This window comes from Polistes fuscatus, unplaced genomic scaffold (genome assembly GCF_010416935.1).
Source record: "Polistes fuscatus isolate 324 unplaced genomic scaffold, CU_Pfus_HIC Scaffold13, whole genome shotgun sequence".
NCBI classification, from domain to species: Eukaryota; Metazoa; Arthropoda; class Insecta; order Hymenoptera; family Vespidae; genus Polistes; species Polistes fuscatus.
The window spans coordinates 1,578,334-1,650,422 of NW_025113031.1; the positions used below are offsets into that span (position 1 = coordinate 1,578,334).

The 72,089-nt window shown below is 30.6% G+C and overlaps 2 protein-coding genes across 3 annotated transcripts in view; one reads left to right on the forward strand and one right to left on the reverse strand.

The window, feature by feature from the left end:
• The window catches only part of LOC122513800 (beta-1-syntrophin), a 413,509-nt gene extending 410,814 nt beyond the window's left edge, over positions 1–2,695 (forward strand). For both annotated transcript variants that reach the window (XM_043630273.1, XM_043630272.1), the window contains 2 exons: positions 1,988–2,205; positions 2,489–2,695. In XM_043630273.1, coding sequence (XP_043486208.1) covers positions 1,988–2,205; positions 2,489–2,581 — 311 coding nt within the window. In that variant the 3' untranslated portion in view covers positions 2,582–2,695. The remainder of the gene's footprint in view (positions 1–1,987; positions 2,206–2,488) is intronic.
• A 30,625-nt stretch (positions 2,696–33,320) lies between these two features.
• On the reverse strand, positions 33,321–56,451 carry LOC122513925 (myosin-I heavy chain). Its single transcript, XM_043630459.1, has 18 exons — positions 56,401–56,451; positions 56,124–56,307; positions 41,858–42,298; positions 40,357–40,700; positions 37,208–37,379; positions 36,953–37,125; positions 36,728–36,887; positions 36,539–36,655; positions 36,216–36,451; positions 35,938–36,127; positions 35,573–35,850; positions 35,258–35,447; positions 35,003–35,174; positions 34,706–34,917; positions 34,208–34,470; positions 33,859–34,128; positions 33,553–33,652; positions 33,321–33,475 (listed from the first exon to the last, which is right to left on the reverse strand). Exons 1-18 carry the CDS (start codon positions 56,449–56,451, stop codon positions 33,321–33,323), a joined length of 3,708 nt encoding a protein of 1,235 aa, XP_043486394.1.
• Between the last annotated feature and the right edge of the window lie 15,638 nt (positions 56,452–72,089).

The following is a 72,089-nucleotide window of genomic DNA, read 5'->3' on the forward strand; positions in this document are numbered from 1 at the left end:
AATAATTACTAATGAAACAATATATTCGGGATTTCTTTTCGATTTTTTCGATTATTACTTGTATCCATCCAATCCGTTGATTGAACACAACGCTACAATAAAAAATTCATTCAATTACAAACATAATTTCCCGACTTCATTTTCAAATATTTTTCACAAAGAGCTGAAAATGCTTTCCCGCCAATCAAACTTTTCATTATCGAACATTCGATCGATCCGTCGTTACGTTGAAATTTTATTTTTCTTTAACAAAAAAAAAAAAAAAACACAAAAGTGACTTGTCATTTTCCAAGGATAACTATTCAGAATGAAATGAAAAGAAAAAAAAAGAGACCAAAAAAGAACGAAACGAATGATAAAAGTATGCAAATGTAATTGGATATCTCCGAGCTCTCGGATAAATCGAAACAAATAAATCGAAGGGGGTTTAACCTGTAAATAAATCCGATAGAAGAAATAAAAAAAAGAAAGAAAAAAAGAAAAAAACGCACAAAGAGCGCGAAAAAAGGAAACAGAAAGAAAGGAAACGAAATAAAATAAGAAGATAGAAAGAAAAGAAAAGAAAGAAAAAAAGAGAAGGCAAGGAATGAAGAACGGAACGATGAAGTCAAAACCCTTCTTTTTCTTTTTCTTTTTTTCCTCTCTTTTTTCTACTTTTTATCTTTCTCGCTATTTTTTTTTATTCGTCGTCGTTTATCACGATGTTCTTTTAGCGAAAGAACCGTCCTCCTCCTCCTCCTCCTACTCCTCCTCCTCCTCCTCGTCGACGATTCGAAACCGTTCGCTTCGATGAATTTTAATTTCTTTTCTCGTTCGACGATGAACGGCAATAATAAATCGAGATGGATGCCCGTTTCGCAGGAAACCTTTTTGTTCGCCACTCGTCGAATCCATCGATCATAAACTCTACCCCCGTGAGAGAGTAAAAGAGAGAGAGAGAGAAATAGGGATGGTTTAGAAGTAAAGGGAAGGGTTGTGAAGGGAAGTAGAAGAAGAAGAAGAAAGAGAAAAGAGGATAGGAGGGAAAGAGGACGATAAAGAGTCGTAAAATTGTTCGAGGTTGTGTATATACATGCATGTTATTGCCGGGAAAACTGTACCATGGATTTTTACCACTGTACCCTCCTCTCACTCGATTCCATTCTACTTTAAAACCAACGAAAAATAAAATAAAAGTATATAGTAGGGTAAATGTTATGGTTATTGGCAGATACACTCTCTATAGTGATTAAGTATGTACATTCTTTTCTTTTTTTTTATGTTTCTTTTTCTTTTTATTCTTTCCTTTTTTTTTCAATTAGCAAGAATTTCGATAACAATTATGGTGGTATTTACGGTTTAAATTGAGATTGGATAGGTTTGTTTTTAATTCAGATAAATAAGGATTGGAATATCGATTATGGTTATTTTAATAGTATTAAATAATTATTAGATGTATATATATATACTAATTTTGTCTTTTAGATTAGAAGGAATGTTGATACCAATCGTGGTAGTTTTAATAATCTTTTATCTTGAATTTGTATATATTCATGAATTCGATGTATCATTAACGTAATTATTTATTTTCTAACAAAAATAGAAATAATAGAAATATAATGAAATAAATCTATCACAAAAATGAGAATATAAATAATGAAAAAAAAAAAAAAAAACATATTAAAGATAAGAATAAAACTAATCGCAAATAAATTAATATAAATATTATAAACGAATTTTAGACGACAAATAATTGATACCAAAAATGTCATCAAATTAATTTTTATCTCGTTTCCTTCTTTTTCGTATATCTTTCTTTCCTTTTCTTTTTTTCTTTTTCAAAAATAATTTGTTCGAAGTGGCGGAAAAAAATATTGGGGACCCTTTAAATCACGTGGGGGGAGGGGGGAAACCAGCTCGAACCGGAGGACGGATTTCTCTGTCGTATTTCTTTTTTCATCTTTTCCCTATCGTTTTTTTTTTGTTTTTCTTTATTTTTGTTTTGCAGGGTGCACGTGGCAGGGTAAAGCCTGCCAGTTGGTCGTCAATCACGAAGAGGGATTCTCGTTGTACGCTACTGGGACAAGGGGCGTCATTGGAAACGGCGTTAGTCCTGGATCACCACCAACTCCTCTTTGGAAAAGATCCTTCGACAAACTGAAAATGTCTGCCGACGATGGCGCACGCTTACTATGGTTAGATTTTGGCGGGGAGGATGGTGAAATTGTGCGTATACTTTCAAATTTATTTAATATTATTATCTATAATCTAACATTTTTTTTTCTATTACTTTTGTGATCTAATTTCAAGTTCAATTTTCAATTATTATTGTCTTCATTATCATCGTGTCTCCCATTTACGGGAATTTCATTTACAATTGTTTAATGTTTGTGCAACTTTACAATTGTTTCATTTCTTAACGAATCCTACAATTATATTTGAATAAATGAAAGTATGGTTTAGCGTATAAGAAGAAAATAAAACATTAATGAACATTGTATTTCCACAGGAACTGGATTTAGAAAGTTGTCCGAAACCGATAGTCTTCGTTCTACACAATTTTCTATCAGCGAAGATTCATCGAATGGGCCTGAGCGCATAGGGATACGAGGGGGCCCCGGCTGAGGCCCCCGACCTGCCCCCACATACCACCAGATCCGTCACTAGTGTATTTCTTCATTGAACGATTAAAAGACACACACACACGCGCGAAAAAGAGAGAAAGAATGAACGAGAGACAGAACGAATATTACGAAAGAAATTTAATGAAACCAAAATATAAAATTAAATAAAATAAAATAAAATAAAACAAACGTCACAACTCGATATCAATTCAAAGTTATATAAAACGATATTTATAAATTCACTAAAAAAAAAGAAAAGAAAAACGGAGGAATAAAAATTCTTTCGCTTCGTTCTGTCCTTGAAAATACAAAAAAAAATAAATGGTTATCGTAAAGAAAAAATGATAAAAGATGATGAAAATATCATGCCGGTTTAAAAATAATAAAAATAGCGTGGTGATGGTGGTAGGTGATGCAGGAGCATTCAATTAAAAAATATAAAAGTAATAAATGAAAGAAATAAATAAAAAGAGTCATAAAGATGAATGATAAAAGACCGATGATCGAGTACATTAGACGAACGTTTGTTCGATCTTCGAAAGAAAACAGAAGAAAATGTTCTTGTCTTCGATCGCCTCTAAAAACGAGCCTAAATAATTAACTAAATAACCTATCTACCTAACGATAAGAAGTAAGATAATTAAAATTGACGATTAACGAGGACAAAACCAAACGAGAAAATTGAGAACGAATGAGAGAGAGAGAGAGAGAACGAGAGAGCATAAAAAACGACTAAGAAGAAAAAGAGAAAAAAAAAATAATATTATAAGAATGAAATAATAAAAAAATATCAAACACACGAGCAAAAAAACAGATAACTAACTCGTTCGAGAGAGAGAGAGAGAGAGTAATAAAATAAACCGAGTAAGAATAATAAAAATAATATTAATAATAATAATAATAATAATATAAATAAAAATAAATAAAATGAAATGAATATAAAAATAACGATAGTAATAATATTATTATTAATAATAATGATAATAACGATAACGATAACGATAATATTAATCGAAAATCCCATTTGTTTTCGTGTTTACTAAAAAAAAAAAACGCGAATCATATCCGTGCTGATAATGAATGGATTTTTCGTTCTTGATAGGTATAGAATAATTTTTTTTTTCTCTCTTTTTTTTTTTTTTTTTTTTTTTACTTACAACTAAATCTCGAGACGACCATTATCGTAAACGTTCTCGTCGTGCGCGATGATGCACTTTTGTTAATAATAGCGTTTCTCGTTTTCAAGATAAGAATTCAAAATGGAGGAACGAATGATTAAAGCGAAGGAGAACTTTAGTGAAATACGATTTTAGAAAATGTTAACAACTTCGTCGATTTTGTCTTCTTTTTCCTTTTCTTTTTGTCTTTTTTTGCGAATTCGAAATCAATGAAAAACGTTAGGAGGAAAAGAGGAACAGAAGATAATTGAAGATTTAGAAAATTCCCTCAAATATAATTAATAATTCATCTATAACCGAGTTGGAGTCATTAAAAGAAAAAAAAGAAGTGACTTAATCGACGGTGGTGTTAATTGTTGTTCGAAAATAAAAAAAACGTGCTGGCCGACCAGTCAATTTTCAATTTTTATTGTCGATTTCCGTGTAAACGCAAACGAAATTCTTCTCGAGATGAATTTATGCGTGTGAAAAAAATTAATTTAAATTTAGAATTAAATTGTTTCCAAAGTATTTGTTTTTCAAACAAAATCGATTTTAATTAGTATTTTAATTTTGTATATTTCTTCATGTAATTATGACTAATCATGTTTGGTTTTTCTTTTAAAATTAATTTTTTATAATATTATATATATATAAAAGTGAAATATACGTAAGATAATATTTGATAATTCTTTAATATAAGTGATAAACAACATTAATGAAGATAAATATTAATAATAAGCTTTTACACGCACCATTTAAGAATTAAAAGCAAATTGTTTCTACGTAATTTACTTGTATGAATTTTTTACTAAAATAAGATACTACTGTATACAAAATTATAAATAAGCTCTAACTTACGTATAATTCAATTATAAAAATAACAATAAATTAATGAAATATAAGACACTTTATAAGTTTTGTTCGAAAACAAATGAGCATAAAGAAAAATGATTTTTTTCTCATAATTTTAACTGATCATTCCTACATAAAAAATCAAAGCTAATTTAAAAATAATTAAATTATTTGTGTTTCGTAATGTAAACAAAATTATTTTTACATAAACTAATATAATCATCAACTTTTGTCACACTGGTAAATACAAAACTAGTATCGATTATATTATAAGTATATATCGAATGAAATAAAAATAAAATAAAATATAAAAGAAATAAAAGATCAGAGATAGGAAGAGAGCAGTGCTGATTCCACGTGGAAGGGGAAAGTTCAAGAATTGTGTGTACGAGAAGTTCTCGAACATCTGGGGAGGACTTAAAGAGTTTACTTCTTCGTTGATCTCCCTTTTCTCTTGGATAGAAGGACGTCAAGACAAAAACTTTTTCTCCTTCGAGATAACGTGTTCAGTTTCGGTAAAACGATATTTATATGAGAGAACGTACAAGCTAAAAGTTATTTCTTTTCAAAACGATAACGTTTACCATTTTCCTTTTTTTCTTTTTTTTTTTTTCATCTGAACTCTTCGGATTTCATTTTCGATCCTATCTGATTTTTTACTTCTATTCTTTTAATATTACCTTATAACTACTTAATACATTTTCTTTGTGCAATATTTGTTTACTACAATTTTTTTAATCTTATTTAAAAAAAAGAAAAACAGAATTATTGACCGACGCAATTATTTTATAATTATTTTACTATGACTATGGTTGAAGCACGCGTGTTTATCAAACAACTTTAAGAGTTTTTTTTTAAATTTATTATACAGTTATTAAATTAAAAAATTTCGTATACTTTGCATGTTTCTTGAAAGTAATTTACGAATATGATAGATTTCAATGAGTAGTTTGTGTAAATTAAGAAATAATCAATGTAATTATTGTAAAATGATACGATTAGACATTTTATTTTGTTATTAACAAATAATGTATTATAAAACATTTGATTTAATTTGTCGCATGTTAGATGTTTATGAAAGAATACAATTGTTAATGAAAAAATATTTATCTGACCTTAGTTACTCGAGAAGAAATTAGAAAACAAACAAAAAAAAAGTAAAAAAATAACGAAAACACGGAAATAGATAACTAAAATAAAAAATAAGACTAAGCCGGCACGTTCCCGTAGCTGTTTTGTACGATTCGTATTTAATTAAAAAACACAACGTTAAATTTAAGATGCCAAGAGAAGATCGATGTGCATTAGTAAGAAAAAAAAAAATAAGCCTTTTCTCGTGAGCGATCTCTGTTATTTTCCATTCACTTTATTTACCATCACTCATTTTTCTCTTAAATCCACCGGCATAATAAATAATTAAAATTTAGGAATAATTTTGACTGATAAATAAAAAAGAAAATTTATCATCGAAGAAAAAGTGAAAGATCGACTCGAAGCACAAGTAAGTCGCATTTCTTACAAGAAAAGCGATAATCTGATAATTATTCATCATTTTAATTAATTAATTAATTAATTGATAAAAAAATGTAAGAGTGAAACTTCCATTTGTTTTTCCTATTTGTTTTTTTTTTTTTATTTTATTTAATTTTATTATGTAGCACCGTAATGTTAAATTTATTCTTCGAAAATAAGAATAATTGTGTACATTATTATTATTACTACTATTATTATTATTATTATTATTACTATTATTATTATTATTATTGTAATAATAATTGAAAATGATCATAGTTTGAATTTTATATTAGGTAAATTAGAAGAAGAATAAAATATAAACCAAGGATACACACTAGGAGTGGTTCCTCTTTTGTCGAAGATTGTTACACATGTATGCGAATGGTACGTGCGTGTGTGCATATGAAAAAATATGAGTATGCGTGTACTTATGTATGTATGTATGTACGTGTATGCGTGAGTGTGTGTGTACATCTACGACATAAAATTAAGATTTTGAGATTTAAGTAGACATATCAACGAGAAAAGGATGAGAATAATAATTTAAAAAAAAAAAAAAAAGAAAGAAAAGCAAGAAGTATCGAAAGGAAAAAAGTAGAATCAACAAAATGTCATCGTCGATGCATCAATATATCTAACCCGTTTGTCATCTTACAATACAAAAAATAAAAAAAAAAAATTAATAAGCAAAGAAATAGAAAAAGAAAGAATCGTGGATAGCGAAACAAAATATCGAACTGATAATTTTTTCCTACGAAAAAAAAATCGCTTTTACCGTTGATATGTGAATAAGATCGTTCGCAATCGATGAATTAAATTAAAATAATAACAAGAACAAAGAGGAAAAAAGAAATAAAAGAGAAAAGATAAAGAGAAATTCAATTAAGAAAACTAAATAAACGTAAGAGAGATACGAAATTTCAATGAACAACGTGAGAATAGTGGACGACAACGTAACGTAGACGATTAAATAATTAAATAAGTAAATAAATAAATGAAATAAACGAATGAAAGAAAGAATAATTAATAATAATAATAATTATTATTATTATTATATGATAATGAACTAAAAATAAAGGGAAAAGAAAAAAAAAAAAAGAATTAAAATAAGGTAAAACAAAAAAAGGGAATAAATAAACGCAATGATAAACACGAATCTCTTATTAAAAATAACGATAAATTAGTTGTGTGAAAATAAATAAAAAATAAAAATTAAAAAATAAGGAAAAGAAAAACGTGTCGTTGAGATGAGGATTCGGTTTGAACGGACATGCGCGCGCAAACTCTGTATTTTTCTAATGATTTTAAAACGTCGTGGTAATTCCTATAATGTCCGAATTAGCGTGTCGGATATTTTAAGCATTGCCACATTGTCGACGTTATTTCCAGCAGTGTTCTATTTCGCTTTACTTTGTCCTAGGTTTATTGGACGTTAAACATGTATCTATGAGTTACCAAATAAACGAGAACGGTTAGAGTTTATTACTGTTTCATCTTTTTCTCTACCTATCTCTTAAAGAATCAAATAAAATAATTATAAAAAAAAAAAGCAATTAATTTTGACTACCTGAATACAGCAACTCGGATGATGGCGACAAAAAAATGACGATAAACAATTTTGATCAAGAATTTATGTTGTTTTTTATTTATTTTTTTTTATTATGTATATTTAATTAACAAGGGCTCAATGTGATCTCCGAAACACCGATTTTTTTAAAACTCTAAGTAGTTGTAAATATTCATTAGGATCATACACTTTACAATAAGTAAAATCCAATACTCAATCGTTTCGATGACAACAAAAGAAAGAAGTTTAATCATACATTGTTATATACCAGTAATAAATGACAATAGGTTGAAAAGTTCTAAGCTTAACACGAGGAGAGTAGAAAAGTTTTGAGCTTTACGCCTGATGGGTTGAAAAGTTTTAAGTTTGCATTAGGCTACAATTATAGAGTTTAAAAAAAATCGGTTTCTTGAAAATTTGATGAAGCCTTTGTCAGACAAATTTAAAATACCCGAACATTAATAGACACATTATATTTTTATAATGCATTTTATAATAAAAAATAAAAAAAACAACAACAAAATATTAAACAAAATTGTATTTATTTGTATTTCTTTGATAAAATTTGAAATTGTCGTAAAAGAAAGACAACTTATTCTTCGATTCGAAAGATATCAAGAAAACAATTCAAGCGAATAGCCAAGTTTCTAAAGTGAACGGATAAACAGAGAAATATCAGGGAGAATTTCGTTCACACTGGAATAGCATGAAAAAAACTTTAGAAGTTCGTCATTTTTATCGCCAACGCCGATTGCCTTAGAAAACTTTTCCGATTTGTCTATCGTAGGCTCAAGGTAGACAAAAAAAAAAACTCGCAGAAAAGTCTCGTGACTTGTAACACGTGAATCACTAACACCGTAAAAATATAAGGTAAGTTACGATAAACAAAATTTGAAAAAGTTCAGATTTCTTTTTTTTTTTCTTTTATTTTTCCTTTCCTAATCGCGTATTTTTTTTCCGATAAAAATATCACACATTAATAATAGCTAGTAGAGTTCATGCAACGTTCCTCAATTAATGTTTATGTTAAACTTTGAAAAGAGGAAACAAAAACGTGGCAAGTGTTCGATACCAATTCATTTCTGCGTTGTATACTTTCATTCACTTCGAACTCAATTTGTAATGAAAGAATAATATGCATTTAGCCGAGACCTGTTCATTTATTTCATCCCTGTCGGCTCGATGTATTGCTCAAAAGAATCAAATTTTCTATCGATTATTATACAATAACTTTACTTTATATAGTAATACATAAATTTATTTCGGAGATATATTTTCATATTACATTATCTATTTATACCTGTAATTTCATCAAAATAAATTACATTTGTGTGTGTGTGCATTGATTTTTTAAATATTATATATATATATATATATATATATATATAAATTAATTTATTTATATAAAAATAAAATTGAATAAAAACAAACGAGAATACAATTACATCGTTTAATAAAATTATTTAACGTGAAATCATTTTATTTCGCTTAGATTATTATCTCTTTCTCTCTCTCTCTCTTTGCAATACGCGTTTCAATTACGGGTATAAACAAAAGAATTTTTGGATTCTAATAATGAAATTATTTTTTTACGGATTTTATTGGTGTAGAAAGAAAAGTTGATCCACGTAATTCGTATTTTTTCGATTATTGAGTTTTGTAAAAAAGCCTTGTTAAACTTAACCGAGCACTTCAATTTCTCGTGCTTTTTCCTCTTCCTTTCTTCGTCGTAGAACACATAGAGAATACATAAGTACTTTCCTCGATATCGTTGAGATAATGTTCGAAAAAAATTCCTACATCTCACCATGTTCCTAAAGCTTCCTAATTAGCATCAACAAATTTTATTTCACAAGAGTGAATGAGAAAGAGAGGGGGAAAAGAAAGAGAAAATTCGTAGGGAGTTCGAGAGTCTATTGAAATTTAAATGAGTTGGTTTAGTCGTTAATGATCGATCAAACTTTCCCTTCAAACTTTTATCGATTTCTAACATCGACAAAATTAATCAACAGAAAGGAATTTGAAAAAGATAAAAATGCAGGAGAATACACACGTGTGTATACCCTATGTTCGTGTATCAAAGATAAAGAAAGAGTATTATTTAAATTCGATTCGATGAAATTAGTTTGAACATTAAAGAATTATTGTTTTCTCCAATATATATGCACTGTTATTAAATCAACATTAATGAAGTTACTCCAGCAAACATAAATACTGATACACATTTGTGTACTTCGCGTTTAAATAACGTTGAGAATATTAATAACTAAATATTCACGTTGAATATCATTATCTGCAATATTATATTTGAAATAAATTTAAATTGTGTAGAAAAATATTTAAGTCAAATTTGCGAGGCTTCTACCACAAAAAAGTTGGCATTTAACCGCAATAGCTAAAAAAAATGAAAAAACTGCTCTTGATTGCTCACTAAATGCTCAATCAAAATCCATATAATTGCTCACTTTATTAATTAATTACTTAATTATTTACTGATACTATCAAAGAATAATGTATTCTTTGATAATATATGATAGTATGTGATATAGATAGTATAAATAGTATATAGTTCTATTGTAATAAAAAATTTTAAATAAATATATTTAATTTTTAATGTATAAACATGTGTGTGCCTTCAGAAATGCATTTATACGTATATTTTAAAATGAAGCAATTTAAGACACTCAAATAAAAAATAATCAAGAAGGTTCGATGATAAATCCAACGATGATCACCTGTAACAAAAACAAAACTATATTAATCATACAATCAAGTGATAGAATAGCCTAACATATAAATCGTCCAATTCGCAGATGCACTTTTCTCTCAATTGAATTCTATATTTACTTTTATCAAATCTCTAATTACCGTTGCAAGAAAATTAAGTTTAAGCGCGTGATTTTACATTTACATAAAATATATATATATAAAAAAAAAGAAAAAGTAAAAATATTAGGTTACTAAAAAAAAATACCTTGTCATTATTATGAATACTTTGTAATTGTATTATATGGAAAAAAAATTGCAAATTTAATAAATACGATCACACTAAAAAATTTTAAAGACGAAACAAAAAAAGAGAAATTACTGTAATATTTACCGAACGTTATTTAAGCTTTAAAATTTAATAATACGAAAATTTTAATATTTTTGACTCTAACTAAACACATATGCATCTTTTTTGACGATGTAGACACGAATTTGGTGTCCCAAGGAGATGGAATGGTCCATCATCTCCAATTACAACTACAAATTAATGACGAGCAAGAATGTAATATAATAAAATATAAAATATGACTAAAGAGCTATTTTCGAAAAATTCGAACTTATTGTTGAACCTTTTGAAAATAACTCAATAGTTCAATAGTAGTTGCCCTCTTCAGCCACAATTAAGTGGGGGCCTCTTCGGCGTTAGCCTCTTCGGCATTTAGCCTCTTCTTTCTTCATCCCTGAAAACTGCATTGGACATTTTCTACGTGCAAGAAAGATAAGATATCTCATATATTTTTTGCAAATTAACTTTTATTTCGTTTATGATTCTAATATGGAATTATGAAAAAATAATTTATATTTAATGTTGATTATATTCAAGCTCGTATAACCATGGATGAACTTAGAATTCATTGCATAATATTACACGAGCACATTTAATCTAACGTCCAAGCAGATAATTTCCCTCGATGACCTAATAACACGTCGCACTTTTAATATCAAATAACAAAATTCAATTGAAATTAAATAATGCAACAAATGTAATGCATTTCTTGCAATATTTTCATTTCATTCATTTGTTATATTGAACTATATCAAATATTTTTCATTATAAGAGAAAATCGTTATTGTGCGAAGTGCTAATCACATAATACTTAAAACTAAGTATCAAATTCATCAAAGTATTTGCGAATTTGTTCGAGTCTATCTCGTTCGAGATAGAGTCGAAATAGAAATGAATCTTTCAAATTGTTGCAAATCCCTTTGAATCATGATACATAATGAAGATTACAGAACAGTCACAAAATAAATTTACAAAGCAAGCATATTAGAATAAATAAAAAAAAAAATTTTTGTAACAGTTCTGTATAAACCAGGCGGCGAAATTTCCACTCCGGAGTGGAAGCGAACCTCGTGCCTTTCCTGGATCCTACCTACTTAAAATTAAAGTTTCCACATTCGCTCAAGGAAGTATGCTACCTGCCTGCCAATTACCCGTATTTAAAAAGAGCAAATACACATACATACCCACCCACCCACTCCACGATTCTCTCACATACCACCAGGGTGCAAAAGCCTAAACTAGAGAGCATGCCCCGGGGCACCTCCGACACCCTAGTTCAAACGCGTTTTCTAAACTTATGGGAGTACGTACCAATGCTGTAATCGTCTGCCAAGGCTAGTGATTATTGCATAGAAAACTACAGCAAAAATACAAGTATACACTAGTATATATGCATACTAGTAATATACGAGTATATCAAAGTTTCCACAAATAAATGCGGTAACTCTACTATGCAAAACGATTGTTAAAAAAAAAAAATAGTTCGTATCACACACGTGACTCTGCAAGTTATTTTTATTCAATAATTTAAAAAATAATAACGCGGTAGTACGTATCACGAAACGATATACAATGCACACACCTAAACGCACACACAGGTGCAACGTACACCGTGCAATCACTAGCACAATGACAGCCGCCAATAGGGGAAAATCTTAAAACTAAACCTATACTAACCGTTTCTCACCTATACGAGTAGCACCTGGGCACAGGCATAGATGAGAACGCAGAAAGTATAGGGGGGAGAAACGGGAGATTAGTATATTAGAAGCTGAAAATCCTGATCTAAAAAATGTGATTAAAAACATATATATATAAGACAAAAATACATTTTTATAGAAATTTATCTAAGCGGCTAAGGACTCTACAATTTACTTGATAAATATTAAATTTTAATATCTTTTAATATCTTTTAATATATTTAAAAACCTCGGACGACTCCTTTCATTAAGTTGGCTGTTCTAATAAAAGAACTGGGCATTGAGCCACCACTTAACTGCTAGAATCTATCCGTCGCGAATGAGTTTGTCTTCTTGCTCATTTATTTATAATATCGAAATATCGATATTATATCGATACATTAAAATTAATCGCGATTAGATAAACTAACTTAGATAGATAAACTACGATTAGATAAACTACGAAGCAATGCATGTAAGATATTTATTACATGCTTTTCTGGACGAAAACGAGTAAATTAATGCTCGTTTTCGCCACTACTAACCACGAACAAAACACGTAATTAAAAAGAAAGTACAATCATTAATTGCACTATTATTTAAATGAATTTAACCGATGAGACAAGAAAACCTATCCTGAACTAATAAAACATACAATACAACATACAATACAATATAGAATTTTCATGAGTAATTCCAAAAGAAAAATTACTCATGTGCTCGTCACTAATTTATTTAAATAATTACAACCAGTAACTCGTGCCGATTAGGACCTTTCATCCTCGACATGAATGAGCACCGGAGGGACTTTAAATTTTTTGACTCACTGCGTAAGAAGTTCTACGATGGCTCCAAAACACTCCTACTTCGCAGCAAGTGTTGTAGTCTGACGATCGAAGAGTTCCTCGATTTGGTATTGAAGAAAATCCATCCAAAATCCTTCGAAGATCCATCGAAGATCCATCGAAGAATCCATTCCATAGCATTAAAAAGGAAGAAAATCCATCGTCTTATCTGTAACATAAAATAGAACATAATGATAAGTTATCTGCAATATAATCCAAGATCATATAAAATAAAGTCGAATAAAATGTAAATAAAAATAGATACTTACAATGCATTCAAATGGGATGAAATTCAATTGCACCATGGCGATGCACCTCGCGTGAATCTAAAAACGCGGTATAATCGAAAATAAGAAACTATAGATGAGTTTCTTATCGCGAAACCGAAATTTTATTATACGACGAACAAACTGATTCTAATTCGCGTTTGATTTTAATTTGTTTACGCCCGATCACTGATTCTACACAACTAATTCAAAGACTGCTTTGCACACAGTCAATGCAAGTAGAAAAATCTTCATTGATGCACTGATTCTAATACGCGAACAGTCTGTGCGACTGTTTTAAAATAAAAATCAACTTTTGTCGAACAAAATCTAATGTAATTACTGCTTTGGTCGCAGTTAATTGAATATGAAAAATTTCTAATACAATCGCGTAACAAGAACGAATTCTAATACAATCGCGTAACAAGACGAATTGAAATGGCGAACGAACGTGCTTCTAATCCGTGATTTTAATTATATTCAATCGATACAACACTCCCGTATATTGCTTCGCGCACGATTGCAATCTGAAACAGAATAAAAAACAATACTATTAATATCATTACTATTACTGAAAACAATTAAAATGTTGAGAATTATTTAATACAAAAATATACTCACTTTGTATCTTCCATCGATGAATGCACGATGGGTCTCCTACCCTTAGGATGACGATGACGATGCACTAACACTGATTCTACAACTGCATTACATGCAGTTAATTCAATTAACTAGATTTGGAATAACAATAAACCAATTTGACTCATATCAATTTCTTTGCTACATATGCTACATATATAAAATTTTATATTATTTTTTTAAAATACGTTGATTTTTAATACCATAATGAAATATATGTAAATATTAATTCCTCCCTCTACCCATTTCTTCATGCAAACAATTTTTGTAAGTTTTTAAAAAATAGTAAATGAAACAATGAAAAAATCTAGTGTTAAACGAATTTCCAAATGAATTTAATTAATAATAATTGTAACACTATTCCAACGATGATCTGAAAACAAAATAAAAACAAGATATATAGACCATTGATATAAAAACACTATTATAATTATTGAGAAAATGTTTATATAAAAATTGACTTACATTTATTCTTCAGTGATGAATGCACGATGGGTATCCTACCCTTAGGATGACGATGAGCACACGTTTAAACCGAATAAAAGAAACTTACGGAGTTTCTTAACCGAGCAAACGAAACTTTTACTACGGCGTACAACACTGACTTTACTTTCCGATTCTTTTATATTTTATTTTATCGATGCAACACACGAGTACTTCATTGCCTACGCGCTCGATTGCATGATGTTCTGAAACAGAAAAAGAAAAAGAACAATTAATATCATCGTTATAATAAAAATCCATTAAAGTTATCATAGAAGTGTTTGATAGAAAATTACTTACTTTAGTCTTCATTGATGACTGCAGGATGGGTATCCTACCCTTAGGATGACGATGAATAAAATAAATTAAATAAAACTCTGAAAAGCTGAACATACTAAAAATTATATTACATATTTCCTGAAATCATCCTGAAGGCATAGCACATTTAAAATATCTAAATGCATATAAAATTAAAATATATTAATAACTGTTAATAAAAATCTTTAAGAAGTCTAAAGAAGACAATAACTGTAGTAGTAAACTTAATAAAGAATAACCTAACAAGTATATCAATTTATATGCTGTCCATGCTAATAAACTTTTAAACGATTTCAATAATGATAAGATGAGAAATAAAAAATAATTAAATTGTTATACGTCACGTTCGTTAGATCTTTACTTGTCGAGGACGGAAGAGGAATGATGCTCTACTGTTATCCTTGACAGTGTTAACGTTCGGTGCTTGGCTTACGTTGTTTTCGGTTGTCTTTCTTCTCTTTTCACCTCGGAGAATTCCTACAAAATACATACACATTCTAGTTGCTTGTGTGAATGTTTTGTTTTCTTTTTCTCTCTCTCTCTCTCTCTCTCTCACTCTCGTTCTCACTCTTTCTGTACATTCTATATAGCTTAAAAAAGAATAACGCTTACCTCGATATAGGAAGATAAAAAACGGAGTAAACACAAAGCGTAGACTGAGTATACGTATTCCTTTGGACTTTCCTAATGCACAGTAACTAAAAAAGGAAAAAAAGATTACATTAGTATAACATAAGAAATCAAATAATGAGTGTATGTGTACGAGCGGTTAACCTTATACTTTGCATATATGCCTGTATGTGTGGTATGTGACGGAATCGAATTTAATAAGAAATACGATCTTTGAATACATAATTATGAAAATAATTATTAGAGCATCATTAGAGATGGTAGGTAGATCCATGAAAAAAGCTGGAAATTAGAAGAAATATTGTTAAGTAACATTGGTGAGCTTTGGCGGGATCGAGATATATCGATGTTATATTCTCACAGATTTCTTACGAACTTTTTAATATTTCGTTTTGAAAACACTCACGTATACAATCTTGCTATAGCTATCGTTTTGATACTAATAGAAAGGTTGTAAAATACTTTTCAATTACCTGATTAAAAGGGATGATGCAATACGCTGGAAAATATACAGCTGACAGATTCCAAATATGGCGGTGCCTAGCGTCACAGTGTCGCCGCTGTGACGTACAGTCCATGCACGTATTGTAAGACGGGGTAGTCACCCGCAAAAAGCATAGGCGTCATCTGATGACGTCACGGCGATTGTAATGATTTTTGCATTTTCTCCATCTATATAGAAAATATCAAATAGTTAAAAATAGATATAGGAACATAAAAATTGTCGAAAATATACTTATAATCCTAACAATCAAAATGATCATTATAAGTCGATATCTATAGAAATTATGCCGTTAAAGAAGGTAATTGCGTAGAAAAATGCATACCAATGTACATGGAATTTTTTCTACGCAAATATTCTTATCCTCGACATTATCGTAATCTTTCGATTATATCATTTGGAAGTCATTTGCTAGAAGAATCTATTAGTATATAGGAAGATTATTTACGTTAGAAAAATTTTTTAATTACCTGAGATTAACGGGACGACGTAGCATCCGTCCGATCTCCAGCACCGACGCCGCGAAAAGAAACGAGGAATGATCAGCAAAGAGCCCTGATTGGCTGATAATTATTGCAAAAGAAAAAGATGACCAATCAGAAATTCCCAATTTACCATATAGAAATGTATTTTACGCACACGTACGTAACTCGCCTTTCTTCATGACCCCTCTAGTCAAGCTTGATATGATAATTTATTATTATCTAAATAAAAAATTTATTCTATTTTTTCTATTTAAGGTACACGTATCTTGTTAATAATAAAAAATAACGAAAAGAATAAAGACAATTGCATAAATCCTTATCACACAGAACAGAAACATACATAATTTATTTATTACAATAATTAAATATCAATTTTATGAATTATTATAATATTTATTATTAATCCAATTAATAATTATTCTTATATAATTTATTTTTCTATTAGGTGTATCCGTTCCTTGTTAATATTCAAAAAATAACGAGTAAGATAAAGACAATATACACTAAAAACTTAATCACATTGCAACGTTCTGATTTAAACATTCCTTCAATTTTATGTAATTGTTTAAACTAATATACATTTGTTTTAACATCCCTGTGCAATGATAACTTTGATAATAAAATTTTCATCCAGAAAAATATCACATTAAAATTATTTTATATTCAAAGTATGTTAATAAGTATGTAATGTTTAAACCAGTACATATGTGTTTTAACAATCTGAAATATAAGTAGAGTGTATCAGAATATTTAAAAAATTGTTAAATAATCGATAGGAATGTCTATTGTTGTCTAAAAGCTAGGATATACGATCTATGTATCGTTCCCTTCGAAATCCACCGTTGAAATGAGCTCTTGTCCTCTATAAAGTACTTTATTAAACGTTGTTTATCTGACTTTCCTAACGTTGCGCATGTCTATAAAGTGAATAATCCATCTAATCGATAAATTTAAGATTATAACGTTAGATTTTCGTATTTTTATCTATTTTAAGTAATTATTTTAGTGCTCCTGCGCAGTGATGACTTCGAGGGTGAAATTTAGCTGCAATATAAGAAAAGTGCATTAGTGCATTAAAATAATTGTTAACGTATACGTATGTACACGAATATGGAAATGAAAAAAGAAAGTACATTTCTCTAAACAATTATACAATCAATATATTTAAAACAATGAATAAACAATTACTAAGAAAAAATGTGAATTATTAAAGTTTCCCATTATGATAGAAGAAAGCTGGGGTGTTTGCTCGTTTAAGTATCATAAAAAAATTGCCTGGATTCATTTTAAAATCTTGTAAACTCTTCTATTATTATGTACTTGATACACAAAACAATAAGAAAGCCTAATTGATGGTGTGTAATTCCAATCTTCAAATACTTGCAGATCTGAAAATCATAGGATTGTATTAGTAAAGTATCAAGTTATCCTTGTTAATATTTAAAAACTTATATGTAGAATAAAGACATTATACACTAAAAACTTTGTCACATTGCACAGAAAAACACACAAAATTCAATTTTTTATTTAATCAGAAATAATTTTATTTTCCTATTAGGTGTACACGTTCCTTATAATATTTAAAAAAATAAGGAATAAATAAAGAGGTTATACACTAAAAACCGCTCAGAAAAAAACACAATCATATAGAAAAAGACACAACGTTGCAGATATTTTAAAAACAATTGACATAAAGCACTATAGCCATCCTCTAAGAATTAAAATAACAAGAATTTTTCTTATCAATACACAATATGGGAATTTATACATTCATAGTTGGCATGAGAGATGTCAATTGTTTTCTGTCAGTTTATTTTAATTCTTTAAGGATGGCTATATTGCTTTATGTCATTTGTTTCACGTGGTTTTATATCTATACGATTGTGTTTTCAGTGCAATGTGATAAAGTTTTTAGTGTACATTGTCTTTATTCTACACACTTTTGTGAATATCAACAAGGAACGTGTTACACATGTAATAAAGCTGTATAAATTTATTTTTTTTCTTTATATTATACCAATGTTATGTTATTTTATACTTTTTTAGGTTTCCAAACATTGGTAGAATACAGCAGGAATACACATACTCATTGTCAGTCTAATTGTATTTACTTTTTTATATTGATGTCAGTTGTGATAAGTTTATGTCTTTCTTTATAACATAAGAAGATTGTTATAAAAAGTATAAGAAGGAGAAAAAGAGAGTGAGTGACATTTATACAATATCATACAAATACATATAGAGACTCTTTCAGTTTGCTGATACTTTACTAATACAATCCTATGATTTTCAGATCTGCAAGTATTTGAAGATTTGGAATTGCACACCATCAATTAGGCTTTCTTATTGTTTTGTGTATCAAGTACATACATAATAGAAGAGTTTACAAGATTTTAAAATGAATCCAGGCAATTTTTTTATGATACTTAAACGAGCAAACACCCCAGCTTTCTTCTATCATAATGGTAAACTTTAATAATTCACATTTTTCTTAGTATATTGTTTATTCATTGTTTTAATATATTGATTGTATAATTGTTTAGAGAAATGTACTTTCTTTTTTCATTTCCATATTCGTGTACATTACGTATACGTTAACAATTATTTTAATGCACTAATGCACTTTTCTTATATTGCAGCTAAATTTCACCCTCGAAGTCATCACTGCGCAGGAGCACTAAATAATTACTTAAAATAGATAAAAATACGAAATCATAACGTTATAATCTTAAATTTATCGATTAGATGGATTATTCACTTTATAGACATGCGCAACGTTAGGAAAGTCAGATAAACAACGTTTAATAAAAGTACTTTCATAGAGGACAAGAGCTCATTTCAACGGTGGATTTCGAAGGGAACGATACATAGATCGTATATTCCTAGCTTTTAGACAACAATAGACATTCCTATCGATTATTTAACAATTTTTAAATATTCTGATACACTCTACTTATATTTCAGATTGTTAAAACACATATGTACTGGTTTAAACATTACATACTTATTAACATACTTTGAATATAAAATAATTTTAATGTGATATTTTTCTGGATGAAAATTTTATTATCCAAAGTTATCATTGCACAGGGATGTTAAAACAAATGTATATTAGTTTAAACAATTACATAAAAATTGAAGGAATGTTTAATCAGAACGTTGCAATGTGATTAAGTTTTTAGTGTATATGTCTTTATCTTACTCGTTATTTTTTGAATATTAACAAGGAACGTATACACCTAATAGAAAAATAAATTATATAAGAATAATTATTAATTGGATTAATATTAAATAATTATAATAATTCATAAAATTGATATTTAATTATTGTAATAAATAAATTATGTATGTTTTTCTGTTCTGTGTGATAAGGATTATAGTGCATATTGTCTTTATTCTTTTCGTTATTTTTTAATTATTAACAAGATACGTGTACCTTAAATAGAAAAATAGAATAAATTTTTTATTTATTTAATAAATAAATTATCATATCAAGCTTGACTAGAGTGGTCATGAAGAAAGGCGAGTTACGTACGTGTGCGTAAAATACATTTCTATATGGTAATTGGGAATTTCTGATTGGTCATCTTTTTCTTTGCAATAATTATCAGCCAATCAGGGCTCTTTGCTGATCATTCCTCTTTCTTTTCGCGGCGTCGGTGCTGGAGATCGGACGGATGCTACGTCGTCCCGTTAATCTCAGGTAATTAAAAAATATTTTCTAACGTAAATAATCTTCCTATATACTAATAGATTCTTCTAGCAAATGACTTCCAAATGATATAATCGAAAGATTACGATAATGTCGAGGATAAAGATTTGCGTAGAAAAAAATTCCATGTACATTGGTATGCATTTTTCTACGCAATTACATATATTATTTTTCTTCTTTAACGGCATAATTTCTATAGATATCGACTTATAATGATCATTTTTGATTGTTAGGATTAATAAAGTATATATTCGACAATTTTTATGTTCCTATATCCTATTTTTAACTATTTGATATTTTTCTATAATAGATGGAGAAAATGCAAAATCATCAAGCAGCCGTGACGTCATCAGATGACGCTATGCTTTTTGCGGGTGACTACCCCGTATTACAACTACGTGCATGGACTGTACGTCACAGCGGCGATCACTGTGACGTAGGCACCGCCATATTTGGAATCTGTCAGCTGTATATGTTCCAGCGTATTGCATCATCCCTTTTAATTCAGGTAATTGAAAAGTATTTTACACCTTTCTATTATATATCAAACGATAGCTATAAGCAAGATTTGTATACGTGAGTGTTTTCAAAACGAAATATTAAAAAGTTCGTAAGAAATCTGTGAGAATATAACATCGATATATCTCGATATCCCGCCAAATCTCACCAATGTTACTTAACAATATTTCTTCTAATTTCCAGCTTTTTTCATGGTATCGATACTTACCATCTCTAATGATGCTCTAATTAATTATTTTTCATAATTATGTATTCAAAGATCGTATTTCTTATTAAATTCGATTCCTGTCACATACACACACATACAGGCATATATGCATAAGTATAGGTTAACCGCTCGTACACATACACTCATATATTTGATTTTCTTTATGTTATACTAATGTAATCTTTTTTTTCCTTTTTTAGGTTACTGTGCATTAGGAAAGTCCAACAGGAATACGTATACTCAGTCTACTCAGTTGTGTTTACTCTTTTTTTATCTTCATTCATCGAGGTAAGCGTTATTCTTTTTTAAGCTATATAGAAATGTACAGAAAGAGTGAGAACGAGAGTGAGAGAGAGAGAGAGAGAGAGAGAAAAAAAAAACAAAACATTCACCTACAAGCAACTATGAATGTGTATGTATATTTGTAGGAATTTCTCGAGGTGAAAAGAGAAGAAAGACAACCGAAAACAAAACGTAAACAGCCAAGCACCGAACGTTAGACACTGTCAAGGATAAACAGTATGAGATCATCATTCCTCTTCCGTCCTTCGACAAGTAAAGATCTAACGAACGTGACGTATTAAACAATTTAATTATTTTATTTCTCATCTTATCATTATTGAATTAATCGTTTAAAAAGTTTATTATGCATTGGACAGCATAATAATTGATATACTTGTTAGGTTATTCTTTATTAAGTTTACTACTACAGTTATTGTCTTCTTTAGACTTCTTTAAAGATTTTTATTAACAGTTATTAATAATATTTTATATTTTATATGCAAATTTATATATTTTTAAAAGTGTGCTATGCCTTCAGGGATGATTTCAGGAAATATTGTAATATAATTTTTAGTATGTTTCAGCTTTTCAGAGTTTTATTTAATTTTATTTTATTCATCGTCATCCTAAGGGTAGGATACCCATCCTGCAGTCATCAATGAAGACTAAAAGTAAGTATATTTTTCTATCAAACACTTCTATGATAACTTTAATGGATTTTTATTATAACGATGATATTAATTGTTCTTTTTCTTTTTCTGTTTCAGAACATCATTGCAATCGAGCGCGTAGGCAATGAAGTACTCGTGTGTTGCATCGATAAAAAAAATATAAAGAATCGGAAAGTAAAGTCAGTGTTGTACGCCGTATGTAAAGTTTCGTTTGCTCGGTTAAGAAACTCCGTAAGTTTCTTTTATTCGGTTTAAACGTGTGCTCATCGTCATCCTAAGGGTAGGATACCCATCGTGCATTCATCACTGAAGAATAAATGTAAGTCAATTTTTATATAAAACATTTTCTCAATAATTATAATGTTTTTATATCAATGGTCTATATATTCTTGTTTTTATTTTGTTTCAGATCATCGTTGGAATAGTGTTACAATTTATTAATTAAATTCATTTGGAAATTCGTTTAACACTAGATTTTTTCATTATTGTTTCATTTACTATTTTTAAAAACTTACAAAAATTGTTTGCATGAAGAAATGGGTAGAAGGGAGGAATTAATATTTACATATATTACATTATGGTATTAAAAATCAACGTATATTTTAAAAAAATAATATTAAAATTTTATATATATGTAGCATATGTAGCAAAGAAATTTGATATGAGTCAAATTGGTTTATTGTTATTCCAAATATCTAGTGTTAATTGAATTAACTGCATGTAATGCAGTTGTAGAATCAGTGTTAGTGCATCGTCATCGTCATCCTAAGGGTAGGAGACCCATCGTGCATTCATCGATGAAGATACAAAGTGAGTATATTTTTGTATTAAATAATTCTACAAACATTTTAATTGTTTTCAGTAATAGTAATGATATTAATAGTATTGTTTTTTATTTCTGTTTCAGATTGCAATCGTGCGCGAAGCAATATACGGGAGTGTTGTATCGATTGAATATAATTAAAATCACGGATTAGAAGCACGTTCGTTCGCTCATTTCAATTCGTTCTTGTTACGCGATTGTATTAGAAATTTTTCATATTAAATTAACTGCGACCAAAGCAGTAATTACATTAGATTTTGTTCGACAAAAGTTGTATTTTTATTTTAAAACAGTCGCACAGACTGTTCGCGTATTAGAATCAGTGCATCAATGAAGATTTTTCTACTTGCATTGACTGTGTGCAAAGCAGTCTTTGAATTAGTTGTGTAGAATCAGTGATCGGGCGTAAAACAAATTAAAATCAAACGCGAATTAGAATCAGTGTTGTTCGTCGTATAATAAAATTTCGGTTTCGCGATAAGAAACTCATCTATAGTTTCTTATTTTCGTTTATACCGCGTTTTTAGATTCACGCGAGGTGCATCGCCATGGTGCAATTGAATTTCATCCCATTGAAATGCATTGTAAGTATCTATTTTTATTTACATTTTATTCGATTTTATTTTATATGATTTTGGATTATATTGCAGATAACTTATCGTTTTTTTCTATTTTATTTTACAGATATGACGACGGACTTTCTACCTTATCAAAGATGTGGAATGAATTCTTCGATGGATCTTCGATGGATCTTCGGTGGATCTTCGATGGATCTTCGATGGATCTTCGATGATTTTTGGTGGATCTTCGATACTTGCATTCTACAATACTTGCTGCGAAGTAGGAGTGTTTTAGAGCCATCGTAGAACTTCTTACGCAGTGAGTCAAAAAATTTAAAGTCCCTCCGGTGCTCAATCATGTCGAGGATGAAAGTTCCTAATCGGCACGAGTTACTGGTTGTAATTATTTAAATAAATTAGTGACGAGCACATGAGTAATTCCTAGAAAGGAATTACTCATGAAAAATGTATATTATATTGTATTGTATTGTATGTTTTATTAGTTCAGGATAGGTTTTCTTGTCTCACCGGTAAAATTCATTTAATTAATAATGCAATAGAATAATGCACTTTCTTTTTTATTACGTATTTTGTTCGTGGTTAGTAGTGGCGTAACCGAGCATTAATTTACTTGTTTTCGTCCAGAAAAGCATGTAATAAATGTCTTACATGCATTGCTTTGTACTTAGTTTATCTAATCGCGATTAATTTCGATATATCGATACTTCGATATTACAAATAAATGAGCAAGAAAACAAACTCATTCGCGACGGATAGATTCTAGCAGTTAAGTGGTGGCTCAAAGCCCAGTTCTTTTATTAGAACAGCCAACTTAATGAAAGGAGTCGTCCGAGGTTTTTAAATATATTAAAATAAATTAAAAGATATTACAAAATATTAAAATTTAATATTTATCAAATAAATTGTAGAGTCCTTAGTCGCTTAGATAAATTTCTTTAAAAATGTATTTATGTTTTATGTATATATATATGTTTTTAATCACATTTTTTAGATCAGGATTTTCAGCTTCTAATATACTAATCTCCCGTTTCTCCCCCCTATACTTTCTGTGTTCTCATCTATGCGTGTGCCCAGGTGCTACTCGTATGTGTGAGAAACTGTTAGTATAGGTTTAGTTTTAAGTTTTTCCCCTATTGGCGGCTGTCTTTGTGCTAGTGATTGCACGATGTACTTTACACCTGTATGTGCGTATTAGGTAGTGTACTGTACATCGTTTCGTGATAGTTTTTAATTAATGAATTATTTAATACTTAAAGTAATACTTAGAATGGCACACCTAGAGTTAGGTGTTGCATGACAAATACGAGTGTTTCTATATTTTTATATTTATATTAAATTTTTCTAATTTTTTTTTCGTTTTAATACCGTTTTAAATAGTAGGGTTCCCACATTTATTTGTGGAAATTTGACAATACTTGTATTATACTAGTATGCTGATATATACTAGTATGTACCAGTATTTTTGCTTTAGTCATCATTGCAATAATCATTAGCCTTGGCAGTCGATTACAGCATTGGTACGTACTCCCATAAGTTTAGAAAACACGCGTTTGAACTAGGGTGTCGGAGGTGCCCCGGGGCATGCTCTCTAGTTTAGGCTTTTGCACCCTGGTGGTATGTGAGAGAATCGTGGAGTGAGTGGGTGGGTACGTATGTGTATTTACTCTTTTTAAATATGGGTAATTGGCAGGCAGGTAGCATACTTCTATGAGCGAATGTGAAAACTTTAATTTTAAGTAGGTAGGATCCAGGAAAGGCACGAGGTTTGCTTCCACTCCGGAGTGGAAATTTCGCCTCCTGGTTTATACAGAATGCTCACAAATTTACATTATTTCATTCTATTATGCTTACTTTGTGAACTTATTTTGTGACTCTTCTGTAGTCTTTATTATGTATCATGAGATTCAAAGGAATTTGCAACGATTTAAAAGATTCACTTCTTTTTCGATTTTATCTCGAACGAGATAGAGTCGAACAAATTCGCAAATACTTTGATGAATTTGATACTTAGTTTTAAGTATTATGTGATTAGCACTTCGCACAATAGCGATTTTCTCTTATAATGAAAAATATTTGATATAGTTCAATATAACAAATGAATGAAATGAAAATATTGCAAAAAAATGCATTACATTTGTTGCATTATTTAATTTCAATTGAATTTTGTTATTTGATATTAAAAGTGCGACGTGTTATTAGGTCATCGATAATTATCTGCTTGGACATTAGTTTAATTGTGCTCTTGTATGTCAATGAACCCTAAGTTCATTGATTGCCCACGAGCTTGAATAACAAACGGAAAATGTAAATTTATTTTTTAATAATCAAAAATTACAATTATTAAACAAAATACGAATTAATTTTGTTAATGTAGTATGAAAGATCTTATCTTTCTTGTACGCAGAAAATGTCCAATGCAGTTTTCAGGGAATGAAGAAAGAAGAGGCTAAATGCCGAAGAGGCTAATGCCGAAGAGGCCCCCACTTAATTGTGGCTGAAGAGGGCAACTACATAGACTATTCAGTTATTTTCAAAGGTTCAACAGATAGTTCGAACTTTTCGAAAATAGCTTTTTAGTCATATTTTATATTTTATGTTACATTCTTGCTCGTCATTAATTTTTAGTTGTAATTGGAGATGATGGACCATTCCATCTCCTTAGTACACCAAATTTGTATCTATATCGTCTACAAGATGCATATGTGTTTAGTGTTAGACTCAGAAATATTAAAATTTTTATATTATTCAATTTTAAAGCTTAAATAACGTTCGGTAAATATTATATTAATTTTTTCTGTTTTCTTGTTTCGTCTTTAAAATTTTTTACTGTGATCGTATTTTATTAAATTTGCAATTTTTTTTCCATGTAATGCAATTGCAAAGTATTCATAATAATTATATTAGATATTATTTCTTCTAGTAATTTAATATTTGTACTTTTCCTTTTTTTATATATATTTTTTTGTAAATGTAAAATCACGCGTTTAAATTTAATTTCATTACAACGGTAAATAGAGATTTAATCAAAATAAATAGAGAATTCAATTGAAAAATGCATCTGCGAATTGGACGACTTATATGTTAGGCTATTCTATCACTTGATTGTATGATTCATATAGTTTTCTTTTGTTACAGGTGATCATCGTTGGATTTATCATCGAACCTTCTTGATTATTTTTTATTTGAGTGTCTTAAATTGCTTCATTTTAAAATATACGTATAAATGCATTTCTGAAGGCACACACATGTTTATACATTAAAAATTAAATATATTTATTTAAAATTTTTATTACAATAGAACTATATACTATTTATAAAATAGTTACCAAATAATTATAATTATTAAATAAACATAATATTATAACATATAATATTATTTTAACAAATAATTTAAAAAAAAAAAACCAATTAGAAATAAACCGTTTAATTAAAAACTGAAACTACGTTTATACTATTTCTCTAATATAAACAAATTTTTACAACTTCGCCAATATACAAAAATCAATACCGTCACCAAATAAAAATCAATATTGTTTATAAAGGAAGGATCGTATATGAAAACGAAACAAAATCTAAAAAATAAAATAAAAACCGATCAAACTCGACGGATCCTTCCAATCCTATAAAAATCGATGGCTGTAAATGTTGCTTCCGTAGGGAACAATTTGCTACATTCTAACTCTGACTTTTACGAGAGAGATACTAATTGTCAGGCCACGTATGTATCTAACTGGTTTTTTATTTACTTTACCTTTTTTCTTTTTATTTCCGTCCGATTGGAAAAAGTTTAGTGCGGTCAAGTGAGAAATGATGGGTGAATCGATTGAAATGAAAATCATCGAGAAAACGAAGATTATTTCGATGTACACGTTTGATTCGCGACTCGTCGTTCCCTTTTATTCCCCCGAGAAGTGTCCTATCTCTCTCTCTCTCTTTCTCTCCCTCTTTCTCTCTCATTTTTTCTCTTTTTCTCATTTCTCTGTCTTCATGTAAAACCTAGGAAATATCTGTTCCTCGTAAAATCCTTTGCAAACTAACATTTCTTTTCGTTTACCTTCATATAAAAAAAATTTCACATTTTTTTCGCTCTTCGATACACGCAGTACGACTTTTTATTTTTATATTATTCAATATTTTTTGAAAATATTGAAATTTGAAATATTTAATGAAAAATCCATTTTTTTAGAAATTCTTCCAAATCATCCTTCCTTCTTACTTTTCTTTTTATTATTATTTTTTTAATATTTACACACAGAGTACGTAAAATAATTAATTTAAGCGCGAAGAAATGTATGCAGTTCTAATTTGAAAGAAAAATCCAATTGCACTTTTCAGATGCGTCGTTGCGTTTACGGGGGAAAAAAAAAAATATAAAGTCACAGAGAAATGAACATTTTTATACTATTCAATTTTCTCCCCTATAAATTTTTTCCATCTACTACGAAACAAGAGATATGACCCGTTCCAATTTTATCATTTCACTTTGTGTATGCATACTGAAGATGACTCATAGCTAAATTTCCATACTATTTTCACCGACAACCAATCTGGCTAACAGAATTTTTCATTTTTTTTATATAGATATAATAATAAAACTTCCAAAAAGAAAATATTACTACACTTGATTAAGTAAAATCAATTTTTATCATTTTTTGTTTAAGTCCCTATTTTTATTTGCCACAGTTTATGCGAACCATTCTATAAATATAAAATACAAATTTTGTAACATATCCAAAGGTTAAAAGAATTCGAAATAATTTTTATATTTTAAAAATACAAATTGTTCAAAAAAAAAAAAAAATACTATTTAATAAAATAGAGTCAACTTTAACCATTTTTCGCTTAAGTCTCTAATCTGATGAATTTTAATTTGTTATAATTTATCCAGACCATCCTTTAAATATATAATAACAATTTAATAACATCGAATCGTCGTTTCAAATCCTATACGAAATCCCTTTTCTTGTCAAACTATATTAAGTAGAAAATATTTGATGGAATGTGAAAAACTCGTAGCTCGGGAAAAAGAAGATAGAAAATAAGAGAACCGAAGGAAGAAATTTAATATACGTTAGTATCATTCTATCTCCTATCTGATAGTTTTCAAACTTATAGTAATAGTTAGTAGTAGTATGGTGTAGTAGTCGTGTTGCTTTGTAGGTCGATGAATATCCTAAACCATTATCGAATGAGATTTCATGAACGTTAAAGAGACACAGAGATAGATGTAGACAAAAAGAGAAAGAGAAAGAGAGAGAGAGAGAGATAGTAATAGCACCGTTGTAAGTAAGATCCTTTGTTTGATCTTGAGACTACGATGACACTATCCAAAGTTGCAGTAATGTTAGAAATTCGTAACAAGCTTTCAAGTTTCCTATCAAAGGCAACATTAGATGCCTCTATTCCCATCGGTTGTTGGCTACTAACGATTACATGGTGAAATCAACGGTGCGAAAGATCGAACAATTTCTAGGAAAACAATTAATATCGATTACCTTAACGATACAACTTATATAACATACAATCGAATGTATTTATTCTGACATTAAAATAACTTAATTGCTGTCTCAATCTAGCAGATATTTCAACATACAAACTAATTTATTCTTTATTAATATTCATTTTTATATACTGAGTTTCCTAAAAGTCGCTTTACTGAGAAACGAAAAAAGTAATATTAGTTTATTAATGAAATTAGAATATTTGTTGTGAATTCAACAATTTTTGTTATAATTTTGATGTTGAGAAAATTATGATGTTAATAGAAATATTTTTTATAATAATATTTTTAATATTTAGACGTAGTAAAGATATTTTTGGGAAACTATTAATTTTTAAATTGAAAAACAATTATAAAAATAAGTATTATCAAAATTGATAATTTGTTGATTATAGCAGCAATGTTTAGAGTTATAAGATAATGTATTCAAATTTATTATTTTTCGGTTCAGTATCGCGATTTTTGGGTGTTCAAAATAGCATAGAAAAATATATAATAAATGTATCAATTATACAATCTAGCCTTTGCTTTATGAATTATCCTATTCAGAAGTATTCTTATCGTGATTTCGTACATAATGAATCGAATGGAAAGTAGAATAATACTTTGAGAGTTCTTATCATAAATTTAAGATGAAAGATAAAAGATCTTTCAAAAAGTTCGTTCGAACAATCGACAACGGACGAATGACGACAGTCGACGGCTAGTTCCATTCAAAATCGTTATCAAGCTATCTTTCGTCTATTTCGAAAGACACGTTCATAGAAAAGATACATGTTTTCTACTTCATCCTCCAGTTCTATCTACTTTTATTTCTTTCTACTTCTTTTACTTCTTTTTCTTTCTTAACACTCAAGCTTTCTCTACGTGAGCCAGAATATCCCCCATTCGATTTCTTATTTCTATTCTACCCGTATACTTCCATTCCCTTACTTTCATTTCTTTTTTTCTTCTTCACCTTCTATTTCTTCCCGTGTTTCTTGGCTTTCATTCGTTTTGGTCTTATTTTTTTGAAATAATATTTAAAAATATTTATATATTAATAATATTTATTAATAGTTAATCGCAATTTAAAACTACTATAAAAATACAAAAAAATAATCATAATATTATTTCTTATCTCAACAAAATTCTTTGCACAATATTAATATAATTGTAGAACATTTTCGAAAGAAATTATCAACCCTTACAATTTACTCGCAAAATAAATATTCCTTTTATTTGAATAAAAAAAAGAGTTGAAAGAAATGATGGTGAAGTTGAAGTAAGAAAAAAAGAATTAAATTCGTTTGAATCTCAAAAATCTTGTTTATAAAAGTGTTCCTGACAATTATAAAAATTTGTTAAAATAACTGAAACAAAGCTTGTAAATTGTCAACAGTATAAATTTTCTTTTATGGGAATAAAGTTGGAAAATTACTGTAAGTTTGGTTTAAGAATAAAAATAAAAAATAAACAAGAGATTGCTTTTAATCTTAAAAAATTCTTTCAAAAGAAGCTGGTATACCGGTAAAGAACTAACGTCTTCTTTGTCGTCAGCATACTTCTCCAAGCAAAGCCTTAGCTATATAAAGTTATAACTTCCAACAATAAGTTGAGTTATTACGCGTTCCGGAATTCCCACGGTGACAGGTAATGGTAAGTCTCTTCTCTTTTCTCTCTCACTTTCTTAAGAGAGAGAAAGAAATAAAGAAAAAAGATGAAGAAAAATAAAGAAAGATGTAAGCAGAAAAATCTCACTCATACGCTCGTATACAAACATACTCATATATATATATATAAATATATTATAAATATAGTACGTGGATATTTTCCTTCCACTAGAAGCAAATAATTTCAACGTTTCCGTTTTCTTCTTGGCTCCATGAAGTAAAAAGAAACACGTTGAATATTCTTTATTCTACAAAGATGCATCTAACAATAAAATTTTTATTTTACTTTAAATGCAATGAAAGAAAGAGAAAGGTAAAGAGAAAAGAAATTTATTGCAATAAAAATAAATGTCTGATTAAGTACAGAATAAAACACGAAAAAACTCGTAATGGTCAAATTGTTCAAAAGATAGCCAAAAGTTAAATAAATAAAAAAATAAAAAAAAATATATTTCAACTTACAAGTTTCTACCTCAATATTAACCTAAGCCATACAGCGATGTAAGTTTTCTTTCATAAAAATATCAGACAAATTGATTAATTAATAAAAACCGAAGGACTAAATATTACCTTTTTTAATGTGTAAAATCTTAGTATAAAATGAATTAAAAAGAATTTTGCTCTAATGATCAAACCAAACTTCGAGAGAGTCCAAAGTCAAACATTAGCAGAATGTACACTCTGTGATGATTTTAGTAAGGATGGAAACTCCAGTTTGAATCTTCTCATAGGTATTTAGGTACACTTATATATATATATATATATATATATATATATATATAACTCTTAGACGTTTGTAAGCAACGTGAAAATGATTTCATGTCAAAGTCCTTCATTTTGAATCGTCATTTACCGACAAAATCATATGTACTCTCTAATATCAATAGACATACTTACTTTGGAATACATTAACTTACTCTCTTTCCATCCTATTTGCAAAACTAACGAACCAGCTATTAAATTTGAAATATATGTACATCTTACAATTAAACAAACTTCGAGATGATTTTCAACTGAAATATAAATATTTTTTGATTAATCAATTGATATATGTATTCTTTTGATTCTTCGAATGTATTGGATGTCCCCGAAATCGTTTTACCTAATTTTAAAATTATTACAGTTATTTGGAACGATGAAGTTATACTTTTTTATTAATATTGTACTTAAAGATTTACAATTTGGGGCGAAAACCTAAATGTTATAATTGAATTATTACACGGATATTAATTTTTCTTCCTATTTTTGTTTTTTTTTTGGTAAAACGATTTTGGGGACACATATTTTCTATATTGAAGAAAATTGTTATCCCGCAATTATATTTTTAAATTTAATATTTATTTTATTATTATATAAGTAGTTATACAACTACGAATACAAATATTTTTTATTCGTAAATAAAATTTAAACAACACGGACTGATAGCAAATATTCTCTTTTTATGTACATACAATTTAGTTCGTACGTATCAAACGTTTTATTTCTAACACTTGATTAGAATCTTTGATGAATCAGTTTATAGCGCATGTACAAAGCTCGAATTTTTCCTTACAAATTATTATGAGTAAAGTCAATTATAAATCGATTATTTCTAATCATGTGGCACTCTAATCTTATGTAATATATTTTTTATAATAATTATTAGAAAGACCTTAATTGAATATGGTACATGTACAACAGAGTGATATATTATTAGGATTGAAGTTTCTTTGCCTTCCTTTTTGTTCTATTATTCTGTTTTTCTTGTCTATTTCTTCTAGTTGTTGGCACTAAGAATTCAAGATTAGTCAGGGAAGAATACTGTTGGCGAATATTACTTAAAAATTACGATATATCGATGATATTCAAATTCGAACGAAGGTATATACATATATTTATACAAGGTGTCCTACTTAATTCGAAATATCTAAATCTTTTTATAACACTTCATGAGTGATTATACCAAAAAATATAAAATTATTTTTGTTCATCTTTTCAAAATTATATAAAAATCATAGTATTACAATTTATTGCTTTAATTTTGTTGTCTGTAAAAAATCAGTGATGATTTTGAAATCTTCAAAATTACGACAGTCCGATAAAAATATTCGACTGATTAAAACAAACAACATCTTCCAAGCTAGTTTTTTCCTACCATTAAAAACACCAAAGAAAATTAATTAAATACGTCGTATTAAATGAAACACCTTGTATAACGGTTATATGATATTCTAATGATGTAAATCGATTTTTTTTTTGAATATAACGAATCCCTAATAATTAAATTACTTAACGCAACTAAGAAATATGCTAATCTATTATTTCGGTATACAAACACGTACACGCACACGCCTACGTACTAACGCAGCCAAGTATTTCTGTGTATTATATGTGTCGTGTACTTATCTACATGGAAGACAAACGTGGTTTCGAGGCAGTATGGAAGTGTACTTATGTTTCAGACTAATCAGTACCTTCTGTCTTAAACAAGCGATAAGAGCACTGTTTCAATGACCTTATACTTGCTCGGTGAAATTAATTAGAAGTTCATTGTCCTTTTAGGCAAACATTTCAATAGGATAAACTTTCTTTTATATTTTTCATTACTTATTTGTACTATCTGAAATATTATTAATATTCTTTATGATGAACAAACAATAGAAAATTATGAAATAAAAATTAAAAATTGATCAAATGTAGCTGATAAAAGCTTAAGACAAATGTTGACAAGTTTATAAAATAAATTGTTGAAATATTATAAGTTGAGGGATTAAAATCATAAACGAATACATTATTAAACGTGATTGTTATGTTTCAATTCCATGAATTGATACGGCACGTGTAATGTAGTATTGTTATGTTCTACTAAAAGATGTCCTCGTCTCGGAGATGCTCCAACGACTAACACCGTTTCACCTTTCAATAACACTACTTCTCCTTCCCCTTCTTCTGAAATGGGTTTATAAATCGGTAGAAGACATGCCAACGACTTTGTTCTTTAGATTTCTTTTTTTGTCTTTCCTTACCTGGGAAAGGCATCTGCATGATCCTCGTTTGAGGATATCCTATTTTTGTATTACCAGCCACAGTGTAAGATCTACTTGGTGGTAATGGTGGTGGACGTTCCTTTAGCAAAATAAAATACAATTATATTATACAAAAGTTTACAAATCTATAAAATTTGTTTTAGCAAGTTCGAATAGTTATATTAATAGAAACAAAATTATATATTTCAAGAGTGTTAGTAAAAATGTTAAACCCAATTCTTTGATGAAAAATATTCACCATAAATATAAATCTTATAAAATTGTGTAATATTTTGAATTATATACCAAATCAAGTCCAAAAAGTGTACAAGTTTGCTGAATCATTTTTTGATCGGCACATTTTTCCGAAGGATCTGGCGGAGGTGTTCCAGCAATTGGTTGTGGTCTAGGACGAGTACCAGTTCCAGTTCCTGTTCCAGTTGTAACATTTCTTTGAACGGTTCCCGTATTACCAGTTGTTGCTTGTTGAAGTTTTTTCTGACCAATGACCGTTGACACACACATCGTTCTTCTTAATGGCCATCTTCTTCGTACTCTCCAACCTCTCCACGTAGTCTAATCAACAAAATATTATTTCTTTAAAAATAATATCAAAAGAAAAGAATAAAAAAGGTTAGACTTAACATTGAATTACCTGGATAACCGTAGCAGCTTTCCTTCTTGTTTCCGAACGTAAGCACTCAAGCTGTTGACGAATACCCTCGCTAAGGAAAATGTGTCTCTTTCCGAGTGCCCAACTAGTACTAGCTCCAAATTTATTTTTCAATTGTTGGGCATTCTGTAAAATAAGTTTGGTATCCTCGACAGCTTGTTCTTCAGCACGACGTAGCTGTTTGAAAGGTGCGATCAATCTGTACCTCGCGTTAAACGCCTTGAATCTCATCCTATGCGGATAACCTGATCAATAAAAAGGTGGATTTATTTTTAATTGTATTTTTTCTTAAGATCATTCCGAGATCATTAGCTACAAATTATTATCTTTATAAGATTCAAATAAAACAAGGAACATCTTTTAAGACTTGAATAATCCCATAACTGAGATTTACTTATACATTGACAATCATTAAATTAATTATGAAGTTATAGTATTATTAAATTAGCAAACTATAAGTGTTCATGATAATCTACGTACCACCAGCCATTAAATTAACAGTTTCAAGAACTTGCAGAGAACGTATTTGCCTCATCGCTACACCTCTATCCAAATGCATAGGAGTTTCAGTCCCATTGCTTCTGATGCATCTAACAAAATGCGGCCTAGCATGAACCAAAGTTCTCAACAGATTGTCCAACCTCGTGTGAAAATCTTGAGTTAACGTTGAAATTGGTTCATCCCCGTTTAAACTGAGAACATTCATGATATTTCTGTTACACATATACTTGTATATATTTGATTTTTAAATTTAGAAGGTAAAGACAATTGTCTTACAGATCCGTATGGGAAGTCGGTGATATCCTAAAACTGACACCTCTCGGAACCGTATCATTTGCGTACAAAGCTTTCAGTTCACTGCCAAACAAATGAGTAGCGAAACCAAAACTGCAAGTATGTTTGTAAAATACTGCGACTAAATCATCGGGAACAACATCCTTGTTGGTGTCTTTAAAAATACATCACATTTTATTACTAATTTGAAAATGTCGATTTTGTAAAAGAGAAATAAAACATATGGTTTTTGCTTACCTAAAAAGTCTGATGCATCGTACGTGACTCTGCCAGCAAAATGTTGAATCCCGAAAGATCTACAATCTACTGGTCTAGGTTCGAAGAGTCGAGGATTTTGCTTGTGTTGAACTTTCACCTTAGCTACGTAACTTTCCGCAGTACCACGTATTGAACATTCTACGTCCAACATACTGAGCAGACCGGTTCGCTGAAAAGATCGATAAATTTATAAAAATAACCAATTACAATATTAAATCAAAAACATGGTTAGAATTTACATAACAAATAACAAAGTATCGCTATTTTTTATAAAAGTTAGATTTTTGTACTCACCAAAGAAGAAATGAGATCGATACAAGGTACATTGTCAACATAATCCACCTCAACGTCACACCTAATACCTTCATCGCGGCAACTTTCGATAGAACTTTTAAATATGTGTGTGTTATAAAAATGTTGCATAGTCTCGGCACAGAGATTTATACAAAGGTGTTCCAATTGACTTGGTTTGGGATCTTCGAATCCGAACATATCTAAAATTCCTATAAAACCATCTGTGGCATGTCTCACGGCATTATTTAAAGCTGTCATGCTCCTTGAACCTGTCCCACCTAACAGTAACATGGATGTGTACACGGAAAGTTCAAAATTATTAGTTCTTTACTTGATATAAATATAATTTGATAAAGTTTTCATACCAGCAGAGCTGCCGATAGTGGAGGCATGCTGGCTGGTGACTTCGGCTTGATTGTGAACAGACTCGTTAGAATCGGATGAAAGAGTTCCGAGTGTTGATCCTAATCTTTTTAAACTATTAGCTCTTCTGACAATGGTTGCTACGGTGCGACAATAAAGAGCTTTGGCCAGGGAATCTCTCGTCATGTTTGACTATATTAATAAATTGGTGTAGAAGTATATATAAGAGTTGGTTCATAGTTGGGCAAATAAAAAGATAAGTAAAGAAATATAACTGTACCATGTTTGCATCGCAAACCGATTTAACCAGTTGTCCTCGAGCATTGTGGGTTCTCGAAGTAAGACCTCTGAGAAGAGCAGGTGGTGGAACCCCCAAAAGTGCAGCCACTGAAGCGAGTTCATTTTCTCCGATTACACCAACCTCAACACCAGGTCCGTCGGTGAATCCCACGTTACCGAGAATCAACACTGCAGCTAGTACTCTTACAACATCGAGGAAAGGTATACCGAGAACACCTAAAACGACAAAGAGAAATAAATAGATTTCTTAGCTGGATGTGTTCGAGCCCTTTGAAGATAACTGTTTTTGTTCCCTACACTTACCCAAACATGCTTTCCAAGCTTGAAATCTTATCGCATCTTCGGCTTCGTCCTGTCGAGTATCACCGTTTTGTAAGTACCTCAAATTTTTAAGATTATATCCCTCCAAATTGAGTTTCACTATAAAACGAAATGGTTGGTAAAAGAAAATGTAGATAAAATCGAGTGACGTTTCAGAAACACAATAACAACCTCTTTCTTCGTGAGACAATCCAGCCAACATCTGATAAAATATATGATAATTTTTCTCATCTGGTAATGGTCGGATCACTCTAGTCTGATCCAAGAAATAGCAATGAATTTTCGTTCTGTACAATGCCCCGTCGGTAACTTGTACCTCGATGAAGTGACCCTGAGAAAAGTAATGTCACATTAAAGTTGTTCAATTTTCTTCTCGTGATCGCATTAATAACTCACTATTCTCGAACTTTCCGAGTTCGTGGCAGTTTTAGCAGATCCCAAAGATCTAAGAACCGTGAATGCAGCTGCCAGATGTTTAAAAGCGTCTGTTTCCGGGCCACCGCCAGCTACGTCGAAAAGTTGCCGAAGTAATAACATTGAGGCATACGTTTTCCCGGATCCGCTCGTTCCTAAAGAAAATTCATTCAAAGATGACTAACTCCTAACTGTAACTGACTCCAAACTTTTCAATTCGATGTTGTTTTTTTTTACCAGAAAGTATTATCGCTTGTGGATAGCCAGTTTCTGATTGTTGCCTTACGGCTTCCTGAACGACCCTGTTCAATTGTGGCGCTAATGGTACGGCCCTGGTACTCGTCAAGGTCAAGGGATTTCCAACATCCGTATAGGGATTGATGCTGACCAAGATAGGACCCACGTTTGTCTACATTTAGTATATCAAATTTTCAAATTACTGAATATTAAATAATTTCGAAAGGCAGTAAATAAATACTCAAATTTTGTATTTTTGGAAATTTTCATATTTCCCAAGATACAAATTCTTCGAGTGATTTAATCAGTGAGTAATACTTATCTCTTAAAGGTTTCATAAAATATTTATAACAACGTTTACGCAATGATATCGTAAAATGTGGACACTGTATAGATCTCGATAACGAGCATTACAGCATAAATTTCTATATATATATATATCTTGTACTCGACATATGTTCCAGTGCACTTATATAAATCATTCATGACTCTATCACCTACATAAAGTACAATATTTTTGTTCACGTCTCAATGACTGAATCGGAGCAAGACGAATCAAAGTAACGCAATAATGTTTAAACAGCCTTAGCAACAGCGATTAATACAGCAGGAAAGAGATATACAAGCTTAGTTTGTAAGTACATCGATCTAAGATGATGTTTTTTACGAAACATATTTATTTTCTTAAACTCACATCAGTAATATTACCAAACTTAGAGAGAATGTAAGGTATGTTCGAATAAAAGTGAAAAATCACGTACCAAGTCCTTAAAAATTGGGACAGATGGGACGTCCAAATGAAATATGGGAAAGAGCTGGGCACGTAAAAGACCGAAGGAAAAGAAAGAAGGTAGGAAGGTGTAGAAGGCGGGGCACAGGATGAAGACTCAGGACCGCGAGGGTCCGATGAGCTTGATTGTTATTAGAAGTCTGCTAGAGAAGGTAAAGCGGCACACAGAGAGCAAAGAAAAAAGTTAAAAAAAAATAAAAAAGGGACGAAAAAGTGGATGGGGAGAAAGAGAGAACCGGTCTGGTGTCGGGGGCCATCGAATATCTTGAAAAGAATGAGGGGAGATGAGAAAAAAGGGGAATTGGAAAGAAGCCTAACTTAAGAGCCCGTAAACAGATTACACACACACACACACAACTGAGAATATGTGTATGCAAGTTGGGCTGATGACCAAATAGCATTTTTATTTTCAAAAAAAGAAAATGAAAATACAATGCAAAGAAAATGAGATACTGTCTGATCATTTAAGATGAACAAAAATCATAAACTCTTACATCATTTTCTAAACATAATAGTGCATGTTCTATTAATGTTTTACATCGACACATAAAATGTGTTCTTTTGATGTCGGTGCTGGTTGTTACTCGTTTCAGTTGAATGATCAAACTTTTTCTTATCGATGACGAAAAGAATAAAAGAAAGAGTGGCTATCCGGTTGCCACCAATTAGGGAGTAACCGTTTCTCTCGCAATTGGGTGAACGCTATCGAGTTTTTGTAAACTAAAGGCGTAGTCTACCTTTCGACGATGTTTCCTCTCTTTTGAATGACCTATTGAGAAACTGTCTGTTTTTTCCATCGGTTTCCTCGCAAACACCGACCGATGGAGATCGTTCACGTTTCTTGAGAAAACCGATTGAGAATAGGCTCGATGATGATTTAACGGTTAGACGTTTCGAATTAATTGGATCTCTCCTGCCTTTATAATATTGAATTCTATATTTGGAAAGTAACCTCGTGCTAATTTCGTCATTTTAAAATTAATACCAACAGGAGAAAGATCTATACTGTCTAAATCTAAGTTTAGACATATGATATTTTCATCTATTTTTGATATGAACATTTATAAAATTACTAATTTATCTTATTTGATAATATTTTGGTTTTATCAAAAACCGGTTAATGAATTTATAAAGAACGAAATATTAATTAACGTATAGTTTATCTGAGTGATTGTATTATAGAACAGTTGTAATTAGGTACATCACCCTAATGGTAAATATAGTATTTAAAAAAAGTCAGGAAGCAAAGGAAGAAATGCGGAAAAGGTTGGAAAGGGAATCAACAGAGTGTGAATGGCGAAGCGTTCGAAAGGAATGCGAGCTTGCCACCTGTGCGTGGGCCAGCACGTGTGAAGGGACAGGGTGAATTCTCAGCGTTGCTTTATCGACGCGTATACAAGCGTTGAAATCGTGCGTACGCTCATGTGTGAGTACCAGTTGAGTTCCCCACCCTTTTGCTCCACTTGCATTCCAACGAAGAACAGCGCCAGAGCTCGTGCGTGCATGCAATCGTGAGCTCCTACATATAACCGTGTAAAAACAGCCTGAAGGGTTTCAGATTAAGGGGCCCCGTATAAACTAACAGGAAATCTTTTTTCGTTTATCCAGTATTTGTTTTAAGTTTCATTTCAATAAATCGTCGCGCATTTAACAAATTAAATTTTTACTTTAATCAAGTATCTATGCTATGAACAAAATTATCTTATACTTTTTTGTATTACGTCTTCTATTAATCCTATTTGATTACGGGTGTCATTTTAATTGACTTTAATTCTATACAAATTTTGCAACGAAAACTTCCAAGTAATCTGTATTTGATTTAATTACACATCTGTTTTCGATATGAATTGTTTTTATTTTTTTCTTTTTATGTCATATTATCAAAAAAAGTTTTGAAATTTGTGCTTGACCGGTACAAGTAATAATGAATATCTTGCAATTTTGATTTAGTTTAACCAATCAAGATAACAACCTATCGTATTTCAATCATTCTAGTGTAATACGTTCAATACTTCAACACGTAATGGAGAATTTATCCAATAATTTTGATCCATTTTTTTCCATATCAATGAATATTTCTATTTTTATTAAAAATAACAGGAAATCGAGGCAGAAAAATGTAGCGATGTTTTTGAATAAAAGTATCAACGACATCAAGGATCAACTGATCATACAATAGTACCTTACTAAATAGATATAAAATAACAATAACTATCATTTGTGTATTAATTAAAAAGAAATAAATATTTCTATTATTCGAATCGGTTAAAATATTGCAATAATAATTACCGATTACGTTTATCATTTAAATATAATACTCGTTTGTTCTCGAATTGGATAATCAAAATTGAAGACTTACGTGATATTGTTTAGCACAAAAACGAGCCTGGAGGCATTTGAGTACCGCGTCCTCCGTGAGAGGTCCGGGTAAATGAATGAGATCGTCCAAGGCCGTGGAGGTCGGAGGACCAGTGGTGGTTGGTGTGGTAGCTTTTGGGAGACATCGATGCTGGCCTTGATTACTCTTAGCGTTCTTCACGTCGGCGATAATACTGGAGATTGGGGGTGATCGTAGGCAACCAAGGGCTGTCACGCAAGATACTATACCATCATCCGACACGCCGTTGTGCCGCTTCGTTGGATCTAAATCTAACCATCCAACGTTACCATTATACTTCAATATCCCATCACAACTGTCCCATCCTAACAATAAGAAAATTTCGGATCAATTATTTTCAATGATTTTATTATCAAACGAATGATGGTATGAGAACATGGATTATCAAAGTTGTAAATACTATACAGGGTGGTAGTTATTTAACCGATATAATTTTAATAACTTTCATAATATTAATTATTTTCAAAAATTACTTTCAAACAAATATTTCGTAGTTAGAGTGAGAAAAAAAAGTATTTAATGTCCTCATACAGGAAAACAGATAAAATGTCACTTAAGTTTAGTTTTGATTAATTTTATATTACTACTATTAAAATAGAAATATGCGAAAGTATGTTTTAGTTACGTGTATCTCGTCATATTTTTTTATTGAGATTTTTATTTTTGTTTTTTTTATTTCATTTTTTTTTGTTTTAAAAACGATTACGATCGAAGATATTACACTGATGGGAAATGGTCCATTAGCGGAGGCGTATTAACGGAGAAACGAGGATATTACGTGTTACACGAGGATTTAACGTTAACTCGGACGAGCGAGTAGATGGACGTCCCGTGTCGCGACACACACCCACTCTCCCTCCTCCCACAATCCCATCTCTTCCCTAGATATATGTATAACTATCTAACACGCGTGCTTGTATATATCGGTGTCTTTATACCCTATGACGACGAAAATCGATCACTTTCGATATAGGTTCAATCTACGAGATTCTTTACTTGAAAATATTTGCAATATTGATACCTTTCCCTTCCGCTTTATTAAAGTTCAGTTAATCGACACGACGATTTATTTTTCCTATTTTTGATACTCGTCGATTTACATTTTTCAATCCAACCTCTTTAAAGGTTGTAACAATTTTTTAACATGCCATGCTGCTTGACAAGCATATATAATAGATACATTTTTTTCAACATAAAGAATTATATATTTTCTTGTAATAATTTTGTTTACTTTTCCATGGGAATATATATATATATATATGCATATGTATAGTAAAATTGTACTGAAACAAAAAGAAAAGAAAAGAAAACTATTTAATAGGACGTAATAATTACGTGTAGTTATATAATTAGAATTCTAGAAAAAAAAATAAGTTAAATTCATATGGGCGTATGTTAACTCGTTAATAATATCCAAGCATAGCAGTGAATTATCGGAGAAGATTAGTTCGACCATACTAACCAGATATGAAATTATTCGCAACAGTGGCGTTGTGGCTGAGTGTGTTCGTAGAGGCGTGATTGACGTGAGGATGAACGATCGCGGATGCCGTGAGCGTGTGACTGGTGGAATGGTTGGACGAGTGACCATTCGGATGGCCGATTCCATGGGATACCGTGAATGCAGGTGGTAAGCTGGTCCTTGGTGGTACGGCTGGTGCTGGCGAGGAAGGTGCACCATTACCAGTACCACCACTACCAGTGTTGTTATTAACACCAACACCAACAACAGAAGTACCCTTCTCAGGATTTTTCGACAGGGCACCTTGCGTTCCTGGTGACGGCACTGAACCACCGTTTGGAGGTTGGCTTACATGTAGCCGGTTCCTCAGGGTCACCAGTTCCGTGCTCAGGCTCTTTAGACGTTGCTGTAGGTGTACAGCTTCGTTCGAGGACGAAGCATCTGTAATGAAAGCAAACAGGAACGAATTATTAATCATCTCGATCGCGTAAATAAAATACTCAATGAATTGATTTTTTTTCTTCTCTCTTTTTTTGTTTTTCCAAACTAATTTCAGTTACGATAGTATTTTACACTCAAAAGGTCTACGGACTCGTGACCTTGTTAAGAAAATATCCGACAGAAAGAGAAGGTTAACGTTAAGTATATTCCGTTCGATCTAACTACGCGATTATAAATTTAAATTCTCTTTCATAGTTCTAATCTCTCATTAAATGTATATATTTTCTATTTTTGCTTTTCTTTTGTTGTTGTTGTTGTTCGATTTAAAAAATCCTTTTGAAAAGAAAAGTAGGCCAGTAAAAAGTTGTTATCCTCCTCCTCCTCCTTCTCCTCTTCCTGTCGTTAATGTATTGACCAGAAAACTGGTTTACGCGAAACACGTTCTGCAAAGGAGCATTTAGAAATTTATTCTAAGCGTCTACTAACAGTAGACAACAACCCATGTCATATTGGACTTAGGAAAGTATTCGAACATTAGCATACCTTCTTGTTCTTATATATTTGTAAGACCAGTTATAAACGGGGTACCTTAGTCATTTAAAAATATTCGTCAATATATATATTTATTGATCTCTTACGAAACACCTATATCCTATTTATTGATCTTAATTTTAAAACGCGAAAAAAATAAAATAAAATAAAATTATATTTGTTATAGAAAAATACGAGTCCTGACGCACGGCTTTATCAGAGATATTTAATCTAGTTTTTTGTTTTTAAAAATATAACTAATACTGATATGATACATGTACGAAATATTCTGAACGCGAGTTTAATTCTACCTTTTATTACACGCATAAATTATCTGATTTGGAAAGTCATAGCCGAGTTAATGACACTTTATCTCTTACAAATAAATAAATATTTCATTCATTGTGACATGGATAAGAGATTAACAATCGAAATAAAAAATTTATATTTAAATTGATAGTTGTATGCATACACACACACGTATGTATGATAATGTTTAATATGTATCATAAGTATTACAATATTGATATTTGAACAATTTCATATTTTTATTTAAATGTTTAATAAATTGATGGATAATTATGATACTGATTAGAATACACTGTCTTAATGAGCGGAAACATTTCATTTCATTTTTTTTGAAAAAAGGAAAAGGAAAAGGAAATCTAATCATGAACCAGGAGATGACTCTTGCATGATTCAACTTTGATTTAACCAGTATTGTAGCTCGGATTAACGGGATTCGAGGAAGGTCGTGAAGCCACCTTTCGCATTAACAGTCTTGCTGCTCGTACAGTTAAAATAATAAAAAGAGAATGATACAGAGAAAAAGATAAAATACAATTTTTGTTATCAAGAGGTATATAATCCTGTGCTGTTAATTATAAAAAGAAAATAAATAATAAAGATAAAAAATGTCTCGAAAAAATGTTAGCAACGTATTAAACCACCGATTTATGACAATTTTGAGGAAATTCAAAATGCATATTCCATAAAAAAAACACAATTAAATTCAAATACCAACGAATAATAAATTAAAAACGATTTTAGTAATGAGAAGGATAAATAAACGAATAAAAATAATAATTAAAATGTGTGTGTGTGTTAATAAAAATATAATAAACCAAGCTGTCAAAAATAATTGAATTTATCCAATTAATCCAATTGTTTATATACATATAATAATGACAAAATTATGTATGAAACAAAGAGGTCAATTAAAATTTCTTTTTCCAAAAATCAGAGTCAACGACTATCTTTTTTTATCAACCGAGAGAAAGAGAAAAAGCGGGGTAGGGTGAGGGAGAGAAAAAATATAAGAGGAAGGAAGACAGTAATCAGCAAGTTTTTTTTTTCTTATCAAGTTCAATTATCATCCCTCAGAATTTCTACCCTTCGATTGGTCCTTCTCATTGTTCCCATTCGATCTAGACGAAAAAAAGGAGAAAATAAGGGACGAAAAAAAAGAAGCACACGATTTACTATCGTCCACGACCATCGACCATTCTCCTATCCCTTCTTTTCTACGTTAACATCCCTTCTGGATTACCTTCTTTGCACTCCCTCTATTCAGGTATATCGACATAGTCGTTCGACCATTTTCATTCATCTTCACCCCACGCAGCAACTTCCCAATGCCTTTAACATCTCACGTCGCTACCTTTCCTGTTTGCCAGATAAGGGATACGAAAAAGGACTCGAAAAATATTTCGTGTCAATCTTAAGTATAATCTCTTATCTTAAAAGACATATTTTTTTATGACATTCTGAGTTTATATTTATCGAGTAATTTTTTTTTTTTTGTTAACTATTAAGCTTTATCTATTCAATCATTTCCATATAAAGATAATTTTTCCTTTTAATTTTTAAGACAAATATTTTCACGACATTTTCGATTAACTAAACTGGAAATTTCTAATCTTGTTGAAGATATTTACAAAAAATAAATCATATTTAAATACTGATTAATTATTTTTACGATGTTATTTTTTTTTTTTTTAAAGCAATTAAGATTCTTATTCGATTTCAATGAGAATTATTGATTAGAAATTTCTAGTCGTAATATATTTAACTGTAAGTTGATGAATAAAAGTGAAGGCATTTAATAGATCATTGAAATATTAATTAGCTGTCATTAGGATATTTATAAATAATCAATTGATTCCTTTGTCGGTCATTGTTAACTTTTATGGCATTAAACGTGTTAAATACATTTTTCTACAACTTTTTAATTACTTTTTTAATCAGTCAGCTTTTACATACGTAAAATTATTTATTATTGATATTGATATTGAAAGAAATAATAGTTCATTTTCTCGAAGAAAATATTTTCGTCAACTTTAGTAATCAGAAATACTCCGATGCGTCTTATTCGTACTTCGTCCTAGTTTCATCAAAACTTTGTGATAGCTAAGTTTTACCGGTTCGTGATAATTTGTGCAATGATTCTCTTCTCGTTCAAACCGCTTTCGTTACGTTACGACTTCCGGATAGGAGATCAGTTATATAACCGGTTCTCGGATCTGAAAATAAGTTATTTAACACCGTAATATAGAAACAAGAACTCAACACTATCTAGATGTTTTATTAACATTTTTTTGCTCTAGTCAACCATTGTATATCGTATTTTTCTTAACGTGGGATCGTTTCGATATTCATGTAATAATAATAAAGTAATAAAAATAATAATAATGCATGACTGACGATGTAAAACGTATCTATGAATGATAAAAAGGTTCTTTTTTTTTTTTTTTTATAAATATTCTCTCCAACGAATAACTTTACGAGTATAATAAAAGTTTACGTAACACGTTCACCATGTACTTGTTCGATAAATCAGTGAGAAACTTTAGTAACATTTATGAGATCCTTCTCTCGAAAATCTTCTCAAAAATAATAATAGCAAATAATTATGATTACTTTTTTGTAATAAAAATATACCACACCTTTACATGTTAATAATTAACGAGGTATATATGGATTTAGATATTATTTTTATCAAATTTAAAATGTCAAATTACAATTAACGAGAAAAAATAAATATGTTAACTTGTTCTATAAATAAATGAGAAACTTTTGGAAATAATTAGAAGGCTTATTAATATTGAAAAATATTTTCATATCAGTTAAAATTAAAATAATATTAATAGTATAAATATTTACAATATAGAAATTGTCAGGAATTTAAATGCAGCATAAATGAATAGAATCTAATTAGTTAATGATATAATATGATTGAGAGTATGTATGCAAATGATTTTTAAACATTGGTCTGTTCGAAACCACGTAAATGTATAACCAATAATATTTGAATTTCGTGTATATCGATCCGTGTCGATCGACAAGCAGATCAAATAAACAGAAGACCATACGTGGAGATTCGATTTGGTGGCTGACCAACCGATGCCACCTATGCATAAGCCACAAAATGTATCGTCCAATGTATAACGATGTCAATGGGATCATCGTGCCACTGCTATATCTTATTTCAAAACGTTTGCTATATCTTGGTATTAACGTCATTGATAATATTATACAAACTGGTGTTAGATAAAAAATATGAAAAAAAAAGAAAAAGAATAACCGTTTAACTTTTGCATTAAAATACGAAGAAACTTGTTTCACGAACGAAATACCTTTGTTTAAAAAATCAACCAAATAAAACGTCAATAAATAACGGTATAATTAAATGGTAATTAATATTAAAACACAAATTGAATCTTATTTGAATGTTTATTTTGATAAGTTAAATGAAGTACGTAGGGATTAGAATTTTTGTTTGTTCCCCTATTTGCAGCTATTAATTTATTCAATACAAAGCAATTAATTTATTAGGACATGTCCGAACAGCGTGACGTATTAGGTAAATAGTTTAATCGGACCGACGTAACATTTAATCACTCGTATATACTCGTTAAGCTGCTATCGAGTTATCCCTCATTTTCCGATCCTTCGTAACGAGAGTATGATCGATCACAAGCGAAAGCTTTGAGGGATAAAAGAGAGAATGAGTTGATAGTTCATGCTCGTAAGCATCTGTTTATGTATGTGTATCTGATTGGATATGTGTGAATGTATGTATGTGTGTGTATATGTAATCCACAGAAAGGAAACTGAAAGGGCAGGAAGACGAAAAGAGAAAGAATTTGGAACAGGTATACGTTCAGGTCCTCCTACTGCTATGGGAATTAAAATGAACAGGTACCTTCGAATGCTATTCGAAGAAAACCACGTCTTCGTATTCTTTTCTCACGGCATTGAATGTCTATAACCAATTCGGTATAATATAAACGTACTAGTTTATCATTATTTTATGTTTATAATTATATAAAATTATTTATTTACTCATAGTTGTAATTTATGTAAAATATTGTTATTTGATTAGTTAAAAAAAATCATTTTAAACAGAATTATTTTGGACGATAATTTTAGAAATTTGTTATCTTTGTTTTTAATTTTATGTGTCGATATTATTTCATTTATTAATATTACTTACAGTCAAAAATTCTTGTTCTTTGTTTCATTCGATAAAATTTAATCAGATTTATTTAGCTAATTGAAAAAATTATCTTATTTTTATCATTGCAAGAATACGAACAATTTACAAATATGAATAAATAGTAAAATACTAATGTTAAATAATTGTAGAATATGTTTAATAACAAATAAGAGATATTGTTAATAAAAAATAAAACTACCGCAAGATAAAAAAAAATAAAAAAAATAAAATAAAATATTCAATTCGAATGCAAAGTGGTCCATTAAGGAGAACGCACCTACGCAGTGGGCTCAAGTTTATCTTACGGTGATCATCAAAAAGGAAAAAAAAGCTCTGAAACGTGTCTACTGCGTGAGAAGTCCAGGAAAACTAGGTTCTAAGAACCCTCAAATATATACAGGGTGAAACGAGAACACCCACTAATATTTTCCTATTTTTTAAAATGTACAGTTACATTTTTTCGTTAAATACTTCACTCTAAAAAAATATAAGTATAATAAAGTAATTTGAAATAAACAAAGAATATTCGAGAAAATAATACCTTTTTCAAAATGTATATAGGGTGACTCGATTAAATGAAAACAATTAGATTATTATTCGTAAATAAAATACACACACGGTAAAATATTTTTAAAATTATTAATCATACTTATACCAAAAATATATATATTTATTTATTTATTAAATAAATAAATAAATATATTTTCTAAATCTGATATTGAATAAATTAACAAAACATTGTTAATTGCACCTATTTAAGTATTTTACCCTATATACTGTAATAATTATATTCAATATATAAATATGTGGGTTTCGCAGGACATCGATGTATTGTCGATAGGTTCCTTTTTTAAGACCTTTCGAGCGAAAACAAACCAGCTTTATGTCTCCCCTAGCTTTGCTGGTGCTGGTGCTGCTGCTGCTGCTGCATTTGAACGGCTACAAAGGAGCATCGGCTTGGTAAAAAAGAGAAGCAGAAACGCGGTGGGATACTCGAGTCGAAGCTGTGGGCCCACAATGCAACACGACCTCGAAGTCTAATCAGATGCGGGTTAATCCCAACGACGATCTTCCTTTATATACCTTTAAGCATCACCCACACAGACACACGCACGCACACTTACCCCCTCCCCCTTCGTTTGTCATTTTCCATAGAATACTTTTTCCGAAAATTTCCAAAAGATTTATATATTTCGTAAGAACATGAAAAAATTTCAAATTAAATGCATCATATTCACAAAAATTGTTGTTAGTCGTATATTTAATTGGCATTTGAAAAAATACAATGTGTGACGATTTGATACGGTTCGAAAGATATTATTTATATTAAATATCGATATATTTAAAATAAATTTATTTTTGTAATTTAAGAATATTCATTGTGTTAGTATAAATCATGATAATAATAAGAATAATAATTTTGTAGATAATACAGAAAAGAGATTGAATATGTGTGTATGTGTGTGTGAAGCAACTGAATATATAGGGTGATACAATAGAATTGTTGATCAACGGTATAAAAAGATTCAATTATGATTTTTTTGCCCGCCAAAACGGTTTGTTATAAAATTGAATAACTGTTATGCCGACTATGAAATAGCAATACTACCGTAACGACCTTGCACGAGACACGTTATCAAAGCAGGAAGTACAAGCTCGAATAACGGCGACCAAATACATGCTTAAGGATAGAAGGAGAGTAAGAGAGAGAGAGAGAGAGAGAGAGAGAGAGAAAGAGAGAAAGACAACACAAACGTTCCGTACTGCGAGATTTCTAAACAATCTGCAGAAACGCTGGTACTCCTACGAGTTCTAACTCCTATGCCAAATCCGCATTGGATAGTACCTACATAAACGCGCCCACCGGAAAGCTCATTACCATAACGCTGCATTGTAATTTCCATAATTATATCGTAGTCATCGCGATATTACTGTAGGATAAATGTCGAGTTGCCGTGTCTTTTCGACTCTCGAATTAAAAGAATCGAGAAAAATAAAAAAAAAAAAAAAAAAAAAAATAATGAACAATAACAAAAGTAAATATATCAGTGCTCATCGTATAATAATGGTTTATATATAATTGTGAAAGCTTCCTAAAGTTTTCTGTTTAATTTAAAACATACATTTATCGAGTTCTCTTCTATCGCGATGGTTGGTTGTTCGAAATTAAAAATATCTCATGTGAATTATCGAGAAATCAAGTTTTCTCTCTTTCTTGGATTATTCCTTAAAAAAAATAATTGAATTTTTATAGATTAATAAATGATCACTCGAAAGTTGATTATTGTTTAGAATATTAGCAAGTATTCGTTTTAAAGTTGACATTTATCGGACAAAATAAATAATCGATTAAGTGATTACTTTGAGATACATTATCTCTCAGACTTTTTTATTTATTATTATTATTTAATTACTTATTACATAAAAATGCATTTCCATTGATACGATTGTTCCGACCACTTGACGACTAAAAAAGATACACATCTATATTCCATTAAACACACATTATTATTATATTTTTAAGATAACTATTATATTATTACATTACTGAAAATAATCAAAATTCTCGAAACAAAGTTAATTGTTAAAATTACTTCGTATATTAAACTACGCAAATTCTCTCGTCGTATTAAATCTAATTTCTCAATAAAAGTAATAAAAAAAAAATCATCGTAAAGCTTGTAAACAATATACAGACAATCGAGTTAGCATTCAAGTTATATAACGAGGAATAATCTTGTTCAACGTTTGTCTTATAAACGAAATTTCATCGTACATTTAGCCTAGTCTGAAGAAGAAGACGACGAGAACGAGGACGACGGTGTGCATGTCGCATAACACGGGGTTGGAGGGACAAAGAAATTGGAAAATACGCGAGTCTCTCTGCAAGAGAAATAGAGAGAAAGAGAGAGAGAGAAGAGAGAAGAGAAAGCAAGATATTCCGAGCCAGGTATTCTCTTCTCTTCTAGAACATGCTATATAACACATACAAGAGCATGCGACATCGATGCCACGCGATGTCTCGTATCACGATAAACGTTTCGCATTTGCATATCGAAATTATACGCCGAAAGTAAATGGTTGGAGAGAAAAGTAAAGGGAAGAAAAAAAAGAGAAAAGAAGGAAGGAGCTGCTGGAAGATGGAAGGGGTCGAACAGCGATAAGGGGGAGGGGGAGGAGGGGGAGGAAGCGAAAGCTCTCCTCTCTTCTTCCTTGCTATACGAGATCATACGAATCCTTTTAACAAAATACGTACCCATATTTAATACACCTATATTAAAATGTGTATATATGTGTATATACAGTATGTCCTTGAAAGAAATGATTACCTTCACAAAAATAGCCTCGTCGATCATGCCCGGTGAAAGTTCCATTAATGAGTCAAGTGTAATGGAAAGTGTTGTTAAACGTACGATTATTTAAACGAAGCCTTTCTTTTGTCTTGTTTTCTACTTCTTTAAACTGGTTTAGAAATATAATGTGTTTTTGTATATATATATTAATATGGTTATTTATATTATATTTACTTTCTATTAACAGTATTATTTTTGGATTGATCTATTTTTTAAGAGAATGTTAAATGTTTACGAGAGTAATCTCTTTCATTTGGTATAAATTGTTGGATTAGTATTATAAAGAAATTTTCAATGGTTTATATACATATATTATATTGTTGTAATATTATTAATAAACAAATCGTTTGTTTATTAATATAAATATTAGGATCATTTTCTAGACACCTTCGATAGATATTCATCCACGTAGGAATATTAATTCGTATTCGAGAAGATAGTAGATATCGTAGGGTTTGTAATCGAGCTTGCATGTACGTTCGCGTACCAATCAGAAGATAGATAAGGGGGAACTAGACATAGGCTGTGCTAGAGATCGGTGGAAATGTTTGCTCGCTTAGGCCGTTGCCCCGCATAAATCTAAGTCTAAGGATTGCATGTTGGATGCTGTGTAGTAGAAAAGAGAATCTCTCTCTCTCTCTCTCTCTCTTTCTTCTCTTTTTAACACATATATTCTAACAAAAATTGAAAAAGAATAACAAGGAGAAAAAAAAAGAAAAAATAAACAGAGATGCACAAACGAATAAACATAACTAAAGGATGATACACAAATATAAAGATCTCAACGATAAGTATAGTTTAAATCTGTACAACATTTAATATTTGAATAAAGCAACAGAAATATTTAGTTCATCAACAACGTTAATAGCTTAGTGGTACACCTTCAAGAAGATTATTCATTTTCAAATATTACATTTTATTCAATAATAAGTTCGTACAAAATGAGATCGTAGTTTGTTCTCAGATAGAATTTTGATAAATGCATCCCCTTATTATATTCAACTAAAGATCTCATTTATAATTTGTATATTATTTAAATATAAGTATATATCTCCTCAAACATACTTTTTAATATTAAAATATAAAGAAGAAAATATTAAAACAAACAAATGTTATTTATTTAGAATTGAACTAAAAATGGGGTGCACTCATCTAAATTCCTCTAGAGGCCAGATTACGACAACTCTAATATCTTTATCTATACATGTGTGTACATATATACATATAGATAAACAGAAACTCATACTTTCTCTCTCTCTCTCTCTTTCTCTCTCCTTCTAAATACATATACTATGCATAGATTCATGCATATAACATAGACATATACGTAAAGGAGGATTGAACTAGCAATAAGAAGAGTTTATTTCGCAAACTTTTCAAGCCAGCTTGAGTGGTGGCGATAGAGGTATATCGGATATCATCGATATTTATTTCCTTTCGGCTCGAAGGATGCTCGAGGAAGTGGATGACGTGGGCGCATAAATATTCGTGAAAAGGGGTGGTGTATTGAGAGGGATTCAGAGGAAGAGAGAAACAGAGAGAAACAGAGAGAGAGAGAGAAAGAAAGAAGATACGATAACGGCAGACTGTTCCTGACAAAGTAACGTTGACTTTATGACTACTTTATAACTACTTTGTGACGACTTCGTTAAAACTTCGAATGGATGCAAGCTGCAGCGTACACGATTATGCAAAGATGCTTGAAAGAATCGAGTTATATCGTGCGTTAGATCGTCTCTTGTTTTCCACCGAAGCATGCCCCACCGCCATGACGCATTTTCCTTAAGAAAACTACGTTAACGTCGAGACGACAAACTTCATCCTCGTTGAAAATCATGATTTGTACTCTTACGTATATATATATATATATATTTTACGTTCCGTGACTAACCCTGTATATGTATGTGTATGTATATATATATTCTCAGTTATATAAACGAAAATAAGATTCGAGACAAATGCTACACTCGTATTTTATTATCTTTTTTAATGTTCTTCTTTTTATATTCTGTTTAATTTTATTTAGTATTTAAATAAATTCTCTTATTTAATTTTTTTTTACGAATTCTATGGATGAAACAATTGACTAAGAGACAAATAAGAATTGAAATAAAAATAAATTTAATCAAATTTGTCACGATTGCAAGAAATTGTAAAATATATATATATATAGAAATTAGCATTATACTATTTATTACATTATTTTTATTTGAATCTTTATTGAAAAAGATAAGATAATCACTTTATTTCCCAAAGTAACCCTCATCAATTTCCTCTTTGGAATTCCGTTCGTTCGTATTTAAGCCGGTAACTCTGAATAATTCTCTCTATCTTTTTATTTCCCTTTCATTTTCTCCACTCGTTGACTTTAGGGAATCCCTAAGTGTTGCTTGATAACGGAAATTAGATGTATGGCTTTCTCACCGATTTACCTAACATTTGAAAATACTTAGAAGCCCTGCTTAAACTTTCTAACTTTCTTTGTTACATAAACCGATGATATTTATTATAAATCTATTATTTATCAAATACAAGATGAGAAAGAAATCAAAAGAAAATATAGAAAAATAATAATATCGAAAGAAATGAACAGAATGAACAGAAGAAGTAAATGAGAAAACAATTGAAAATTTTGTCCAACGTCATAAGTACTCTTTGAAACTTTTCTAGAGAATTTATTTCGTTATATCGATACTGTTCTCATAAGGAAAAATAATTCAATCTTTGATAAGGGGAAAAAAAGAAATAAAAAAAGAAATACGAAACAGTAAGATTGACAGATAAATAGAAAGAGAAATAAAAAGAGACAAAGATTTGTATTCTCGCTAAAGAATAAGAAAAAGGGGTTGAAACTTAAACGAAAACTTTCGAACGTCTTCCGAAGCATATAACCTTGTAACCTTAAACGCGAGCCGTCTCGTTTTTCGCTTGAAAAGAACGAAGAAGTAAAAGGGAGGAAGGGTGCACCGAAAGAAACGTTGCTAGAAAGATAAAGGTAAAGTGTAAAGGGTGAGAAAGTCGGTCGACGACGACGACTCAGCCGTAAAACTTAGGCAAATTTTATAATGGCCACCGGCGAATAAATCTCTGTCTTCTTTTTCTTCTTCTTCTTCTGCTTCTTCTTCGTCTTCTTCTTCTTCTTCTTCTTTGGTGTGAATGAAAAAAAAAAAAAAAAGAAGAAAAAAAAAGAAACAACAAAAAAAGAAATGAAAAGAAATCTAAAAGAATTTAGGGTACGTTAACTTCCAACGTTGGAATCAGAAATTTTTCTCCCCTTTTTTTTACTTTTTCGGTTAATTACATTTGTTTTGGATAATTAAATTGAGTTTTTTATTCACACTGTAATGCATATATATATATATATATATATATATACGTATACACATATTTTCTTTTTATTTCAGATAATTAAACTCGTCTTTTGTTACGGTACTAATTTATTTTATATAATTAAATTTATTTTCTGTGTAATATCCTTTTTTTTTTTAAATTAAATTTAAATAAATCGTAGGTAATTAAATTCGTTGTATATCCAAACATTAAAATCCTATTTTGTAAAGTATAATTAAATGTTCTAACAATCAATGTTAATTAACTGTCAAAATTGTATATAAGTAAACAAATAATGGTCATCAAAATCTTAAAAACTGTGATTAAAAAAAAGATTGAAGTTTAACAAATTCTGAGAAATAAATTGATGCTTTCAAAAAAAATGTGCTTAACGATAAATATAGAAAACTAAAAGTGGCTGTTGTAAGAGATAACGACACATAAATCTCATTCATTATTTAATTTTATAATAATTAGATTAATATTATTTATTTTTTGTACATATTCATTCAAGTACACTTTTTTTCCATTGTTTTCTTTTTTCTTTTCTTTTATAGTAAAGTATTTTATCGTGAATATAGAACGAAACGATTTTATATTAATTCAATAGCAGTGTATCGTATGTCCCATGATAAACCCTATAGTTTAACCACGAAAGGAAAGTGTAATTCGATGATCCACGCGATCGGAGCTGCGCGTATTGCGGCTAATGTCTCTATCAAAGCGGTGGTGGTACGCGATGTTGGAAGACCAGGAGTTAATATCGTTATGCGTCACCGAATCCGTCGTATCAACTCCTACTTTTCATCTCGATAACCTCAAAAATAGTGACGCGAACATTTTTCATCCCTCTGATAATATCCAACCTATCCAATTTTCATGGCATTCGTTTGTTTTAAAGCATTGAAAGTTATTGAAATGTTAACTTAATGTATTATTTATTTGATTCTAATACATACAAAAAGTAAAATAGAGTTTTTGTTATAGGTTAACTTTTATAGCAGCCATTTTAATTTCATGTACAGTTTTCATCCCTCTGATAATATTCTACTTATCCAATTTTCATAGCATTCGTTTGTTTTAAAGCATTGATTGTTATTGAAATGTTAACTTAATGTATTATTTATTTGATTGTAATACATACAAAAAATAAAATAGAGTTTTTTTTATAGGTTAATTCTTATAGCAGCCATTTTAGTTTTCTACATTTATTTTTAGGTATATTTTAAAAGCATTAAAATAATTTTTTTTAGAATGTTATCGATGTTTATTTATTAATTATAGTGTTTTAAAATGTTACTTACACTACTCTCTACTTGTTCTTTATTTATATAATTTTACTAATTAATTAATATTGCAGGAAAGTTTTAAAAGAGTAAAATAATAATACATTTCTATTGGTTAATAGCTTACGAAAAGGAACATGAATTTTTTATTAAAAAACCGAATTCGTCTCTGTCATAGAAAGTTAATGACCGACTTTATTTGTATATGTGTGCGAGCGTATATAATTGCAAATGTATTAGAAAAATCGAAAGAATTGTGAAAACTGCGAGCTCAAATAAATCGTCAGAAATTCACGCAATATTTTAACAGAAAAAAAAGGTGATACCAACACACATGCATATATGTATGTATGTATATAAATTAAATAATCAGACATGGCAATGTCTACGGCAGACAATTAAGATTATCGATCTATAGATCTAATTCCAGAAGATCTAATCCTTTTCTAATCCGATCATCGGAGTTAGTATTACTCGTTTGGTAATACAGCAATGACGCAGGGAATTAGATCGATAAAGATCTAATTACAAGAGACATTATACACGTTGAATTTTTCATTAGGTTCATTACCTCGAACGAGATTGTACGGAATTTAATTTTGTGAGTCATCCTGAGATGTTCCTGTAAAGTTCGTCGATCGAACGAGTATAAAAATTAACGATGAAAAGAAAGAAAAAAAAGAAACAGAAGAAACATTATCGACCTTCCAGTTCTCTTGCAAGGTCATTGAAATATTGGAAAAAAATCAAAGAACTCTCTCTTTTTCTTTCTGTCTCTTTCTCTTTCTCTCTCTCTCTTTCTTTCCTTCGTATTCTCAGTGCCGTACCTTGAAGCTTCTTCTCAGTCTCCCAGAACTTCTGCAACTCTGTAAAGTACTTGTCCAGTATGAAGACCTTCGAGAGGCCGAGGGTGGCCATCTCAGGCGTTGAGCTCACAATTTCTCCCAGAATTTTTGCTGACAACGTGATTTGATGATGAAATAACACAGTGACACGCTTCAAGCGTGTACACTAAGAGAATAAAAAACCCAGTAACGATAATCACAACAACAATAACAGCAACCACCAAACAATACCAATTCACAGATCACCCATAAACAATACAAGCCGAGAATTCTTCGTGTCTTCGGCACACTCTTCACCGCACTCGCACATTTTCGATCCTCAATGAATAAATAAAGAAGGGATAATAAGAACAATAAAGAGAATTGAGCCGCCGATATTGAGGGTTTCTCTCATATCTCGTTGGAAAATTCTCGAAATTGTTAAAAATAAGTAAATAATGGCGTAATCGATTTAAGAAACTTCGAGTAAATCATTTCAATTATTTACTATTTCCCATATGTTTGAACTCTTTCAATAAAAAAGTAGGGAAAAAAAAAATCCCAAAAAAAAGCAGATTAAAAGAACACAACAAACTTTCTTCGTTGAGGTGAACGCCACGCACGTAGTCACAGAGAAGAACGACTAACAAACAGGCAGCAGCAGCGCGTTCGACTGGGCGTCATTGTTGCTCGGAGCCCGGCTTGTTGCTCGGCGTTAGGGCCCTATCTCTTCTAAAGTGTCTTCGAAATAACTCATGTGACTCGCCGTTATAGCAGCATTGCAGTATAGCCAGCGAGCTCCGAGAGCCTGCTCGTTCGCAGGTAAGTTAGGTGGAAAGCACCAGACGGCACTCTCACCGAAGGAGTGGGAGGGAAAAGGATAGTAAATTCCAGGAGAAAAAGAGAGAGAGAGAAAGAAAGAAAAAGAAAAGTGGAAGGAGAAGAAGATGGGGGTACCACTGGTCCTCGGGACCGGACCGTAGAGAAGTCTCTTGGAACCCTAGACTCACCTCGACCTGTCTCCCCCCTACGCCCTACCCCCACCTTAAATCCCTTTCAGACCACTCTCTACCTCTTCCACAACATCATCTCGCAGCCAGCTAAGTTCGCTTTTATTCCCTTCAAAAAGATCACTTTTTGGAAATGTGTAAATATTGGCTTTGCTAGGAAATATTACAATTAGGTCTGTTTAGAAACAAAATTCTAATTAAATGTTTGAAAAAAGATATCGTATTTAATTATGAAGAGATTGTATTGAATTTTTGTTGTAAAATTACATTTTATATGTAATTCTAATTAAACAAATGTTGCCAATGATTAACAACGTTCAATGACTATTGTAGAGTAGGATTAAAAAGTTAATAAGCATTGTGTCGAATTATACGATTAATCGGAGTTACTTCTTTTCTCTCTTACTAGGTTTTATTCTATAACTTAGGGTCTTCGTTTTCTTTCATCTATTTATCTGTATACCTGAGTATACCTGTGTATACCTGTATATTTAGAAATACAATTCATCAGAATATATACATACACATATACAAAAATATAATAAGCACACAATAAAGGGCTAGAACTGAAGGCGGGGATCATTGTTGAGCGATCTTTATCTCTATCTTCCGAAAGTCACCTCTTAGGTGATTTATGTTCCCTTGGCCGACGAGTACACTTAACTTAATGCGTAGAAAACGTCGAGAGAGGCAGATCGAAATGGTTTTATTGTCTGAGGTATCCTAGCCCAAAGCTAGATTCTTAAAAATATACATTTATTTCAACCATCTATCTTCTTAGAATAAAATATTGAAAGTTATAGAACTTAGGATTTGGGTTCTGGCGTTCTGTATTTTTTAATTAACAGTAAACAGGACTAAAAAATGGTAAAGATCCAAGCCCTAATTTGACTATGATCAGATTCTGAACAATATGGTATCTTACATTTGTGAGTTAGCAAACTAATAAGGATCAAAGTAATTTAGTTTTTTCTAAAATCATCAGTTAGTCAACATGACTCTACATCATAAATATATTTCGTCACCTGATTTCTTTCTTAGACACCTTAAAGATCCGTCTGGTTCTCTTGTAACATTCATCTTTTTACAAGATTAGCTTAAGACAAATCTGAAATACTAAAAGATGTGATAAAAGAAGAGGGAAAAGGGATTTTTTCGTTATCCTCGTGGGGGATTGGGCATCCCGAGGCGCGTTCTGCCTTATAATTTTGATCTATAGTCACGAGAGGAATCCAATATGGCTGGTAATGGTGGTGGTAGTTGGCGATGCTGCTGCCGTAGCTGCGTCGTCGCTACTACGAGCAGCGGTTAACTCGTGAGGAGCGCGTGTCGTAAACAATGCAACATCCTTGTCTCTCTGTTTCATTCTATCTTTTTAGCTTTTTCATTGGCTCGTCTGGACTACGAAGCCTCTGCTTTCCTCGATCTTCTTTTCTTCTTCTTCTTCTTCTTCTTTGCTTTATTCCACAAGAGAGTTTAGCATCACCAGCCAATGCTTTCTCTTTTTCTCTTTGATCTTATGTTAGCCTCTTGCTCGTTTACTCTTTAGCCAGGTTCTTTCGGTTGGTTCGGGGCTTCGACGGTAGGTCGCGGAGTGGTAAGAAGAGAAAGAGGAGAAAGAGGAGGAAGGAACGAACAGAGAGGCCTAAGAGAGGCCGACGACCACTATATACCTCTCCTTCCAGCCTCAGGCCACAGCCAACGCCACAGCAAGCAACACTGGCCGCCACCGATCGCAACCACGATCACGAGGAGATTAACTCGGTTCGGACCGAGTTGTAAAAGCGACGACTTTATTCAAACGAGAGTTCATTTAACATGTTTTACATTTTTTGTCAACTTTGGAATAGGACCCAGATTAACAAATTCCCTGTCCTCTGTTTTTTCAAGTAGAATCAATCAGATCAAAGGATTTTCTATTTTTACACTTTCAAATTAGGTGTAATTAAACAGTTATTTTATTTAGATATGAACATTTAATATTATCTAATTTTATATGAATCCTATGCACCTAAGAATTATAATGTAATAATTTAAAGTTAGTTTGAATACACTGAACATATATCTAATGATTCGACCAGTACTGCGTAATGATGTTACCGAGCTAAGTTATGTTCCAATTCACCTGATCATCAACATATGTTCGTAGCATACACTTAGGACACTTATATTCCTATAACTTTTGATTTTTTCCTCGAGCAATTACCTGCGAAGAAATTATTCGAAGGACCGCTCGCCTTGATTAACGAGTGCGTGCCTGGAAAGTGTGAGGCCTCGAATTTCGAGCGTTCGTCGGGCCCCCCAACGTGTCCGTGAAAGGCACCTGCTTCTTTCAAAAAAAAAAAAGAAAAAAAAAGAATAAATCTTCTATGCTCATTTGCCACCCACGAATTTTCCCAAAGACCAGAAACTATTCTTCTAATACCCTTTGTTAAAAAAATATTGACATTTACATAATTTATAGGAGTAATTCTAAAATCGGTCATCTCTTTTAAGTATATTGTAGTTGGCAACAATAGAACAAAAAAAAATACAAAGAAAAAAGGAAAAAGAAAAATAAAAAAGAAAAATAAAAAAGAAAAAGAAACGTGCCTTCTCATAAGGGTAAAAGAAATACACCCTAATTTAGAGTCCCCTTACCACCGACGGTAACTAGCATATATGCATGTAGTTCATGCTGGCAGTTCGCCAATACTTCGTCCATTGCACAATTCGGCTCGCATTATCGCCACGCGATGCGCGAAACCGCACACGCGAACGCGATACTACTAGAAAGAAAAGAAAACAACAAATAAAATATAATAAAATAAAATAAAGAGTAAAATAAAATAAAGGTACGAAATAAATATACGAAAGAAAGAAAGAAAAAAAAGAAAGAAAGAAAGAAAGAAAGAAAAATAAACATCAAAGCAAAAGGCGGGCAAGTATCCGCTTCTACCACCAAGGAAATATCACGTATCCCATGATGGTGAGTCGATTTTAGGCCCGGCTGAGTCTCAGCGGTCACTAGAGAGAAAGCCGAAGGCAACGAGAAAGAGGAAGAGGATCCGCTCTTTGCGGCGAGATTCGAATCTTCGAGAGGAGAGATATCCCGATGTAATATACACCCCACCGTCTCTAACGAAAACCGGTTTTCCTAACTTATGTGTATAGAGAATAGTAGTCGAGGAGTGGGAGTAAGACCCGACCTCGTCAAGTTGGGTCTTAGAAACTGACGACAGACCATGTTTGTGCTAACTCCGTGTCGGTAAAACAGAACAACGGTTGTATGATAAGTCAGGCCCTTACCTCGATACCGACAGAGTTTTTCTGTCGGACAAATTTACGAATTGTACAAAGTGTTCTTTACCGACGTCTTACCGATAACCGGTGTAATCGAATGCTACCGATTTTTATCGAATACTTATCGACTATCGATAATCTGTCAATCGGTAATCAAAATTCTTAACTTGTTTGTTTTTTTCTTTTTATGTAAATTCTTTTGCTAATGGGGAATCGTGTCGAGGGTTAGATTAATATTAATGATTTCTAACGGCAAGGTGTCAAACATTTTTACAAAAAGGAACAGTAATTTATTCATCCTTTTGTTTCTTTTCCCGTTCTTCGTATAATACATTCCGAAGTACGCATAGCACTTAGGAGTTATAATTTGTGAAAAATAAAGGATTTATAATAAATTGTTGACATTCTTGCATCCATCTGTTAGGCGATAATGAAATACCACCGTTATCGGAGCAAGGCGCGCTTTTCCCTTCCTTCTTCCTTTTAAAATGCGACTAACAGCCGCCATCAATAAAATACAGACATCGAACAACTCACGGAGCACGATTTAACCTTCGATTAAGGGAGTCAAACCAGTCGTGACTTACCGTAATGAGTCGAGTATATAGCACGACTCGGTATGTCCAACTGGTAAAGTAATTCAAGCCCATGCAAACTACGAGTTGGCTTTTATTTCTAACTAATTAAAATCGTTTAATGTTCGTTAAATGCGCTTGTTAGAAATTTCACTTAATCCGATCTCTTTCACTTCCATTCCCTTATATTCCTTTTTTATTCGCATATGCATATAATTTTCTTTCATGCTTGGTAACGTGCATTTAAACACACAACATCGAATTTAATAATAATTGTAATTATAAAATAATAAAAATAATATTTAGGACAATTATGACATTTATTCAAAAACTATTAAATTGATTGGAAGAAATGAGATAAAACGATTTTAAATAGTAAGTACTATTGCAAATTGTGTGAGTATTATATATATATGTGTATGTGAGTGTGTATGTCTGTGTCTGTGTGCATATTTATATATCAGTTTTCATCGACAATAACAGGTCGCCTTAATTGACGCCATCAAGGTAATCCGAAGCGCTCGTTAATATTCCATCGTGTTTTACGATAAAACCGATATTATCGTTGGCGAAATGTGCTCGTGCCGTCTTCTATTAATAGGCCAATCGATTCGCTATAAATTTTCGATCAACGAGATTCATATGTATAAATATTCGTCCAGAGTATTTGGGTTTGCATTTGATGCTCACTTTCAACAGTTTGTCTGAATAAAAAGTGGATAAATGAAAAAAAAAAAAAGGATTGCAGAAAAATTGTATGTTTTTTAACACACACACGCAGACAAAAAGTTTTCAATATAAATATTTCTCAGGCCGATAAAATATTAATGTCAACTATTATCAACATTTGTTCCTTAAAATTTTCTAATCAATTCTCTTCTCCGTTGACATTTTTCCGTTTTCACTTTCGTTTCAATTTTTATTTATATTTTATATTTTGTTTATTTTAATACTAACCGTTGCAATCTATTTTATAATAATGTCGAGAAATGAGTATAATAAATTTGTCGTTCGTGTGTTCTCATTTCTATTGAAATAAATTCTTTTTTTTATTATCGCATATCGTAAAAATGGTGACACATCAACGCAATGGAAAGATATGAAAAATGAACATGATGCGTATCGTATTGCGAAAACATATACGTCATTTGTGATTCTGTTCCTGATCAATAGTCACCATAGATATGCAAATAGAGTTATTTCGATTGGAATAACTTCGATTAAATCGTAAATAATAATAATATTAGTAAAAAATGTTTAACAATAAAAGCTCAATGGATTCGTAAAGAAATAATATATTCCAATGTTATTTTATTTTCTATTGTATAAACGCTTAAATGTTATATGAAAATTAACACTTTTTTGTTATTTCATAGAATCACATGTAAATAATATTATAATGTGCGGTTATACACACGCATGACTTGTGAACATAGAAGCTGTTCGAAGTCGTCATCTTCGATTTCGATCCAGACCTTCCGAACATTTTATCATAAATTTTCTCACTCGTTTCAAAAATACCGTGGTGTCGACGATCGTCTTGAAATACGACGACGTAGTTTTACAGAATCATTTAACAGTATAATACATAAAAATAAAATACGAAAATTATCGGAAGATAAAAACGGAAAAAATAATTTAGAGAAACAAGTTAAAAATCTGATATAATATAATAATTGAAATAAACAAAAAGAAAAAAAAAAAACCAACAGAGATTAAGTCACAAAAATTCAGGAAATAACATTACTCGATTATCGATAATTATAAATAATTTATTGCTTATTGAAAAAAGAATATATATGAAATAAAAATGATGAAGAATTCGTCTCGCATACTTTCGCTCGTTCTTTCATTCCTTTTTTTTTCTCTTATATTCAACACGCCATCCTTTTTTCCTTTCCTTCTCTTCTGCTCTGCCTGTCTGCCTGTCTGTCTGTCTGTCTGTCTGTCTGTTTACTTGTCTCTTTCTCTCAAGTTCCTTCTCTCCCTCGCTTAGCAATGTCGCTTATCTGACGATAAGTTGAGAAACGCCGGCGGAGCCATTTGCACCGAGGAACGAAGATACTTTTCGAGTTGCGGTAGCCATCCAACGTGGATGAAAACAAACCGCAAGTTCCTTGCGAACGACGATGATGCTTGCTGCCTTCGCTTTAAACATCGATGAAGAGAATTACACATACCAAATCGAAACTCCGAGCTATTTGGTCCTTGCAAACAGCTCTTTCTCAGTTGCTGATCATTTTATACACGCGAATACACACCTACACACACACATATATATATATCATTTTCATACGAATTTTTTTCTTAATTTTCGTCTCGTTTTATCACATTTTTCTCACGTTTATTTCAAACATTGAATTTAAATTGTTGTAGGATTTTGATCGAAATTAATAGAAAATAAGAAAGAAAAGATTGGTAAGCGAGCGTAGTATTATACTTATATACCTTTTCGAGATCGGTTTTGCGAAGTTTGCCCGAGTGAAGGAAATAACGATCCGCAGGGACAAAGCCTTGCTTAATTCAGCAGGGATTCGGTAAATCGGCATGAACATTGGGTTGGTCTCCAGCGAAAATTTTGTAACTCGGCAGGACTCGTGAATCCTTTTCTTTGATTTTATTTTCTTTTTACTCGCTTCTTTTTCTTTTCTTTTCTTTCCTTGTTTTTTTTTCTATATACTTCTTTCTCTCTCTCTTTCTACATTTTCGATCGCGAGATGCACGACGGCGAATCAGAAGTTTCGTACGGAAGGAGACCAAAGGAGAAAAAGGGTGGGATGAAGGGGGAACAGGGAGAAGCAGGAGGAAGAGGAGAGAAAAGAGAGAGAAAGAGAGGAAGAGAAAAGAAATAACAAAAACGCATCGGGACTGATGTCAACGAGTGACGGATGGGCTTGATCCTTGAGGGGTCCAACTCTCATCCAAGAAGACCCTTTTCTCCGATAGGCACCGGCCCTTCTTCCTTCCTTCCGAACCACCGATTTTAAACGCGCCGAGAAACAGGAAACGCCGACTGAATTTTTCGGCTCTTTCGGTCAACACTTTCAGATACTTCAAACGACCACTTTTCGGTTTTAATCTTACCGAACTTTTGACATTTAGTTACACAATTATCGAATTGTTGATGATAATCGTAACTAGGAATTTTATTCGATTAATATCTTTCTGTCTTTTTTGATAAATTGTTTTTCATGTCTGCTGGTCGGTGACGATTTAGAAATTGTGTGTTTGAGTTTACGTTTACAGGGTGAAAAATGTTGAACACACGATTCTCAAGAAAACGAAGCTTCGAAACGTAAAAGAGAATAAGAAAAAAACAAAACACACACATATGTAATCGTTATTTTAATATAAAAATTTAGATTTCACGTTAAATCACAAACCCAGCCGTGATTCAGATGCATTCTGTGTATATTTATTTGATTAAATACCAAAGGAAAATTTATTATTGACAAATAAATTGGTAATAAGATCAAAATGTATATGCATTATATTGTAAAATATTATTATAGGTGGTTTACACACACACACACACACATTTATTTTTCTAAATCAAGTTAAATCGGCTTTCGCATTAAAATCGTACCCAATTCTACGAAGGAAATGGCGAATAATTCTCGACACGAGCTCGGCTTTAAAACGGATAACTGCAAAGTTATTCGAGGCTCACGTCCTGCTATTCCAACTTTCGGTTTTTATTCGCACGAAACCTGGGTGAATTCAGCGGAGAAAGAGAAATAAAGAGAAAGAGAGAGAGAGAAAGAGAGAAAATAAAAAAAGATAGAAGAAGAGTTTGACAATGAGAAAAAAGGGGGAGGGGTGGGGAAAAAAAAATAACCGATCGAACGACGAGGATACATTTTCTGGTTTGACGAATTCTTTCGTTTCAACGTTCCTTCGAATTCGCGTTACATTATTTTTACTCTTTTCCTGTGATTGTTTTTTCTCTTTTTTTTTTTATTTTGTTATCATTTTAAATAAAAATTGTATTCAAATCTTTCTATCGAAGAATTGAAAAATAAACGGATCATTTAAACTGACACGATTTTAAGGTAGATTTTTCTTAATCGCTGGTTCGTCATTAAAACTGACACGATATTGAGATATTATTTATACACTGGCCACCTAAAGTGACACGATTTTCAGATATGGCTTAATCGTTCATTTAAACTGACATGATATTGGGATACTGCTGCATAATCGCTGTTCATTTAACCTAACATGATTTTTTTAAAGATTGATTAATCGACGATCTATTAAAATATGATAAAATATTACAAAATAATATAAATTGATATAAAAATATTCTATATATTATGATAACTGTGGGACTTGGAAAAAAAATATGATTGTAAAATATATTGATTAATCATCGATCAGATAAATGTGCACGTTTTTTGGATTATCGTTCGATTGCACCGTATCGAGTTACAGCATATAAATCATTTTCTTATCATACTAATAAATATATGTATATCTAACAAAGTAGTCAAGTTACTTGTTCGTATTTTCTACTATTTCTTTTTTTTTCTTTTTCCTATCTTTCCTTCTTTTTCCTTTTTTTTTATAAGATTGATTATCCATTGATCCGACTCTTAATCGGCGTTCCAATCTTCTTTTTATTCGTACTCGAACAGTCTAGCTTCCAAACGGAGAATATCAAAATAGTAAGCTGTTTCTCGATCGTATACGCTCAAATAAACACCATAAATACTTGAAAAATATTCGAATGGAGAAACTCGTTGAACATAATAGACAAAATCAAAATCTTTCTGTTCATTTTTTTCTTTTTTTTTTTCGAAAATTTTAATCCTTATTTATTGGAATTCTTTCAAATATTTAGATACTCAATATTTATTTCGTAATTCTATTATGTAATAATGATATTATTGTTATTATTCTTATTATTACTAATTATTTTTTCTTCTACAATTATTCTTCAAAATATTATATAAGAATTTTTAAATAATATTATATTATATAATTTAAAATTTTATTATATTTTAATTTATATAATAATTAATTTATATTATATTATATTATATAAATTATATTATGTTATATTATATAATTTTTAAATTATATAGACGAAACTTTGTTAGAACATTCAAACAATTTTTAATATAAATATATCTATAAAATATAATATATATATATATATATAAAATATTGATATAAGTTTTCTACACTCGATGATCTCTTGGCATCAGTAACTTGACGTATTATTCCATGGTATCCTCTTTCTTATTTCTTTCGATCAACCAACCAACCAACCAACCAACCAACCAACCAACCAACCGACCGACCGAGCGGGTTTACAGCTTTTCAATATCTAATCGAGCGAACAAATTATTCCAGGCCGCTCGGTCGTGTACCTTGATACTCAAGTGACGCAGAATGATAAATCGTTTTCACCGAACTTTCAATCGTTTCTATGTATACAGAAAATTCATTCGATAGTTTTACAATTAAGACCAACATTTTTTGCCCACATGTTACAAAATAATTACTTTAAATAACGTTATATATCTAATGTATATCCAAACAAAAACAAAAAAAACATTGCAAATTTGTAAATCGAATAAAAGCGGCACATTAATCGATCAAATTGTTCAAACGAACGTAATCTGATTTCATGAAACAGGTGTATAATGACAATTACAATTAGATTAATATAAAATTATAATTACATTTTCTAATACACTATAAATTGTTTATATAAAAAGATAAATGACTTTGAATTATTTTTAATTGTTCGAATCAAAAAAATAAATATTTACAAAATTCCTAGTATATCAAATTTTGTACAAAATTTGTAATTCGAAAAATCATCCCCCTATCAAGTAACGTACGTATATTTATTACAATATACCCCTCTCTCCCTTATAAAAAATAAAAAAAAATAAAAATTTTCTCTATCTAAAAAAAAGAAATAAGATAAAGTTTTCCGTAGTATCTACGACGAATGCTTGTATACCACGTGTATTTGGAATTTAAGAAATTACAGTAAAAGATATCGTTGGTGGAAATAAACGAAACTATGGATTGCTATTAATATTACTACTCGTTCTATTCGTCGAACGTGCCTTTAGGATAAACCACAAAATAAGCTGTCCTTATCTTCCCATTTTTTCTACGAGTATACTTAAACGTATATACATAGAAATATATGCAAGTGTATGTGTATACCTTTGGTAACAAGGTTCATGGGCGCATCCTTAAGATCCTCCCGTCTGTATACTGGCTTATCTCAACTGTAAAAGAGGAAAAAGAAGAAGAAGAAGAAGAAGAAGAAGAAGAAGAAGAAGAAGTTACACGTTGGGCTATAGGAGAAAATGAGATTCGCATAAGCGCAGATCGAAGCTGCCTTACCGAGAAATACATGCTTAAAATCGAACACGTATTCCCAAGGACGATTCAAACCTGACGTATATTGAAAGACCATTTCATTTCCCTGTTTAATATGCGTCTCTTACGTGCCGAGATTATTTTCTTTTTTCTTCTTTTTTCTTGCTTCTTTTTATTTTTTTTATTTTTATTATCATCATTCGTTACGTCTCGTATTAATGTAAAAGAAAAGAACCTTTTTTTTTTTATATTGTTCAAGTGAGAAGAATTTTCATGTATATTAAAGATAAGATTTAATGATTGGACGAACGTTGTCGCGTGAATAATTTGAAATATCTATATATGTAAAAAGGATTTGTGCGTTATGCGTGTGTGTGTGTGTGGGGTGTGGGGGAGATTGTTACGACAGGGATTTAAATGTAAAATGATTTTTGTGTCAGTGACATTAATGATTTTTATTAAGAAAATTAATACGACAGGTACGTAATTATAAATGATTTTTATTAATGACACATTTTGATATTTAGAAAGTTTTATTTATGAGAATGTTTAATTGAAGAATAATTACAGGAATTTATTTAATATTATACAAAAATTTGTGTTTAATGTGATAAGATGTGATATGTGTATGAGAAGAAATTGAATTATATAAATGATTTTTATTTTAAATAATTTCGGAATGTACGAGGGATTATTTTCATCGAACGTAATCTTTTATCATTATTACTTATTCAAAATAAAATTGACCGTACTTTTTCGTAATTGAAATGGAACAAAATGAAAAGCCAAACAATTCGAATAATTTTTTTTTATCGAGACATCCTGTATGCACATTATGAATAAACAAGTGTTACGACTTATCGAAACGCATGTGACTGACGTTTAATTTTAAACGAATCGAAATATTTGTAATCTTTTATCTTTTATCTATACATATATTTAGCGTGCATTATTGATTAACATTTTTTGAGATATTCGGGAAACATTTAACGATGAATAAATCGAACGTAAAACTGGAAATATAAAAGGGGTTTCGGAAATGCGTTGAAATTCGTAAACATTCGCGTTCGTTTATCGCGAACACGGACGTTTATTATTCGTAACGTTGTCTTTATAACATTCGTTCGTTCGTACGTACGTTATGACACATAGAATCGGGATCATCGGCGGAGAACAAAAGCACGAATATTTCGTACTAACAAAACTTTCAACGAGTCTTTCGGAAAAAAAAAGTTCGTAGCAATTTTTAATGAAAAATTTCTGAAGTTACCTTTTTTCTTTTTTTTCTTTTTTTTTTCTTTTTTTTGTGTATAACAGTCTCTACTTTGCTAACGTACGATAGTTATTTGACAAAAGTCGCAATATAGTACTTTATTGTTATATTTATTATTATTATATTATATTATATATTTATTATTATTATATTTATTATTATTATATTATTATATTATATATTATTGTATTATTTGTTATTATTATTTGCCTTGTACATACTGGAATTTATTGAAACAAAAGAATATTAAAAATAATGAAAATTCCGAAAATATTATTATTAACAAATCCAATAAATTTACAAATCCATACATTTCTCTATATATAACATTTAATATATAGAAACAATAATATATAAATAAATGAAGAGAGAAAAGAGAAATATAAAAATGACGTAGATGAATTTTTCTCAGCTTTTACTGTTAATCTTTTAAAGAATTTTCCTTTTATGTGATACATACAAAGTGTGAAAACGCGAAACACGTCTACGGTTATACAATCCTCAGCTTTTCAGGAAATGGAAAGAGAAGAAGAAGAAGAAGAAGAAGAAGAATGGGACGAAAAGTTACGCTAAGTCGAACGTCGGACAATGCTGAGGATTATCTTTTTAAGTTCGAATGAAAAGGGTAAATTTTTGTACTTCTTCTCGGGTTAACGCGAGAATTCGTATTAATTCCAGTAAAAGAAGAAAGAAAGACAAAAAAAAAGAAAGAAAAGAAAAGAAAAATATATGAAAAAGTTTTATTACTGAAAGATAGTTTAAATATTTTCCGTTTAAAATTAATCAAAAAGATTTAACATTTATATAATGACAAAAGATATATATATATATATATACATACATATAGGATTTGTATTAGTTATATTGTACTCGTAAAAACGAAATAACAAATTCCTTTGACGCCTAGGAGAGAGGAGCGCGGGGGAAAAAGGGCGAATCGGGAAAAGGGTGGATTGGTTGAACGAATCTGAAACAAGAAAGGAAATAAAAATAATCCCTCTCTACGATCGGGATTTCTGTGTGTCAACAAAGAGCAATAAATCTGTCTGGTATTGCTGTTTTATCATTCACGATTTCATATTCCCATATCTCGTGGCGTAAACGTTTATGTATGTCATTAAAATTACTATGGTAGGGTGATAGTAAGTTCGAGGAAGAGTTATAGTTATAGGAACAGAAAGATTCTTAATAGTCATTTTTAATGGTCCCTATTTGTTAGAATTTTATCAATGACTGTCAAAGAATACAATTTATAGCTTATAATTTAGTATAAAAAATACTTGACTCAAGGTTTTCTTTAATTCATTTTTAAATAATATATTTAACAGTAAAATATATTTATATTAACTTAAAATTTCAATAACAATTATCTTTACTTTTAATTATTATTACTATTATTAATGGTCCCTATTTGTTAGAATTTTATCAATGACTGTCAAAGAATACAATTACAGCTTATAATTTAGTATAAAAAATACTTGACTCAAGGTTTTCTTAATTCATTTTTAAATAATATATTTACAGTAAAATATATTTATATTAATTTAAATTTCAATAACAATTATCTTTACTTTAATTATTATTACTATTATTAATGGTCCCTATTTGTTAGAATTTTATCAATGACTGTCAAAGAATACAATTTACAGCTTATAATTTAGTATAAAAAATACTTGACTCGAGGTTTTTTCTTTAATTCATTTTTAAATAATATATAACAGTAAAATATATTTATATTAACTTAAAATTTCAATAACAATAATCTTTACTTTTAATTATTATTACTATTATTAATGGTCCCTATATTTGTTAGAATTTTATCAATGACTGTCAAAGAATACAATTTACAGCTTATAATTTAGTATAAAAAATACTTGACTCGAGGTTTTCTTTAATTCATTTTTAAATAATATATTTTACAGTAAAATATATTTATACTAATTTAAAATTTCAATAACAATTATCTTTACTTTTAATTATTATTACTATTATTAATAAGAACTGCAAAGGAAAATGATATAAAAGGAAATAATTATTCGGTTAAAAAACTAACGATTAAAGGGACAAATGAAATAGCACAATACATTTAATTTCGAATACACATTATTTCGAAATTTGAATGACGCGCAATCAAATTTATTTTCTAATTTACTCAATTTAATATTTCACAAAATGTAGTAAGAGTAAGGTAAAGCAAACAAATAAAAAAATTGTAATTAAGTAATTATTTAATACGAGTTACGTCATTTTCTTTCTCTCTCTCTCTCTCTCTCTTTAATGTTCTAAACAATTACGTAAATGCGGGTAAAGATTTTCCAATTCATTTCTAATTATAGCAAGTTCTTTCACCATAACCAAAGTATATATAGTATATCTATAAGCATGGCAAAACGAGCGTCATTTTGCAAACGAGACACGAACAGAAAGCTTGAGCTCCCCCCCTCCTTCTCCTTCACCTCGTCATGTACTTTCAACGTACGAGAAAATCATTAGAGAGAAGCAAAAGGGACTTGCCTTCGATGGAAGCTTCTTGCTTTAGTCTTCCTCTTCTTCTTCTTCTTCTTCCTCTTCTTCTTCTCCTTCTTCTACTTTTACTTCTTCTACTACTTCTTCTTGTATCTATTCTCCTTTCTTCACCTTTCCTCTCATCTCGCACTTTAATTAAATTCCCAGGGAAGTGCTGGCCCTTCGGCCTTGCGCCCTTCCACCACCGCCGCCGCCACCCCCCCTTCTCCCCGCCAACCCCCTTCGCGGCACCTTTTTTGTAACATCTTCTCGCTATATTCTCGTTTCTCTCTGTTATATTCTCAAGAGCGAGTTTACTCTTCTTCCGTCTCTCATTTCTTAAGTGAGAAACTGCTCGCGTCTTGTAGAGACGAAGAAAGAGAGAATTAGAGAGAGAGAGAGAGAAAGGGGAGGGGGGAACGAGAACGAGTATGCTCACCGTATCCGCTAATTGACGGATGAATTAATTAACAAGAATGATCGATCGTGACCTACCCGTCTATCAGTGTGAATTTATTTAAAGAAAACTTATGTGATGGAACCCACGTTAAAGTGCCCCGTGTGTTTAAAAGATAAAAAAAATTACGAATCATTTTCTAATGTGTTACAAATTCGTGATAGTTTGTGGATTTAATCGTTATTAATCTTGTTTACGTTAAGAATGTATAATATTGATTTGGGTTGAAAAGATTCGTTGTATTTTTCTTTGTTTAAATTGATATTATTTTGAGATATTTATTGTTTAATCGTCGTAGATCTATAATTTGACAATTTGAAAATATTAGATTAGGTAAACTGTTTGAAATGTATAAAAGAATATAAAAAATTGCTGTATTACGTATTACCAAGAAAGATCATAATTTTATAAATTAATAAGACATTATTATTTTGTTATTTATCATACATTAATCGTATTATTTGATAACTTATCTTGATTTAATTAATTATCTCTCAACACCATTATTTTTTATTTATT

Coding starts and splice junctions, on each gene's coding strand:
- LOC122513925 (XM_043630459.1), bottom strand. CDS start 56,451: ATGTGCGAGTGCGGTGAAGAGTGTGCCGAAGACACGAAGAATTCTCGG. Junction 34,471..34,705: donor TGTTAATTTAATGGCTGGTG/GTACGTAGATTA, acceptor TTTATTGATCAG/GTTATCCGCATAGGATGAGA. Junction 34,129..34,207: donor AAGCTGCTACGGTTATCCAG/GTAATTCAATGT, acceptor TTTGTTGATTAG/ACTACGTGGAGAGGTTGGAG.